The 60,395-nt window shown below is 37.9% G+C and overlaps 5 protein-coding genes across 8 annotated transcripts; all 5 read left to right on the top strand.

The window, feature by feature from the left end:
- The first annotated feature begins 5,304 nt into the window (after window positions 1-5,304).
- LOC149003932 (uncharacterized) lies at window positions 5,305-24,299 on the top strand. Of its 2 annotated transcripts, none has more exons than XM_089167800.1 (10): window positions 5,305-5,624; window positions 6,761-6,804; window positions 11,457-11,562; window positions 12,304-12,430; window positions 12,517-13,187; window positions 16,854-17,244; window positions 17,834-18,125; window positions 18,973-19,137; window positions 20,876-21,376; window positions 22,560-24,299. In XM_089167800.1, the coding sequence occupies exons 1-10, from the start codon at window positions 5,465-5,467 to the stop codon at window positions 22,854-22,856; spliced, it is 2,754 nt and encodes a 917-aa protein (XP_089023926.1). In that variant the 5' UTR covers window positions 5,305-5,464; the 3' UTR covers window positions 22,857-24,299. The 2 variants fall into 2 exon arrangements, with proteins under 2 accessions (XP_089023926.1, XP_089023925.1); XM_089167799.1 differs by having other exon boundaries at window positions 16,851-17,244.
- A 2,045-nt stretch (window positions 24,300-26,344) lies between these two features.
- On the top strand, window positions 26,345-34,231 carry EMB2769 (Cwf15 / Cwc15 cell cycle control family protein). Its single transcript, XM_089169183.1, has 9 exons — window positions 26,345-26,474; window positions 26,561-26,615; window positions 27,041-27,198; window positions 32,668-32,759; window positions 32,916-32,957; window positions 33,042-33,129; window positions 33,489-33,582; window positions 33,676-33,776; window positions 33,869-34,231. The coding sequence occupies exons 3-9, from the start codon at window positions 27,068-27,070 to the stop codon at window positions 33,990-33,992; spliced, it is 672 nt and encodes a 223-aa protein (XP_089025309.1). The 5' UTR covers window positions 26,345-26,474; window positions 26,561-26,615; window positions 27,041-27,067; the 3' UTR covers window positions 33,993-34,231.
- A 3,539-nt stretch (window positions 34,232-37,770) lies between these two features.
- LOC149003930 (uncharacterized) lies at window positions 37,771-41,974 on the top strand. The gene is made up of 2 exons (XM_089169588.1): window positions 37,771-39,855; window positions 41,318-41,974. Exons 1-2 carry the CDS (start codon window positions 37,972-37,974, stop codon window positions 41,414-41,416), a joined length of 1,983 nt encoding a protein of 660 aa, XP_089025714.1. The 5' UTR covers window positions 37,771-37,971; the 3' UTR covers window positions 41,417-41,974.
- A 945-nt stretch (window positions 41,975-42,919) lies between these two features.
- On the top strand, window positions 42,920-45,356 carry LOC149003929 (E3 ubiquitin-protein ligase At4g11680-like). Of its 2 annotated transcripts, XM_089168418.1 has the most exons (4): window positions 42,920-43,518; window positions 43,627-43,782; window positions 43,895-44,273; window positions 44,546-45,356. In XM_089168418.1, the coding sequence occupies exons 1-4, from the start codon at window positions 43,295-43,297 to the stop codon at window positions 44,690-44,692; spliced, it is 906 nt and encodes a 301-aa protein (XP_089024544.1). In that variant the 5' UTR covers window positions 42,920-43,294; the 3' UTR covers window positions 44,693-45,356. The 2 variants fall into 2 exon arrangements, with proteins under 2 accessions (XP_089024544.1, XP_089024543.1); XM_089168417.1 differs by having other exon boundaries at window positions 42,920-43,782.
- An 867-nt stretch (window positions 45,357-46,223) lies between these two features.
- LOC149003928 (C2 calcium/lipid-binding and GRAM domain containing protein) lies at window positions 46,224-57,983 on the top strand. 2 transcript variants are annotated; one of them, XM_089168977.1, is made up of 9 exons: window positions 46,227-47,488; window positions 47,731-48,990; window positions 49,615-49,797; window positions 49,987-50,270; window positions 50,357-50,473; window positions 50,705-50,967; window positions 56,146-56,314; window positions 56,714-56,986; window positions 57,193-57,983. In XM_089168977.1, the coding sequence occupies exons 1-9, from the start codon at window positions 47,140-47,142 to the stop codon at window positions 57,409-57,411; spliced, it is 3,117 nt and encodes a 1,038-aa protein (XP_089025103.1). In that variant the 5' UTR covers window positions 46,227-47,139; the 3' UTR covers window positions 57,412-57,983. The 2 variants fall into 2 exon arrangements, with proteins under 2 accessions (XP_089025104.1, XP_089025103.1); XM_089168978.1 differs by lacking the exons at window positions 56,714-56,986; window positions 57,193-57,983 and adding an exon at window positions 56,462-56,698 and having other exon boundaries at window positions 46,224-47,488.
- Window positions 57,984-60,395: the final 2,412 nt, after the last annotated feature.

Genomic DNA, 60,395 nt, shown 5'->3' with positions numbered 1-60,395 from the left:
TTCTACACAAATATAAGGTAATATAATGTTTTATGCCTATATTATCATTCAATTTATTCAAATGATGTTTGAGAATGTGATGTGTGGTGAAGTTTGGTGGTATAGTACAATCTATGTATATATATGTACTAACTCGGGGTTGTGGGTCAACCCAATACCCTTGGTGCCTATACATCCACTTAGATTCACTAGGTGCATGGTCAATAGATGTCTAAATGCATTGGCTAGTACATGACGAGTGCTACTATCCATTCAGCATGGATATTGAAGCCAAGTGACCCTCATTGAAAAAGGGTGGGTCATGTTGTCATCCAGCACAATTTGTGGTTTATGTGGGGAGACACATGTCCATCGTCATCATGCAATTGGTTAGGTTGCATATGCATAGTGTTGGGCTTGTGGTACTTTTAGCACGATTTGTGATTCTTGTGGAGAAGCCACAAAGACATTTGCCTATGTATATATGGATAACCATAGGGTTACGGGATGTTAGTCCAACACAATATGTGATTCCGTGGGGAACATCATCCCTAGGTGAGAAGGATACGCAAACCAACAAGGCACTAGGCATGAGATAAGGTATCCGGACCACATGTAGCATGAGACATAGTTGGCCTTGCATTCGATTAAACTTGTCCTTAACATGCGCTAGTACTCACTGTCAATGGTGTGGTGAGAGAGTGGTGACTAAATCCCTGGGCATGTTATGATGTGACTAGCAAGATCCCAACAGAGGTAACATTTATGTGAAGGATCAAAGTGACGAGACCTTCCCAAAGGAGGTTGGCGTTATAACTTAATGCATGTATATATATATATATATATATATATTACATGTAATTATATGTGTGTCAGATGCACGATGTATGATTATGTTGACCTCATTGAGTTCTATGAAACTCATTCGTATATTCTTTTTAGCTTCTGTTGTAGGTTATGAGGACACTATTTACTTGGATAGTTCGCCGCTGACATAGTCCTATAATGGACCAGAAGGCGAGTCACCGAGGTACATGGAGAGACATGTCCTTGCTCGAATTGCGCTTATGGAGTCCGCCATTTTAAGACTTTGGAGATTTCATTTAAAAAAGTGGTTGCCATAATTGTGATTAGTTTTATTGTCTATTTATTTGTTAGACAATAGTGCTACTTAAACTCCTAAACTGTGAAAATAATACTTAAGACTTTTGTTGTTAAACATTTCTCTTTTCTTTTCAACTCTAAATATGATTTTGATTAATATTTTGAGGATGATTGTAATGACATTTGATACTTTGATACATTTTATTTCATTTACTATTGGATTATATTATATCGTGTTATATGATTATGAATTGGTTGTGAATCTAAATTCTATAGTGTATCACTCCCATGGGTATTTGAGTATGTCTAGAGCCAACTGGGTGGGGTGTGACAGTATTCGTTTGGACTCCACATCTAATTGTAAGAGATGATACACAATTGAATTTGTACTATTCTCGTACTATTTTATTTCACTAAAACAATAAATAAATAATATTACTTAGTTGTATGCCCCAACTTGCACAGTTGCACCTACACTAGTGTACCTATTGGTCATGGGCAAGGTGGTAGATTTGCATCCAACTATGTCTAGTCACAATAATACAATGTAACTCACTTTTTGAGAGTATTCATTTGTCTACAAGTAAATGATGGGCAAAAGTTTTACAAAATAGTAGACCGGAAAGCCAAACCAATTGTAGTGGGATATTGATTCTCTTGGATGATGGGAAGTCACTATTATGCTTAAAACAAGAGGATGCCAATGTGGGTCCACTAGTAGAGTGCATTATTTAAGTGAAAAAACAATTGTACTTCAAATGAATTCCGATAAAAAAGTAGCTAGCAATATTATCGTGAAAACAATTGTACTTTAAATGAATTTTGATGAAAATTTAGTCGACAAGATTGTAATACAAATTTTTGTGCACATCATTTAACATCATGCTCATATAAAATCATCCATATTGTCAATGGTGGGAAACTATACTCAAACATCATAGTGACCCCGATCCCGCTAACATCTCAATCATGTCTATTAGTATCAACTAGACAAAGGAAAAGTGATAAGGTGCAATTTACAATTAGACCATGGTTATGAAAATGTCTTGCTTTGATACGAGGCATTTTTTGAAAAGTGAGAGATGAAGATAAATTTACTTCACTAACATTTTTAATTGAGGACCTTGAAAATAGTGGATAGGACTATTTGATTAGCGAGATAGGGCAAGCCATCATGTTTGTTTATATCTATTTTTTAAAGTTATGTTAAAATAACCACTTATCATACGAGTTCTAGTAGAGATCTATCTCAAGGATGAGTGTTTGTGCAATTGATCCCATGTAAAGAGATGCTAGTGGAATGCTACTTTGACTTTGTTTCCTACTTATCGTATTTTTTGCTTAAAGTTTACTGTTGCTATTTCTCATGTCTCTTTTATTTTAACCCTTGATGATCCATTTAGTAGACCCCCATTGAGTTGGAAACAGATTATGGTTGTTGTTATAAAATGATAGCTAATGTATAATTTATCATAGTTCATTGCATTTATTTGGTGCAGTGTCTTTTGTCGTTTGTTAAATATTTCTCCCGTACTAAAATAAAGTCTTTGATTCATACTCTTAGTGACCAAGTTTGCTCCCTGACATGATTTGTCATAACATGGATAAATTATGGAGCAATGTAAATCTAAGCCAATAGAAAAGTGTCACGGCTTAGACATCTTTTGTGACTATTAAGTATGAATTGCTTTGTGTTTGTAAAAGATGTCGGGGTGCACTGCACAAAACAAAGCACTACAAAACATCTATCTCTAGTCGTCATTCCCATTGTAGAAGCGTTAGGGACATTTTGATTGTCTCATTATTGACAACAATCCCAATGAGTTCTTTACGATTATAGTAGGGTATATTTATGATTTAGTGGAATATTATTATGAATGTGATTTTGGCTTGCATTTTTATGTAGAAGTTCATAATATTTCCCTTATTGACATTCAAGTGGGTGAAGATGTTTATAATCGAAACTTTGATATGGTGGAAGTGGATCCTATGCCACTGGACATCATCTAATCACTTTCATCATCCGCTGAGATGTAATTTGTTCCCATCGTTGCTTATGTGCCCTACTTCTAATACATTAATTGCCTGCCTAGGCTCATCCCTTTGTTCTACTGTGGACTCATTGGCCTCAATATTCCTTGCCATATCATCAGTCGTGTCTCTCGCTCGGTGCCCCTTTCTGAATACCTCATTGTGGTTCTCTCCAGCACTATATGTTTTTTGTGCCAGGACCTTTTGACTTGCATATGGGTTATCATCTTAACACTATGGAATCCCAAATGTTATCTCACATTTGATAGTTCTTCTAGCTTTGTTGTTCTTGATGTCTTGCGGGTTTTGCCATATAGGAAACAAAACGGGGCCACTATTCTTGAACCTTCACATATTATATGACAAATAGAACCCCCTCATTCATTGGTTATTTGGTTACTATTGATTCTCATTATTATTTTGGCCTTTTTGTGTTTTATGTCTCAAGTGTGAAGGATGATAGTAACCATCACACTCTGGATATAGAAGATACTATTGCTCATGATCCACCCACAAGCACTATCTAGTAAGATGAGCTTTGTTGTAAATTTATGCCTTCCTCATTGATTCTTGGAGAGGGGTTGAGTTGGTTGTACAAGTTGGTTTCATACTTCACATTTTTAATCCCTCTTAGTGGATTGCTAAGTTAGTGGAGGTTTTGCCCAAACATTTGGCTCAACTAGTAGCTTCTCTCCCTTTATCTAATTCAAGGGACACTTTGAAGTTTAACCTCACTAGAAATGACTTCTTATAAAGTCTCAATTAAACATGCAGATTAGTCTTTCTTACCTAAGGTTAGTTGCCTTCCCCCAATACGTTGGTGGTGGAAGTGGTTTTGGAAGTTTAAAAATCTTTATGGATTCAACATTTTCTTTTGGAGATTATTGCATATGGGTCTTTATGTTAAAATGATTTGAAAGCATTGGTGTGACAGTGGTAGTGACACTAGTCTTTGTTTGCAACGAGAGGAATCTTATTTGCACATCTTATTTAAGTGTCCTTATACCAACATATATGGTTCAATCATCAATGGTCCTTTGGGACTTCGTATGGAGTCCTATTCTATTTCTTCACCACTTTGTTGTATTTGTTAGGATTGAGCCCAATGAGCAATCACACAACGAAAAAGGAAAATGCATTAGACAAAAGATTTTTACATGGGAAACCCTCAAGGGGAAGAAAACCCATGGCCGCCGAACAATCCACTAACTTTTAACAAACTAAATAACCAATTTCAAAGGAGAAGAGTTACATATTTATACTAAAAACCCTAAACCAATATATGATCAATACCGTCCATATATCAGGGTGATTTGGGCCGTCCGCTGAATGATTTCCATGTGAATCAGATACACGTTCCCCGCGGGGAGCTGCCACCCTTCTGACACCTGGTAGTTGCATATAATCGGGCCGACATACATAACATCATTTCCATAGGCACTAGGTTTAACTGGGACAATTCATCTTTTTATTGGTTTTTCTCTGCATTTTTTGCACTAGTTATTTCATCTGGAGCATGCGTAACCAAGTTGTCTTCACTAAGGTGCATCCCCAACTCGAATCTTTGGTACATTAAATTTATTATTGGCTAGCACAACGTAATACCCATCCATTATCTCAGGACTCCCCAATATGGGAGTTTGATTTGTGTGGGGTGATACTCTATGTGGTCCTGAGTCAGACCAAGCTAGTTGGGCACTTGCGTCTGACCCTATGTTGGTTATTGTAGGATTGACTCTAGCAACCAGGAGACATAATTGCCAGTTGGTGTTCTTGTGTGTTCATTGTATTTTCAATTAAAAAAAAAAGAAGAAAAAGGTCTGGTCGACTTGTAAGTTATAACCAGCCTAAATCTGGTTCACTATGCTGGACTGAACCAACTGATAAGAGGTTGATCTCAAGGGTATAAGAGTAATTTAAAAAGACACAGTAATGTAATTATGTAAACAGATAATGAAGCTATAATTTTTTTTTATTAATTTTTAAAAGAAGAAAAAAAGGGGGAAGTATAGAATGGGGTCAAAAGGAAAAACGAGAAGAAAATTACAAAATAGACTTACTCTCACTGGAAATAGTCCCAGAGGCCATCGCCGATTGGCCATTGGAGAAAAGTCAATTTAATTAATGTATTTTTGTTTATTCTATTTAAATTTGTATCTCTCTCCCTTCCAAGTTCATACTTCGCTCAGAAATAATTTCAAAATCCCAAAATCACCTCACAGATTCCTTTATTTCTTCGTAGACCCATCTTCTCCCTCTCTCCCCTTGATTGTTTTGTTACGTTTACTTTCCTTATTTCCTCTTACCTTTTCTCCGTGCCGTCGTTGTGTCTCGCTGTCTCCTTGTAAACATGAGTGGCAGTTCTAGGGTTCCAATCCCTAACAATGTTCGTAAAATGATCCAGAACATCAAAGAGATCGCCGGGAACCACAGCGATGAGGAGATATATGCAATGCTAAAAGAGTGCTCAATGGATCCCAACGAAACCGCTCAGAAGCTATTGAGTCAAGGTATTTCATTTTTGATTTACTTACGGTTAGTTCGGTTGCTCCTGATTTTACTCCTAATGGGTTGAGATCCATGGGGCTCTTCTTAGTTCGTTATTTGATTAAGGAAAATGTTCTGCGATTGGGTTGCAAAATTTTGAAAAATTTTGAGTTGAGTATGAGGGATTCGATCACTGTACAGTGTTTGATGTAAGCTCTGCAAGGATGCTTAGCTCTCCACCCCCCCTCTTCTGATTTTGTTGTTGTCTATCACCTCCCCCCTTGCTTTCCCCACTTTTCTACTGTCTGTGTTTATTGGACCCCAAATGTCCACCTAATATTTTCTGGTCCAGGGCTTCCATTGAATTCTGTCTCATTGTCCTTTGTCGAGCCCTTCCCTTTTTGTTTGATGGGAGTTCGGTTTAAATATTTAGGGTTCCTTGTTTTCTCTTTGAATGCTCATCCAACTGACGAAGCATGTGAAAGGAGGTTTTTTCTCCCTAATCTTCAGTGATTGTATTCCACCTCGATTTACAGAACTGGGTCTAAGTCACTTTTTTTTTGGGGATTAATCTGATGAAAACGGTCTGTGTACTACTGATTTGTTGCTTACTGAGTCTTAGAGGGGGAAAAAAAATTGGTTGTGGGATGCTGAAAAGGGTAGTTCTAGTATTTTGTTTTTTCATGATTGGAAAACCTTTACTTCTACTTATAAGTCCTGTTAGTCAAGTTAGTGGCTTAATAAGGCTCCCTGGATGTGATTTGTACAATTTAAGCTGACAAGAGACAAACAAACTTGGGCTATCTCGATGCACATTTTTGATAGATACAAACTAGTGATAAACTGGATTCCAGGATTCAAGTTTTGATGCTGGGATAATTCTTTGATCCATCAGTTACATATCGTGCTTTCATCCTCAAGTTATCTGTGTTCATGGAATTTGCAAACAAAAATTCTTTGTTGCTCTCTGTGATTACCTCAGATTGTGCTCCCATTGTTTTTGTTTACTTTTTTACTTCAGATTGTGCTTCCATTATTATTATTTTTTGGGTGTATGTGTGTGAATAGATTGAAAATTACAAATACTTGGGAATTTTGGGATCATTTATATGTTTGAGATGTTTGGTGACTTACAAACTTGTTTGGTTTGGTTTGACAGATACATTCCATGAGGTCAGAAGGAAACGTGACAGGAGAAAGGAGGTGAGTTTTTATCTGTGGTGATAAAACCTCACTTCATCTTAATTTCTTGTTGCCGCTTCCATGGGATGCATGTTTGTAATGACTCTTTGGTTGCTCCGTCGTGTCGGGGACATTTGTTTGTGCTGCTGCATTTTGACCAACTTTTACATCCAAGGAATCAAATTTTGATTTTCCTTTGTCATCAAAAGCAAAATGCTTTTGTCTTTAAGATCACAATTTGTCTCGTTGAGTTTGCAGTCATTGCTTCTTTTGTAAATGACAAGTTTGTTCAATTTTATGAAATAAGTGAATTATTTTTCCCCTTCAAGTTTCCATCGAAAAATTAAGGCATTTTAGGATGTCCAAGGCGATGGCCCGCTTTTGTGTATGCAAAGAAATGTATGCCTTGTGTCTCTAGGTGACTTCAAGGCAACTCCTTGTATGTTACATGATGCCTTATGGGCTGAGCAGTAAATTTTTTTTTGGCATTTTGAATGTTCAGAATTCATTTCTTGGGGTATTTTAAACGATAATACTTTATTCCACAGTGCTACATATTATTGGTTGTTCATCTTGCTACCATGAAATGCAAAGCACGAGTTCATTTCAGGATTAAAGAAACAGGGTCAAATGAGCGCCGAGGTTATCTATAAAATACTTTCATATTTTTATAAATCATAATCATTTTTATAATGCTATGTTGCTATTGTGTTATGATGAGTTGAATTTATGTTTGTTTTTTATGATAATCTTGCATTATTGTGACATTTTGTTTTTTTATGATAATCTTTCATTATTGCGACTCTTCAATATTTCTTTAGCTTATGAGTAGCAATTGAGAATTATTTAAATTTTAATATCCTATTTGTGCCACATAAGTTGGTCATATAAAAAAATGTAAACCAGAACGGCTTGTTTGTTGCTTAATTGCTGTGGCACTTACCGGAGCCCTTAAAAGCTGTGGTCACTTTGCCGCTTAGATAACTATGGGTTTCTACTTACATACCTGCGCCTGAGTTCACTTAGTTCTACCCACTATAGTAGATCCACTTCTTGGACACCAGTGCTGGCTGTGGACTTGCACATGACTACAACAACTCTAGTTGTCCCAACTAAATGGGTTTGACTGCATGGATTCTTACCACTTCTCCTGAGTCATAATCTATACCTGTCTCTTTTCACTTCTTCTGCAAGGGTCATTTTAGGTCTGCCTTGCTCTTTTAGTTTTGTCAATCTGAATTGTCACTCCCCTATGCTGAATCATCCTGGAGTATCCACTGAACATGGTCATGCCAACTGATGTAGAAGTAAAGGCTGGACAGTAGAAGGTTAAGAAACAAAACCATGGAACCAGATCCAAAAGAACCAGCAGGACCAGGGTAGTTCAAAATCAGACCATCTGGTCTTCTGGAAGGGCCATGAAAAGGACGAACGCAGTTCATGTGACTAGTGTCAAAGTCCCATTTTTTGACTTGAGTAAGGTTTGTGGGGTCCAAGATCAGATTATATTGAGTCATTTTTCTTGGGAGATTTGGAATAACAAGCCTTATTGCAACTAAATGAGGCTGGCTACATGGATCCTTGGCTTTTAGTCTGCACTGTTTGAGGCCATACTAGGTACAAGGTCTAGGCCATCATATCTTCTTACCATTTCTCCTAAGGGTATTTTAGGCCTAGCTATTCTAGTTCCTTAAACTTTAGCCATGTTTATCCTTTCTTTATAGTTGGGAGATTTGGAAGCTTAGTCTAATTTATATTCTAGTAGTTATCAGTTTATTTTTCAGTTATTATTGCAGGTGGCTGGACTATTAAGCCTAATGTTAACCAATTCTAGTAGTTCCTATTTCCATATGATTCTACTTTCATTTGCCATTATTTTAGTATTTCATAGTTCTTATAAAGCTTTAGCAAAGCTATAAATAGGCACTCATTGCAATGTGAGATTAGACTTTTGGTGAGTTCAAAATTTGCAAGTCACATTGCAATTGCTGGAAGAGTAATCCATGTTCAACAGTTGAAATAGCTGTGGGTGAGAGACCCAGGGCCTATATTGCCCATCCTCTTATTTCCTTCTGTCTTCCCTCCTGTCTTCTTTTCTCTTATCTTTTCCGTTGCAGTGAATTGATTTTGCTCTTCCGTTGCTACCAATATAGGATATGTGAAGGCCCTTCAAGACATGAAATCAATAGTAGATATGTGAAGATCCATGAAGATTTGAATCAACCCGCAATCAAATTGAAGAGCTGCTGTTGCTGGCCAACATAATGCGAACCTGTTCCTCCGCTGCTCTCTGCACCATTCAAATCATTCTTTCCCTAGAGTACCTCTAGCGTGCATTGGAGTTGTCCCCAAACCATATCTATTATAGTCATCCCTTGCTTTCTTTTGTTTTGACACTCATCCGTCCGAACACCCTCATCCTTTGCTATGCCAAGTTTATCTATATAATGCTTCTTATCTACTCAACATTTTGCACCATACGTCACAGCTTGTTGTATGTGATGTAACCTCAATAGGATTGGAGCAAGTCAGGACTTTAATAATAGACCAGCTAGGAGTTTCGGTTAGTAAAAAGGCTGGATAGGTTTTAGGTTTCTGATGGGACTGTTTAAGTTTAGAACAGTGATGAGGGGGCTGGGGATGGGGCCTGATCCTGATTAGTCAATTTTGATGGTTGGTGATGATCCCTAACTTTCAAGGTAGTTAATAGATTCTAGGGGTAGTGGTCAATTGGGTCTCAATGGTCTGTTGGGGCTGGGATTGGACTGAAGGAGGGGGTTGTTCCGTAAAAGCTTGTTGAATTACTGATGTGCTTGATCTGTGAAATCTGTAGTTCCAGGCTTTGGGCAGTTGGAGCTTTAATTGGTCTAAGGTTTTGCAAAACTTGGACTACTGTGGTGTTCAAGTGGGTCTTGCTGTGAAGGGGATTCCTTACTGGCTTTGGAGATGAGTCTAATGGCAAATAAGGTTGATGAACTTAACTTAGGTTTGTATTGGATGGGTGTGTCTGTAAACCAAAAATAAATGGAAAGGGAGAAGGGAAAGAAGATGGGGTGGAACCGCATATGTTTGTTCAACTGTCAAACTAGGTCTTGGATATTACTTACCAATATCCCAACTACAGCCAGCTTGAACATAACTCACCAAGGAGCTACACTTGGATATTACTCACTGAGTCAGTTTGGATATGACTCACAAAACCAGTTCCTGCGTTGGAGAAAAAGGAAGCAGCTTCAGCAGTTTGTTAATCGAATAACATATCATAAATTAAGTCTATCTTACTCAGTCAACCAACGGAGTACAAAAATGGGCCTTAAGTAGCCAATGACAAGTAAAATATCCTATTAGAAATAGGAGTAACCGACTTTTACTTTAAGCCAAATTTAAACAGGCTTGACTAACTTTCAGGAAGATAAACACCAATGCAAATAATGGTAGAGGTCATCCCCTGTGTCGGGGCTCTAATTGCTAATTGGAAGATGATGACTGATAAATAATGTGACTTAACTCAGTCATCACATGGCAACTTTAACCAAACTACAATTGGATCGAAATTAAGCATTGAGCCAATTGAACGATGGTTAACTGAAGAAAATATAAGAAAGACACAGCAAAAACTAAATTCTGGGATTTTTGTACTCAACTCATGTACCCATAATTTAGGTCCATTAAGTTGGCCGATTACAGTCGAACTGATGGAATGAAGGTCCACGCCTTACATTATCCACCTTTAGTCCAATTTTGTATTGGTTCAGCATTAGCCCCTTTAATTTTAAAGGTGTCTGCCGGTCGCAAAAAACTCTGGACACACCTCTCCACTTCATCCATCCTAAACATCATTCTGTCTGCCACCTTCTTTATTTTTGACTGAGCCAAGATACCTAAAGTAATCATTTTGCAAAATCTGTGTCTCATCAAGGTTCACCACCTCATTATTCATACTAGTGTAACCAAAGTTGGACACTGTGTACTAACGCTACACTTCATATACCCTAACTTGGTATTTGTCTCTGGTTTTTCCCCCCTCCCTCCCTTGTCCACCAAAACAATATGAACAGGAAAAGAAGTGCTCTGAGGAACCTCATCTTGAATACCTCTGGTTAAATCATCCATGATAAGTGCAACCATATATGGGATCATAGCTGATGCTGATCCTTGATGTAAACTTGTCATAATTTGAATTTCTGTCCAAATATTTTTTGGTCTGAGGTCTGGTTATGGGATAGCATAAATATGAATTGTTTTACTTCAGAAAGATTAGGAGCTGAACATAAGTTGAAGGTGACTCAACTGAGGGCAACACAGTAATGCTTTCAATAGATTTGATGTAAAAAACAAGTGCAATGGTGAAAATATTTGTAATTTAATTTATAAAGATGAAAAGCATGTAAGTAATATTGGAAAAGAAGTGAGATGTAGGATGGTTCTTTCCTTGATAAATCTAAGGAATTCAGTTGGTGTCAGAATTACATGATACAGATATTGCATTTTACATTTTACATTTCAGAGTTTACTCATATATGAAGCATTTTGAATATGTCATGTTTTCCTTATGAGCATTATTTACCTCCATGATGTCTAACTTTGCCTTCTCCATGAGGAACTGTCATTTGGCTCTTCTTTTTCTTTTGTTCTCTTGATTGATGTTGGTATATTTCTGTATTTTCTTGCAGAGTGTGAACAACAAAGAGCCTGCAGATTCTAGATGGAAATCAGGTGCTGTGGGGAGAGGGGGCAGGGGTGGTCGTGGAAACTATCCTCCTCGTTTTGTGTCTCATGGTATAAACTTCAACTTCATGAAGCAATTCATGAACATTGTTACTGCTTTTTTGTAATCTGTCTTTTCCGATTTCTTTTTTATTTCTAGCAAAACCAGTTTATTTGTTATTTTTATTATTTTAAAATTTCTCATCTTTATCTAGACATCCAGTTTTTCATATTTTTGCTTCTAGAATACTAGATTGAGCATTGCTGCTCAGGTGGCAGGAAAATAATATCACCTTTGTTGCACCATCCTTCTATGCATCTGAGTGGCCATTAGGTGGTCTTTGTATCAAGTATCAATCTGAACATACTAGTTAAAAAATACTTTTTCTTGATTACTGACATGTTCTGATCTGAATCCACCTACAAACGGAATAGAACAGTGCCATACAAAAGTGCTATTGAAGTGTAGAAGCTAAGACCGAGGAAAGTCTGTCCTTAAGTCCTTTGTTATTCTTTTGGTTGTAACTATGATTTTGTTGGTTCAGCAAATTTGTATTTAGTTCATGTACTTAAATGAGTGAGTGTAGCTTAAGCTTCAAGTCTTTTGGGTTTCTTTTCTTTTCTCCCCCTTCTTCTTCTTCTATCAAAAGCTATCTTCCTTACCTATACTCAAGTGCTGGTTATTTTTTGATATTGATGGTGACAACGCAAACTAGTCTCGTTATGCTTATACAAATAGCCTGATTTTAAGTCGTGTCGGTGTTTGTTATGTATGTGTCTAGTTGCCAATTTTGTCTCTTGTCTGTCCCGCAGATGTGGGTGGGAGCACTGCTGCGGCTGGAAAAGAAAATGGAGTCAATCAAGGGGCTGAGAGGGTGGTTACACCTTCTTTGCCAGCATCTCAGGATATAGAAAATAAAGCAACAACTCCTGTATCAAGGTGACTTGTCAGCAAAATTTGTTCTTATTCTCGAATCTTTACTGTGTTGTGTTGTTTGACTTACTTGGGTGTTGTTGGTTTTGCAGCTCTGTTTCTATTGTGGCTAATGGTCCCACAACTGTGGTTGGACGTGCCTCTGAGTTGCCAACTGCTAGTGGCATGGACACATCTGAAAATAGTTCAGGTTCTAATGCAAATAAAGTCAAAAGTGAACCTCCTCCTTCACATGTTAATGCAAAGACTGACATCCCTGCATCTGTGGTTGGAGTCTCAAGCAGTCAGTCCACACCCAGCTCTGACCGTTTCTCAGCATTATTGACTCCTGCATCTGTGTCTGGTGTATATTCCTCAGCTTCAGATCCTGTTTTGGTGCCTTCTCTGGATTCACGGCTTCCAGGTGCAGTGGGCACTATTAAACGTCAGGTGGGGAGCCAACGAGCAAGTATTGAGCCAAATGTGACTGTCTCTGCTGAGAGCAAAGTGACTGTTCCTCAGGACCTAACCAATCATCTTCAAATGAACAAAACTATGGCTCATGATGTGATAGAATCTGAATTGCCTTCATCAACAAAAGAGAAAGCAGTCTCTGACATTGGGAACACCATGAACAGGATGCTTGCCAAATCACAGGGAGTTGACAGGAATCAGCTCTCTGAGCCATCACAATCTATATCTTCTACTCATGGTGGTTCTACAGCTAGTAGGCCTTCGTCTAATTACAGCAATCGGTCGCAGCAAGTTATTGGTCCTCAGAAGGGTAATATAAATGTGGAACCCTTAAACCTCTTTCCTTTTCGTTCTTTCAATGACATTTTTGTGTGTGTGTGTTTTTTGTGATCTGAATGTGAAGATATAGGTTAGTATGTGTGATTAGTGATCACTGTGATTTTTTATTTTTCTCGATAGACTTTACTGTGTGTGTATGTTTTTTTTTTGGGATCTGAATGTGAAGATATAGGTTAGTATGTGTGATTAGTGATCACTGTGATTTTTTATTTTTCTCGATAGACTTTAATGGACTTGAAAAAATGTCGTTAATGAAATGTGCAGTTGATGCAAGTTTGGCATAATTCTCATTTGGTGCATTTTCCTTGGAAAAATAAGAGAGTATAAAAAGGAGATTGAGTAGAGGTAGGAGATAGAGATTCAATAAATTGTCTTGTAAATCATTGTTCCTTAATTCGTATCTCAATCTTAGTGTTTTGTAATCCCATGTATCTGGATCACAGGCTTTTCCAAATGCTCTCAAGTAATGTTTGAAAGAAATAGGAAGAAATGTACTTTTTTCGGATATTGCACAGAAATCTGCATTTTAAATTAATTGAATGACAAGTCTTCTTTTTCATTGTGGACTTTTAGTTTCGATGTGATTTTCATTTCTTGTTTATTCGTATGATTATGCACATTTGGCCAAGCATGAATACAGAGTAAGTGACAATATCATTCGTAAAGTGCAAGTATGGAGGCTCATACTTAGATCAATTATTTATTCTTCGATGAAAATATGCTGTAAGAGTATAGGAATAATGAAAAATAGTGGGTGGTTTTTGTGATATTGGTTATATTGTAGTTAGTGTATGAATGGATTTTCAGTATGACATGATGAATAATCAAACCACGCTGTATGCACTGATAATGCATGTGATGCTCATTAACTGAAGGGTTTATGGGAGGTATGGGTAGAGAACAGTGTTGAAAATTTCTTTCTTGTTCACTGATGACTTTCTTTAACAATTAGAAAATGATTTAATTTTTAATATGTTTCCCAGACTAGTTTGGCTGTAATAACATTTAATTTTTTGTATGAGGAATCATAGGTTGACACTTCATGATAGAATTGGAGTTCCAATTTTTGTGCAATTGACTGTTTCTTTTTGTCCTCGTTATTTATCAGTTCATCTACTTTACAGGTCAAAAAGCCATATCTAACTTAATATTTTTCTGGACATAATACAATTCACCTTGTGCCATGAAAACTACCATATTTTGTTTTGTTTGTTCATCTTTACTTTTGGAGAGAGAGAGAGGGTTGGTAGTTTGTACAAAAGATTTGCAGTTGATTGGTAGGTATTGTTTTGTTTTTTGCAACTTTTGTATTTTAATATTTTATTTTATTTGTTTTCAATAGGACAAAAAGGATCCTCGTAGGCTCTCCTTGGCATGGTCTTGTTCTTATTTATAGTCTATTGAAAGAAATCATCAGCATAAACTATTTTTGGTAAAAATATGAAAACGTTTTTGTAATCATTATATATAATAGTGGATCAAATTAGAAACTGTTGGGTAACTACCCTGTGTCTTGATAATTATATACAATATAGGTAGTCAAGTGTGGAGAGTGAGTGATTCATGGTCATAATGGATAAAGGGTTTGTTTGTTTATGACCTAGGTGGTTACTGTTGGTAAAAACCAATTCTTTTTGCCTTTTGATTATATTTCACACCTTCAATCTCAGCCAGTGCTTTTTGTAATTTCACCCTCTATCTCTGCTCTTCTTCATGCCCGCCAGCCCCCCCCCCCAAAAAAAAAAAAAAAAACACACACACACACACACACACACGCCCCAGCTCATCTCCTCCTGGATTTCCCCACTCCCTTTCCCCCTGGATTACTCACATTTAAGTATTAAACAGAATTCCCAACCCCTGCCACTGCAACTTCTTTGAAGCCTCTATTCTTCACAACTTCAGCATGGTGCTCCTTGTCCATTCATTGATCAGGGACTCTGTTCTCCATGTTTCTTTCTCTCCGTGATCCTGTTTTTCAGAATCCCACAACCAACACCGTTGAAGCTCATGTATGACACAAAGTTCTAGATCCTCCATCAATTTATGTAAATCTCTTCGTTCGATCAACGATGCTCCTTTGTCTTTGTTATCCCACATGCTGCATCTTTTCCTGCTAAGAAGAAAGATGAAGCCACATTTCATGTTATTCATTACCCAGAATTACAACAGTACAGATTAACATGAGAAAATCCAAAAGAATGTGAATGTGGCCATCAACCTTTTCGTACATCTGGTACTAATTGTGTGTTGAACTGATGGCCAGAAAAACAAGGCCAGCAATGAGCATATTCAGAAAATGGTTTTTTGTTCTTTTCAGTGGAATCAGATGCTTCTACCATTAATAATTACCAAGACCTTTCCCTTCCTGTGTACGAAATGTTGACATGTCATTAAGAAGATCCTGTTTTCAAAATAAGGCTAGTCTGAGATCTATATTGGATGAAATGATAAACAATGAATTGGCACCATTGCATTGACCTTCAATTGGATCAGAGCTTGAAGGATTTCCATGAGCAGCCCTGTCCCTCATGCATATGCCACTCTGGCTTTAATCAATTCTGCCATCCATCGTGCAGGCTTTCTTTGCACAATCCTGCTGGAATCCATATGCAGACGTTACTCTTGGTTTCCCTGCCTTGTGCAACCCAAAGCATTTACCATATCCATCACCTCTCTACCTGAATCACAGCTCCCTTACCTGCTCCTGCTTAACACCCATTGTTTGTACTAACCGTTGCTGTGGGACGCCTCTGTCCAATTAAACCCACATGTCATACTACATATGATGAAATGGACTAACGAAAATACTTATTTTACAATACTAGACCCCCTATAACACTGACATGTCACTTATTTTACAATACTAGACCCCCTATATCACTGACGTGTCACTTATTTTACAATACTAGACCCCCTTTATCACTGACATGTCATCTCATAAGGGTGATTACAAGTTCTGCTGCTGACCTTGTTGGTTAGAAACATATACATCAATGGATGTCTTGACTTTGTTATGGTTCTATTTTTCTGATTTATTTTAAATAAAAATATGGTTTATTAATGATACCAAACTCCTGCAAAAACATTTGTATGTCGAAAAAATAAAAAATTGACCAGAGACAGCCTTAGTTTGGATAAATCTGAGTTGAGTTTGTTTTATAATGGAGCCGTGGGACTATGCATTATCTTTCGCAACTTCCGTAGACATAACTCTGGTATTTTCTTGGCATGCATATATGTATGTGTATATATATATTTAGGACTGTTTGCTATACTATATTTCCAAACTGCGAAGGCTTCCTATACTACATATATGTATGTGTGTGTGTGTGTGTATATATAGGACTGTTTGCTATACTATATTTCCAAACTGCGAAGGCTTCCTATACTATATTTCCAACCTGCGAATTTTGCTCATTTATACTTTATTTTCTAATGCAAAGTCTATTCATCGCAGTTCGATGGAAGGAACTAAGAAAAGATTTTTTTTTTTTAAAATGACTAGAGTACTAAGTTGGCTGGTGCTTTGCTCTTTTATGCATTTGAATTTGAGTAATTGTGGCTGCTTGGATTAATGTTCCATGTCAATGCTATTAATGGATGTACAACTGGTGGTTTTGTTTCCCCACAGCAGTAGGCCCTGGCAAGGAGTGGAAACCAAAACCGACAAATAATAATATTTCTCAAGCTAGTGGAGCCATTGGGATATCTGATGGTGTGTCTAACACTGTTGAAGCTGGTTCTCAGTCACAACCTTTATTGAGTGCCTCTGCTTCAGAAGAAACAACTTTGAACTTGCAGAAGAAGTTAGAAGATTTACGTTTCTCTGATGGTCAACATGTTATCATTCCTACTCATCTCCATGTCCCTGAAGCAGAAAGAACTGGATTGAGTTTTGGAAGCTTTGATGCTAGTTTTGGGCCCAGCATGAATTATGCAAATGGTCCTGATAGTGACAAGAGCTCTACACCTCTGTCTGAATCCTCACAGGGTTTTGAAGAAACTGCTGAGGAACCTTCCTCAAGGTTCGTATCGGGAATCACTTGTTTTTCTGTCAAGAGTTCAATTAGTATCATACCCAAGTTTTGTTGGAGGCCATGTACACCTCCTTCGGTTGTCATTTTTTCCTTCCTGGAGTGAAAATGATGCAAATGCCTCTGCAGCATGGTTATTCAGAAAGTGTGTTGAATGGATAATAGGGAGTATCAAGTATGGATTGTAATTGTGGATATCAAGACACACCGAGACCGTGAGGCTTCCATTTTTGTATATGAGTTTCGTGCCAAAACCCAAGCATATTGGTGATGATAGATATTCTGTTGCATTCTGTTGATGTTGTATCAAATCTGGCTAAGGGATGATGAGAGGTCTAGAGATGATATATTGGTGGTTAGTTTTGTTTTGTGCTTAGTAAATCTCTGGTGGATTTTACAGTGGTACTTCAGCTCCTGTAAACGGTCTCACTGCTTGGCTGGCTGGTTGAGATTCGTTCGAAGTGTAGTCCTACATATGTTAATTGTTATGAATCTTGTCATACTTCCCATCTGCTGTTGTACCTATTACTATTAGTCTCCACAATTCTGATATTTAACCTTGTTTCTCTATTGTGTGCAGCAATCACAATGAATTTTCTGCTGCTCAGGAAGAAGGTTATCCTGATCATCCACACTCACCTGCACAGATGTCAGAAAATATATCATCCGGAGAGGCTGGTGTCTCATCTAGTCAAGCTACAGAGTCCAAGCCAGAAACACTTTTGCCATCTGGTGGACCTCAGTACTCAGTTGTCCACACTGCTGCAAATTACAGTTTTGGGTTCATGCCGCCTGTAGTTGGAGGTCAGCTTGCACCCTTTGAAAGCTCTGAGCCTCAGACACGTGATGTCACTCGCCTCCCAGGCTTTGTTGTAAGCGTTCAATTCTTTTGCTTTGTCTTTTATCAATGTACTTTTCCATATTCTGGTGTTGGCCTTCCATGGATGTGAGTACATGGGTATCATCGCAGCAGTTTTGGGCCCCTTGTACTTTTATCACGTGATTCATAGTCTTGGGAGGAGCCCTCTCTGTCTGTTATTAAGAGGTTGACCTGGCAAAGAATCAGCTTAATCCAAATTATTGCCACCCTCTTTTCACTGTAAAAGTTGGAATATTTTATTAAAGATTGTTTCATTGTAGCACTGGTCAGGGGCTTAAATCATTGTTTGGTTCTCATTATTTGCATAGACAATGTTTAGTTTGAGACCATTCATAGATGGTCCTGATCATCTGAAATTGAATCATTTTGTAGTAATGGAGACCTCATGATAACTTATAGCTTGGGCCCAAGAAAACTAAGACACGCACACACGGCCAGCTACATTGCATGATATATACCTCATGGGATTGCCAGGCAACTGGCAATTGGCATTTCTCTTAGCTGGCATGTTCAATGTTATAACTGGGTACTGATCAGCCTATCTACCAGTTGAATTTTCTATTCAAAAGACTAGCAAGTTCTTCATCTATACTGTTGGACTGCACTTGTGAAGCATATGACTGATATTTAGTTCTTTTTCACGTTACTATCTTGTGGCATGTTTCTTGACTAGACTAGATCCGTTTGTACCTTCAACATTGTGCATGTTCTAAAAGAAGTCTTCTCCCTGCACCTTCATATCACTCGAGCTCTAGGCTATCATTTTCTCTCTATTTTTTTGGTGCCCGGGGGGAGGGGGAAGTGTCATAAGGTACTTAACTATTGTGTATGTTGTTTAGGTTCCTCCAACATTTGATCCCTCCGCCAGCTATTATACTCAGTTTTACCGGCCTAGTGTTGATGGGGATGGCCGCTTCTCTCCCTTCCTTCCTCCTGGAACTACAAACAAGTACAATGGGAATATTGCAGTGATGTCTTCCCAGACTGGCCAGTCTCCTCAAGAGGTTTGTTCATATCAATCAACTTGGATATTACTTTTTGTCTAATATGTGAAAGATTTAAATTTTGTGGCTGTCTTATTGAATGTTGAAATCCTTATTATGAAAACGAAGATTAAGATGTGGGTAAAGGTCTAAATCATTTATACACGCATATATGGGAAAATGTACTGCACTGGCTTTTCTGGCTGACTTCTTGTTAATCTGGATGATCTTATGCCATGCAATTACTTGGTTGTTGATGATCTTATGCCACGCAATTGCTTGGTTGCTGATGATCTTATGCCACACAATTGCTTGGTTGCTGATAAAGAACTTGTCCATTCTCAATAGCTTCTATAACCTTTCTCTTTTTCCCAATTCCTGTATAAAAGCTTACACTCAGGTGACCCTAAGCAAGTGGTTTTGTTTTCAGTTGGCCAACTTGCATTTCCCAATAGTAAGTGGCATTGATTTTTGAATGCTTTGAATTGGGTACACATGTAATCTCTACATTTGTATATCTCAACAAGGAATTATATTTTGATGTAGAAGCACATGAACCATTAACAAGTACCATCTGGTGCCTTGGGAGTTTGGAGCAGGTCATAACCTTCGACATCATTATTTTGTCTGTATAGTGGCTCATCTCAACACTTGTGCCCAGGCATATGCCTTGGCAGTCAGAATCTTTTACAAACCTTTTACTGTTGTTTCAAGCATGGCTGTTTTTCATGGAGATGCATCCCACTATAGAAAAGAAAATTGTGGAATTGTTTTCTGATGAAACTTACAATTCCACTATGAACAAATGGCCACAAGGTCAAATCTGGAAGATGCTGAAAGCTGGGTTAAGGGGGCATACATAATGACCCTTCCCAGGCCCTGCAGTGAGAGCCATGTGCAGTGGGTATGCCTTGGAGAGTTGTTTCCTGCCACAATTGATAAATTAGACTAGCATCTCCAAGACGCTGTTGCATGTGTGATGGCTGTTTTGGCTTACCCAAATGATCAGAACAATTTTAAGATGGATTTTCTTGCTGCTTGGTTGAGCTGCTGTGTACTCGGCTGACGATACCAAGAATTTCTCAGGGTAGTTTTTTTGTTTTTTTTTTTTTGGGGGGGGGGGGGGTTTGGGTGGGGGTAATGAGGGGAGAGAAGTGGAAGTATTTAGATCCAGCTCTGTGCTGCGGCAAGAAGATTTTACTTGCTGGATAAGCTGTGAACTTTTTTGTTTTTTTATAGAAATTGCTTCAATGAGGAACACAACCAATTTGCTAATAAACTGACTCTAACTAAACTATTTCTGCTGTGTTTTAGCACCAACTAGGTGCTTCATAGCAATGTGAGAACCTGAGCATATCTTCCTTTTTTAAGGATTTGCCATAGCCATTTCTTAGATGTGACTCATTTTGATCCAGGAATTGCTGATTGTCCCTGGTGGATGTAAATGTGTTCCATGATAAAAAATAGTCCTAAAACTTACTTTGTTTTAGGATATTTTTGAATGTTAAATAATTCTCAATATATGAGAGAATTGACAATTGGCACTTGAATAATGAAACAAAAGAAAAGTTGACTCAAACTTGACATTTATAATTGCCATTCAGGGCACATCACTAGTTTTTTAAGCAGTCCATTTCAAGTTCCCACTGGTTTGGCTCCAAAAGGCAATTTCTCTATTAAATCAATTTATGCATCTTTAGATTTTTGTAGAGTAAATATGCTTGTTTTCATGGACTTATGCTTTGGTTTCCAATTGCAGAGTGGCAACTCCTTGGTTCTGTCAACCACAGCTCCAACTCCACTGGTGACTCAAGCTGCTGGTTTGATGCAGAGCTCTATAGCCGTGACTCCACAACCTGTTCCTGTTTACAGACAGCCTGCTGGAGTACATATCTCTCATTACCCTCCTAACTACATACCATATAGCCAGTATTTCTCCCCATTCTATGTACCACCTCCAGCCATTCACCATTTCCTAAGCAACACTGCGTTCCCTCAGCAACCACCAACTGGCAACGTGTATCCACCTGCTGCAGCAGCTGCTGCCCCAGGTATTAAATACTCTCTTTCTCAATACAAACCTGGAACTAATACGACCAACTCAACTCACATAGGAGTGGGAAGTGGCTATGGACCATGCAGCTCCTCCCCTGCTGGTTACCCTCCCAGTCCTGCCGCAACCACAGGAAACTCTGGCGGAAATGAGGAAGTTGCAGCCTCTCAGTTCAAGGAAAATAATGTCTACATCACTGGCCAGCAGGTTTGTCTTCTTCAAACTTTCTTTGCCTTCTGTTGTAGTTTTTCCAGTCTTTCATTGAGTTATTTTGCCTTCTGCTCTGCTCCACTTGATGAAGGAAGGGGATGACAGGCGACACAAAAGGTTTAAGATTTTGAAAGGTTAATTGAAATAAAAAAAATCCACCGAATTGGGCTAAACAGGCCTAAAATTAGTAAATGAATGGAAATGTTGGGAATTATTGAGAACCTTGGGGTGTTCCCTTGGATCACATTTATTAAACACATGCATGCATGGATGATTAGATGGACACAGAATGGACACTCAAAAGTGGCAATTTGGTTTTGCACCTACTTTGCTAGTGCTTATTCAAACTTGCTTAAATCTGGTAAACAAATTGGAACAAGACATTGATGGACCTACATTTTTGTTGGAGTTTCAACCAAACTATCTCTTTGCAATCCTGTGGCCAGATGTTGGGAGCCTAGATGAGTTGGGGAATTTGAAGTCTATAAGATTTTGTGAGTTTAGTTTTTATATTTTAAAGCAAATTGAACCTCTTTTCAGCAATTTTGATTTGAAACTTGGTATTTTGTTTGAGTGATTGTGGAATTTCGTATGTGATTTTGTTTCTGAGGTTTATATTAACTGCAATATTTTTCCAGAACATTGCAATCTAATTGAGTTGTTGATACTCATTTGTTGCAAGTAGTTGTCTATATTTTAGGATGCTTGGCTAGGCTTATTACAAGTGAAATTTTTACAGACATTTATTAATGTGATTTTGTATGTTTTTGCTATGATTCCCAACCAGTGTTTTCTTTAACAGTCAGTTGGCTGTTGGGGATCTGTTGTGCCATTCTACTCGGATTGAAGCTATATTTGTTGTCAATCTGGAACCATTCATTGTCTTCATTTCTAGGTTCATCAGTCCATTGGATTTTAACTCCTTTATTTCTGTGGTATCACTTCTTTCTGTGCACTGAATGACCTCCATTTCAAATGCGTATGCCACTTCAAATGGCAGTCGTACAACTTCTGTTGTTTGAGACTGCACCTTTCCATCTCCAAACTATTAAGATACTGAGGAATAGTTCAATATCTATCACTTGTATCAGATCGAGTCAGTTTTGTATTCTGTTGCATTTCTTGGAACTCTATTATGGAAATTAAATTTGGATTTTTCACAGTTGACTGTTTTATGCAGAGCGAAGGATCAGCGGTCTGGATACCTGCACCAGGAAGAGATATCTCTGGTCTGCAGGCTAGCTCTTTCTATAACCTTCCTCCTCAGGGGCAGCATGTAGCCTTCACACCCACACAGGCTGGCCATGGCCCATTTGCTGGAATCTATCACCCTGCACAGACGGTGGCTGCAGCAAGCGTCCATCCACTGATGCAGCAGTCTCAGACAATGGCTGGAGCTGTTGAAATGGTGGGACCTCCAGCTGGTGTCTATCAGCAGCCTCAGCGTGCTCAGATGAATTGGACTACTAATTACTGAAAATAAATTCTTTGTGGGGAGTGAAACCAAGAAACAGAAATCAATCTTGGAATTCTTGGAAATGTTGGAGTTTGGGCGAAGGGAACATTCAAGAAAAAAAAAAAATCTATGACATCGACATGGTCTGAGTGTAAATATATAGATGGATGGGAAATTGTGTTGGAGTGGGGGAAGGAAGCTCGGGGTTTGGAATGGAAGGTGAGATTTGCCTGTGACTGATATTGACCATTTTAAGTTAGTTGAGGAGCCATGTGCAGGTATTTTCTTGCTTGCGGCTCGTGCTGGTCCTTTTCTTTTTCCCCATTTTATCATTTTCTGTTCTGAATAGAAATTGTAGCCCTCTATTTTTGAATTATTCTGGGTGGTGAATAGCTTTATGGGTTTTCTTCCCCCTTCCTTTTTGCTCCTCCTCTAGGCTATAGGGACTCCTGAAGGTAAGATGAAGTTGGTGGGCTTTCCTTCTTTCTCTTCCACTGTCTTGCCTGTAAATTAAATTTTGATAGGAAGAGGTGATGATGTATGACAAACTGTTGTAATTGGTATAAGAGAAGTAGAAATATTTTTTGGTCTTGTGACAGAAATTCGTTAACAGGCCTGTGTAGCCACACCAAACCCCGGATACAGGTGCTGCTGATAGTCTTTAGTAAACATGGTGCCTACCGATGAGTGCAAAATGTGGTGAAGTGGGCACTGGATAAGGAGAGGAAGGAGGAGCAGGGCATTCTTGCATCAGTTAGGGTGGCAGGTTCTCAGTGGACCAGTGAATCCTAAATCTGTAGAGCTACTCTTGTTCTATGGACAAGGCTTTGGTGGTTGGTGATCTCTGCAAATTTTCTTTTGCAGCCCACAAATTTTCTAGCAGAAAGGAAGTTGACCAAACATGGAGCTATAATATACAGAGAGTGAATTATCTGAGAAAGCAATGGCATCGACTCTGATCAGATGATAGGTTGCCAATGAAGTTTGTAGCAGCCTAACGGACACAGGACACAGAGCTCATACGTAGTTCATTCTTCTTGTCAATGGCTTTGCCGTTTCCTTACCAGACAGAACCATCTTTTGGCGGTGGGGAATTACTGCTTTGGCCCATGGTGCCCTGTGATGGTTCTATGGTTGGTTCGCTGGTTCCTTCTTTGGGTTGTATGGTACGGCTTGATTTGAATTATGACCAGACATAGGGGTGAGGTTTTGAGATAAGGCTAGTGTTGTTGGGGCATATTCCAGAATAGTAGAAATTAAAAATGAGATGGGTCTTGAGATTCTGGCCAATGGGTCTGAAACAAAGAATGGTTAAAAGTATTTTAGAGACGTAATTGCTGAATGGGTCTGAATGGGTCTGAAACGAAGAATGGTTAAAAGTATTTTCTCAAAGTTGATTTGATGAATATGGAACCAGATAAGGAAGGGATTCAGAGTTAACTCTTGCAAGTTGTATTATGACAGGGAGGCCATGATGCTGGTCTATTTGTTTTCCCTTTTCATCATAAACTTGATCTGAAGAATTTTTCAATGGAAAGGCCAAGGGTAGTTTCAAATAAACTGATAATTCTTGAAAGGTGGTGACCAAAGGGGGACTGGTATTTCACACGTCTGGTTCTGGTTGCAAATTCATGAAGCTATAGATGAATAAACGAACTTGGAATATGCCTCAAATATGGCAAATATGTGGGTTTGAAATTAAAATTCAATTAAAAGAAAAAAATATAAATTATAAAAAGGGTTAAATTACACCAAAATAAAAAATTACATTCGAGAACACATTCACGTGTATCATTACTATTGCCAATGAAATATCAAAATTTGACGGGTGAACATTGTGCTTTTGTTCTCTTGTTATAGTTTTTTACCACATAAATAAGAGTGCGATTTACTGAATAAATATTAAAATGAGAAATGGAAAATCAATGAGCCACACTCCTATTTATGTGGTAAAAAGTAGATCTGTAAATGGATAGCCGAAATTCGCTTTCGAATTTGCATTTGTATTCATTTAAGGGTATCCGTATCCGAAAATTTTCTTACCGGAAAATATCTGTATCCGTTAGCTAAGCAACCGGATTCGGAGAATTGCTTATCAGATCGGATAATATCCGGATAATTTTTTATCCGAATAGAGTAAAGTATTTAACATTTTTTCTTTAAAAATAGATGATAATCGGATTCGGATAGCAGTATTAAATAAAAAATGTAAAAAAATGATAATTATCAATCAATAATCGGATGTTTTATTGGATTGGATTATTATCGGATATTCGATAAAGTCTCGGATTCGGATGCCTTTTTAAAATTTTTGCCGGATTGGATACTGGTGTATCTGAGCCAATCCGATCTGTTTACAAGCCTAGTAAAAAGCCGTAGAGAGCACATTGTTTTACGAGAAGATGATCTTTTTTTTTTTTTTGGTAGAAATCCATTTATTGAAGGGACGGGCACAAGGCCTCACAGGAACAGGCTTCCTGGAGCCAAGTAGTGGATAACGGCCAAACAGTCTCACCCTCAATAGACCGGCCTCCGGGCTAGAGAGCCATCCAGTTGGCCTCTCTAGGAATAAACTCAAAAACAACAGACATCTCAGGGGGGGAAAGCAACCTAATATCCTCTAGCACCACCCCCGGCGCGGAGGCGAAGGGGACCCGCTATTTAGGTGATATACAATAGATTTACAATCGATTCGATGATGAGATACCGTAGACCTCTTTGCTCCCTCCATTATAGCCGCACGGATCGCAAGAGCTTCCCTCCCACCCCCAGAAACCCCACCCCCCGAGACACAGCCTCCTAAAGGAGAGCCTTCGGAGTTTCTGATTATAAAACCAATGCCTGAATTGCCATTCAAGTCTAAAGAAGCATCTACATTGATCTTAACCCATGGTTGAGATGGTGCCCTCCACCTAACTTCTCCACGAACACTAGTCTCCTTGATAACCCCTCCTTGCGCTGTCCTCAAATTCCTTGGTATGTTGACCTCATCAAATTCCTTAAAAGCTTTCACGGCATAGTCAATCACATCATTCGGGCTCCATGTGTTATTATTAAACCTGCTTTCATTTCTAGCTCTCCAGAGATATCAGGCCATAAAGCACATTTGTCCAACCACCTTCCTTCTAACTGCCTTAGTTAGCTGCTCCAACTGAGGGTTGTTAAACAACCACTCTGCAAAGGAACTATCTTCATTTTGAGGCACTCTAAATGATAGGTCACAACCAAACCATACTGCTCCAGCAAAGGGGCATCCCATAAGTATGTGATCAATGGTTTCCATCTCCTTGCCACATCTATGACAGCTAGGATCCAAATTGAATTTTACGAGAAGATGATCCAAACTCTGAAATATCGTATCATTTTCCATGCCATATCCGTTTGCGATGACGTGTTAAAATCATGGCGGTCGGGTCATCAGAGCGGTTCAAGGGGTCGGTTCTTTTCAACACGACCAATTTCCAGATATAATTAATTATTATATTATATGTACTCACTGACGCCTTCGTCTTTCCTCTTTCTCGCGTTTTCGTTTCTGGTGGGGAAGAAAGTAAGAAAACCCTAGAGAAAGAGCAATTGATCGCAGTATCTATCTCCGGAGAAATTGTGACCAGTAAGCGCATCGGTGGTTGCCTTCAGGTGAGTCTGGCTCCCTTCTTCTTTCTCTCTCTCTTCTCTCTCTCTTTTCTTTTCCTGTGATTTATGAAATCCTTCTTGTTCTTCAGATTCGCATACTCATCGTGGAGATCTTCTGTTAGCGTCATCGATTCATCCATCAGGGTTAGTATCTATTACCCGGTGTAATCTCGTAATCCATAATTGCTTGTAGACTGAAAATCTCTATTTTCCGGTGCTTTCTTTTTGTTTTAACTTGTGTCTGTGCCTGGTATGGAGGGCCGAGTCGTTCGACAGCTCTGAAAGAATAGTAGCTTAATCTTACTGTTAGCATCCTTGCACATCGCAACTAGCTGTTCCAACGTGTGTTTTTTCTGTACTAGTTCTCAAGAAGTTTTATTATTCAATGTAGGCCTGTTTAATAATCATACGGAGGTTTTTGTTGTATCTATATTTACCAGTTATTATGGTAAAACCTGAACCGTCATGTGGAGGGGTTACAATGCTTTGATTTGAAGCGTTTCTTTTCTGCTTATGCCTTGATGCTTGCTTATTTCTAATTGCTTTTTTTTAACCTTTTGTGATTTCAGGGGGTAGCCCAAAAAAAAAAGTAAAAAATGACAACAGCAGCACGACCCACATGGGCACCTGCCAAAGGTGGCCAGGAACAGGGAGGTACTCGAATTTTTGGTCCCTCCCAAAAATATTCCTCAAGAGATATTGCATCTCACACAACTCTCAAGCCTAGGTCAGTGACACTTAAATGGCTTCTTGTTGATTCCTAGACTGTTGGCTAATTCTGTATCCATTACTTTTTTGAGATGTCTTTTCTGTCTATGTACTAAAGCACATTTCTCTCATGGGATACTTTCAATGTTGTGGTTTTGTTATGTTCATTATTTATGTTTAGTTGAAGTAAACCACTTACATGGGTTAATTTATTTTGGTATTTGATCATATACATGTGATGCAAATAGTATTTGATTTGATTTGATTTGATTTTAGTTGGCTACTTATGCAATTGAAGGCTCAAGGACGGTGGAGTTACAAGTTCTTTTTGTTCACCATAGGCATTTTAGAATCATTAGCGGAAGAAATAAATAATCTAGTTTGTTAGTATGTTTGATTAGCTGGAGTTCTAACTCAGCCATAGGGTAATCTTCAAGGGCAATTAAACATATCCAAAGTGGATCCAGCATGGGTATAGGTTGGAAAGAGTTATGGCATATTTGGGACCTTAAAAGTTATAATTGGGCTTTGATGGGAGACTGATATGGTTGAACCTGTTGTCCCCTTTATTGATTTGTCAATAAATTAGTATTAATCTTTGGATTTTTGTTTCTCCAATTTGGAGTTTCATTTTCTGTCTGTAAGAAACTTTCTGTGGAAATTACCTTTTTTAAACAAAAAAAAATCTTTGAAACTTTTACAAGAAGTTGATTCAAGATGTCATTGTTACAGTATCTATGAGGTTTGGAATTGTGGATTAATAGTAATCTAGGTTTAATGGAAATAGTAGGTTGGGGATGGATTTAGAAATTCATGTTTCTGCTAGAACAGAATTGGATGAACTTTGGATCAGAGGTCAAGGAGTGGAGAGGATTACTCTAACGTGATTTGGGGATGTTTTGATTGTTAATTTTGGTCTGTGTTAGGGTGTTGGTGTAGGGTGAGGTAGAGTTGGACCTACACCTAACCTAATGTGGATCTTGATCTCGAATGGAGGAAGTGACATTGGACGTGGCGGACTGATGTGAACCGGACCCAGGGCTATCCAAATAGGGGACCAAGGGTCGAAGTGGGGTCTAGGGGTGCTGCCCAACACCCTAAGGCCCCGAAGGAAAGTTTCACTCAGTGAAGGGTATTCTTATAATTTGGGCAGTCCTGAACAAGCCCAATTAGGTTTAGTTGGATTCAGCATGTAAGTGGGAGTCCAAATCTAATTTTGTTTTGGTATTTGAATTAGTCCTTGTCCAGTTGTGATAGAGTCCTAGTCTAATTATGATTTGTCAAGTTGAATTCCTATCTAAAAAAGAACAACTCCTTCAGTAGAAATCCTTTTATTTTTGCACTCTCAAAGACAGATTTCTAGTTTGCTTGCTTTTCTAAGTAAGACGTTTAGTAGGATAGTAGTCATAAGTAGAAGTCCTAGTGGGAATCCTTCAATATAAGGCTATAATATGACCCCATACTTGTAAAGAAGACAGCTTTGATGATTAATTAATAACTTTGATTGAAGGAAGAGGTGTTGAGTGGAGTTGTGGGTTTTGAAGGAGGTAACCTGCGGCAGCTTGAGCATTCAAGTTTTTTGCAATTCTTCAGCCTCTCTCTTCAGCAGCAAGTAAGTAGACATCCCCCACCCCTGCCCTTCCCCATCTCTTTCTCCATCGTAGCCCTTCCTTTCCCCATTCCCTAATTTCTTTATTCCCCATTTTCCGACCCCTTTCACCCAGCCGCAGGCCTAAATCAAAACCCTTGTTCTTCCCCAACCCTACCCTCCATTGCACCTTCCTTGTCCCCTCTTTTTCCTCTCTTTTGGCACCATCCTTCCCCTCCCCTAACCCTCACTCCTAGATATCACCACCAACTCACCCAAATCCCACCTCTCTAGGATTTAATGCCCTCTTCTAACCTTCAACCCTAACCCTAGGCCTAAGTACCTCACCCAAAACCCTACTACTAAAACAACAACAACCACAATAAGCATTGTCCTAACTAAATGGGGTTGACTACATGGATTTTTGCCAATCAGTTCAATTTGAGGTCATGCTAGATACAAGGCCTAAGTTATGCATATCCTTTTTCACCACTTCTCCTAAGGTTATCTTAAGTCTACCCCTAGCTCTTCTAGTTCCTTCAATCTGGATTATATCACTTCTCCGTGTAGGGGCCTTTATAGGTCTCTGTTGAACATGGCCGTACCACCTCAGACGACTTTCCCAAAGCTTATTACTTATGGGAGCAACTCCCAAACCAACTCTAATATTATCATTCTTTATTTTATCTTTCCTGGTTTTGCCACTCATCCATTTTAGCATCCTCATTTCGCTACATTGAGTTTATCTATATGATTCTTCTTAACTGCCCAACACTCTGCATTGTACATCATGACTGGTCTAACGACGGTCTTATAGAATTTTTCTTTAAGCCTTAATGGAATACGTCGATCACATGAGACCCCAGATGCGCCTCTCCACTTCATCCACCCTATTTAATTCTGTGGGAAACATTATCCTCTATATCACCTATTTTATTTATAGGTATCTAAAAGAATTAGTCTGAGAAATCTCCTTATTGTCAAGTTTCCCACACAATATGAAGCTTCAACTAGTTGATCCTTGATGTATTTAAGCCTCTTGTCCCAAAGCTTCTCCCCTGATTCTAGTTTGGTTTCATCTACTTGTGTCTCATATATCAACAAAAAAACATCCAATAAGACATGTACACGAAGGGACATCGTTTTAAACACTTGTATTCATCCTTACGTCAAAAAAAGGGCTTAAAGTTGACCCGGGGTGCCCCCCCCTATGGGGGGTTCTTTCTTTTCCCCCCCCCCTTTTTTTTTTTTTTTTCTTAACCATCATACATATCCTTAACTATGTCTACATATTTACTTGCAATACTTCTTTTCTCTAGTACTTACCAAATTAACACTCTAGGAACTCTATTTCTGAAATTCCTCTTGTTCCCCAAAACCCTAGGTTCTAGATCTCCTGTTCCCGCCCACCAAATTCTCTCCGATTTTAGGATCATCTTCCCTTTTGTTCCCCTTGCACTTCCAATGAGGAACCCTAGCTATCCTTGGAAAACATAGAACTTGGAAATTCGACATCTGAACCAACAAAAACAGCAAGGTACATGTTTGAATTCAAATAAACCTTACCCTTATATAACCTTCGCCAAATCCTGAATACTATTCTGATAAACCCTGGCTCCTTATTCAGCCCCTAATCCCGCAATGTCAGGGTTTATTGAATCCTAAATTTATTGCTGAATTCATTTTGATTGATCCTATTACTGGCCCTCAATTTGGGGGTTGCATCATAGACAGCATCCAGAGTCACCATGAAGGTTCTTGACTTAAAACCACTAATAACCTTCAACCTTCAAACCACCTTGGATTTTCAATTCCAAGGTTCCTGGGCCTTTTGGATTTTAACCACCAAGCAACCAAGTATACTTTTAGGACAATTAGATCCGAAACTCATTTAAGAATCAAAGCTGACAAGTGTATTTGTAGATATCAAGTTTTGTATTCACCCTATAGGTTCTATTACATATGCATAGCTGTTAGGCTGCACAATGGAAATAAGAACTTCTAACTAAGATTTCTAATAATACTGAAATTCCATTGATGTAAACCAGGTCGAGGGTCAGGGGTATTTTAGTAATTTCCATGGACTTAGGGTTTGCCCAGGTAGTTCCAGCAAAAGAGTAAGAGGATTAGGGCTTCTATGGTGGCTTCAGTTCTGAATCCTTCTGTACTTTGACTTACAGATTTGAAATTTGAATTTCAAAGGCCAATTAGGGTTTTGGCTGGGGTTGGGATGGGAAGAAGGCATTGCTGTCCTGCAGTTCAGAGTTGATGCTGCTGTTCTGCAGTTCAGAAATTGATTCAGTGAATGTGGTTTGAGATTATGAAGTACTTGGGGTTTTTCTGAAAATTAGAAAAATTCTGCAAATCCTCTTGAAGAAGATTGAGTGCTAGAATTTTGAAAATTCAGAAATTGGGCTGATTTGGGGAAACTAATGTTAGGACTGTAACCTAATACTGGGGATGACCAAAGGGAAGGGAAAGGGGGTTTAATGGTGCTGGGGTTTGGGATTTGCCATTGAGTCTAGGTTGCTGTGTTGTTGGAAGAAGGAGAAGAGGGAAAGGCCACGAATGCTAAGGGGGAGGGTTGGGGTTAACTGGAATTGAAGGGGAAGGGGCAGGGGCAGGAGTGATTTGCCATTGGGTGAGGATGGTTCCCTAGGTCAAAATTGGGGGGGGGGGGCTGGAAATGCTTCAGTTGATGGGGGAAGGCTTCTAGGGTGTGCAAGAGAGGGGGAAGGGTGGGAAGGCTGCTGTACTTAGTTGGAGATTGGAAATGATTGCTAGAAAGGTTGCTTGTGGATGCTTGATGATCTCTTGAGAGCTGCTGAGTTGAAGAAGATAATGAAGAACTTGGAAGCTTTTTACTCAATGAGGGCTTACCTACATAGGAGACCCTGATCCTCAAATGATCAATTAATTGATTCATCCAAAACCGAAAATAACAAATGCATGAAGAGGCTATTTATAGCCTAGAATAACAGACTCTGACTCCAACTAGGATATCCTTGCTGAGGATCCCATTACGTATTGGACTAGACTCACCCAAAACTACACTTTAACTTGATGTAAGATACTCCAAACAAATTCAAATCTGACTCAAATTGACTCAATGAAATTTTGAAAAATTCCTGAATTAATTTCAGAGGTAAATTGAGGGCTAGAATGCCCAAAATACCCCTCGTTAAGGGTTTGGCCAGCGCATGGAGGTTTCTTGGATCCAGCCTGGGGGCCCCACTTAGACTTTCGGCCAGGGGGTCCTTGTGTTCGCATCATCCATTTTAGAGGCTAGGACTCAAACTAGAGGCAGGACTTTCTAGCTGTACTCATTTGTCAGACATACCTAGGTTACAACTATAAAAATAGAAAATACAACAACAACAAGAAGCCTTGTTCACAACTAAATAATAAAAAACTAGCCAAATTATAAGAAACCTAAACAGCTTGAGCCCAAGATTGTGTTGCTATTGAGGGGGGCCTACAACATCTACTCATGAGGCTGTTTTTAGCTGCTGAACTGCATCAACAAAAATGTTTCAGTTATTGCAGACATCTCTTATGATTCAGAATGTACATCGAATAGCATGGGGGAGTGCTTGTCATTTTAAATCCATTGAAGTGAAAATTGGGATTTGGTTAGAAATATGGATTTTCTTGTGCTTCTGCTACTATTTCAATACTAGAAAATGCTTTACACAAGTTCCCATATGCTCGGACCAACAAGGATGTATCAATATGCATTGTCCTAAGGTCACACACATTGTCCTAGTATCCTGATGGTCCTGTGAACTGCAATATCAAACAAATATGAATGTAAATGGCACCATTCTCAACACTATGAACAATTTATTGTTTGAGATCTCTTTTCTTGTCACTGGTTGAGGTTGTATCTTTTATTCACAGGAAAGATGGGCAGAATACCCAAGATGATTTGCAGAAACGGAACCTCCGGGAGGAATTGGAAGAGAATGAGCGGAGACATTTTTCCTCCAAAGGTAAAGCCTTTATTGATAAAGGCATCATCTGCACTAGATTCTCTTTCCATACTACTGTTAAACTTGTCATTGGCTACTGTATGATTGTGCTCTATTATATATGTCATGCACATATAACTTTGATTGATTTCAATCCTGAACTGTTTTTGGTTGCAGAGGACAGAGACCGACGGAAGGGAGGTCATCTTCTCTTGGAAGGTGAATTTCTTGAGTTCTTGTTCCTCATTGTCAATAAGTTCTGTTTAGATATTACCGTCGACTAATTTTGTTGTTAAATTGTAGGAACAAAGAGAGATGCTGAAGATCGCATTGTTCCACGTAGTGTGGATGCTGATGATTCTGACGTCGACATTAAAAGTGACGACGGAAGGTTTGTTCCTTTTTATTCAAGTCTTAGCATGTTAAGCCTATAGGAAATCATAGAATCTTAAGCATACCAGTTCATTTAGTACTCATTGCTCGTTAATAGGTCAATGTATTACATATTTACATGTTAAACAAGAGAGGCTGGTCCTTACAAGTATCCTTTAGGATGTAACTTTTACTAGAATATGCTAGTCAAGAACTGTAAAACCTACTGGGCAAGCATTTCCAAAATTATAGAGTCTGGGAATGAGAAAAAAAGGATGCATTACTTGGTTTTAAGAAGTTGCCCTACCGTGAGGGACTCCAATTCATTATAATTAATAACTTTTTTAATCACTAGAATTGTGTGTGTTATGTTTGCAGTGATGATGATGATGATGATGATGATGAGACTGAGGTTCTTATGGCTGAGCTTGAGCGTATTAAAAAAGAGCGAGCTGAAGAGAATCTTCGGAAGGTTGATTCGGTTTCTAGTCGCACTAAAACCTATATGCTTTTGATGTAAAAGTTGATCTAAACGGTTTTATCTTCTTTTTTTGACCTTTTTCAGGAACGGCTACAGCAGGCTGAAGAACTGAAAGTCAAAGAAGCAGAGCTTCTCCGTGGAAACCCTCTGCTTAACAATCCTACTTCCTTCAATGTCAAGAGGAGGTACGGCTGCCTGAGTGCAATATCACATGTATGATTATTTTTCAGCATTCAGAGAGAGTGATTATCATCCTTTCTGTGTCTATTGGTTGCAGGTGGGATGATGATGTAGTTTTCAAGAACCAAAGCCGCGGTGAAACCAAGACTCCGAAGCGGTTTATCAATGATACCATTAGAAATGACTTCCACCGGAAGTTTCTTCAGAAATACATGAAGTGATCCAAATGTTGGAAGTTTTAGATGAATTGAGACTGGAAACCTAGTCAATCTGATGTGTCATCTATGGTTTTCAATCATTGTACGTATATGTGATCACTGAATGTAAGACGGGTTCAACTATGATGTTTTTCTGATTTGCTTAAAACTGAGCAGACGTGTAAATTATTTTGGCCTATGATATGCAAATCATTTTTAGTTCTACCTTATCATTTTTCAAGCAAGTGCAACAAGGATAGAAAGAGTGTTTTTCTTCCTACCCACCTGGAGATCGTAAGCGTTTCAAACATTCAGATTAAAATTTTTCCTCTTTGGATGGAGGATTCGGATTCTGAGCTGACTAACGTATTTGATCACTCAATAGCTTAATGGTTTTCTTCTGCAAATGTCTGCATGAGGAGATGCCGTTGTTTCTGTAGGGACTTGTGAGTGCATATGCATAAGAATCTGAGTTTGGATTCTGTCCTTAAAGGAACCCTGTGTTTGGTTACAGATTTATTTGTGAAATGTTTTTAGGGCCTGTTTGGTTACATGAATCCAGAGATTTCAACTCTCTGGATTCATGAATCTGAGAATTATACCCGTTTGGTTGTAAAAATCTCTAGATTCATGAAATCTAGAGATTCACCTTTTTACACTAAAAACGTGAATTTCTAGATTTATGGGTAAGGGGTGAAATCCAAAGATTTCAAAAAAGCTATACATTTGCACATTCACAAAAATCACGTCGATCAAATAGTTTTTTATGATGAATCCACATATTTCATTTCACAACCAAACATCTAATTTTATAAATTATAACTCCATAGATTTGAAATCTATAGATTTGAAATCTCTAGATATTTGAAATCTCCAGACTCATGTAACCAAACAGGCCCTTAAAGTATTAGAGTAAATCTAATGAGTGTAGTGTTCTTTAATTAGAATAACATAAGAGTAATTTTTTTTTTTCTGAAAGAAATTTTTTTATTGAGGAGAATTGATACAAGCTAAGGCATCTTCTTTACAAGGATGGAGAAACTAAGGACTGGTTGCTTTGGTCATTTACTTGAGAGAACTAACGGGGACAAGGAATCCGCCACAAGGTTGGAGTTCTTCAAACCAACTAAAAACAACAACAATCAATTGAGAGAGCTAACGGGGATAAGGAATTTGCCACAAAGTTGGAGTTCTTCAAACAAACTAAAAACAACAACAATCAAAGGAGAATTTCAAGCAAAGGATACTTTAATGAATAGTTCCTATATCAAAGAAGCTCTTGAAGACCCATTGATCTGATTGATCAAGTCTATGCAATTAGATTGAAAAATCAGATTTTTAATCCTAATCTTTGCTGCTCGTAGGAGATTTGTCCTAAGAGCATTAACTTCCAACACCAAAGCAAATACACCAAAGAGTACCTTCGGAATAGTCCGAATCTAGGTTGCCTTGATTATCTTTGATAATCACTTCCACAACACCCTCCCATTAGTCTCCTCATTTCATGTTGCATCACAATTGAGTCCTCATTTCATGTTGCATCACAATTGAGTTTGAAGAAATCTTTTGGTGTGTGTGTTGGGGGGGGGGGGTTCAATGAGTTAATAACTAAAGGCATGTAAAATAATAATGAAAAGATTGAATATTACTAGAAATAATATTGGAGGTTGAGAATTCTTCAAAAGCCTTCCTTGCTAACCTTATTACTTTCATAGGTGTCCAAGAGCTATTTCTGAAAATAAATTCATTCCATGCCCTCCAAATGTACCACAAATAAAAGAGGCCTAGAAGAATTTGAATTGGTCTAGTTTTTTGTTTTTGGTGAAGACTGAATTCCAATTCAATTGAATCAGATTAAAGGAAATAGATCCTAAACAAACAACTTTTGCAAAGGGACAGTTAAGAAAAATATGCTCCACCAATTCACAATTGCAGCCATATCTTTCGGAACCATTATCAACAAGAATTTTCCTTTTTGATAGCTCTTCACCAGCTGCAATTCCATCCCAAAAACTTCTCCATTAAAAACCTTAATCATAGGGAATGCTTTTATATTCCATAATCTCCTCTAATACTTATCTTCCAAAAAAATTGCGAGGAAAAAGGGAATGACTCAGCCTAGTCACCATCCGATAAGAAAACTTCACTAAGAAAATGGTACATAAACTTCACTAAGAAAATCCCAAATTTATCTTCTCCTAAATCATCTTATCTTCCATTGGGCAAATGCTTAGATGAATTTTCAAAATTTTATTCTTCTTTGATGAAAAAAATTCATCCAACAAATCAATCCTTCAAGATCTTGTAGCTAGATTAATCAAATTCAAGACCTTATCTAGAATGCAGTTATTAAGCTTACTTGTTTGAATTTTGAAATTTGGAGAAGTTGGCACCCAATTATCCTCCCAAATGGAAATACTGTTTTCATCTCCAACAATTTAGAGCATTCCTTGTAAAAGAATATCTTTTCCTTCTAATAAACTTCTCCATCTCCAGGAAGGACTCCCATATCCAATCTTTGCCAACAAAAAAATTGAGTTTGGAAAATAAATGCTCTTCATAAGTTTAGCGCATTCAAGTTTTGAATTGACCAAAGTATCCATGCAATTTTGACAAGCAAACTTGTTTTTGCAAATGTTTTTCCATGAGATTCAACGAAGAGTATGCTTATCAGAAGCATTGTGCCAAAAAAGGTTAATTTGAAGAATCTTTCCTGATTCTCCCAACATGGATTTTGGGATTTTGGAAATGAGATCCTGAAAAGTTGGGTACAGGGTGGATTGAAGATTTCAATAAGATTTTTTTATCCACTGAGGAGAGAGATTTCTTCCTTTTTATGAAGCTTAGCAGATATTTTTTTCTCTCAAATAATAAAATAATTATCTCGTAGAAATCTCAAATTCTTGGAGTAATCAAAGTGTTAATGACTAAAATAGTCATTCTACCTTGACCGGTCCGACCATCAGTTTCAATACAGTTATCTCGATCATAGTGATAGTGGCCGGTCTGGCCATCGTGTTCAGGGAGCCCGATCTAGGTAAACTTCTATCCCCTGTCAACTACCTAGAAGGATAAGTCAGGTAAATAACTCTTCGTAGAGTTACTTTCCTAACACAAGTCTTCTTAGAGTTATATTCAGAGTCTAACTCTGATATCTAAGTTATATAAGCACCTCAAACAGGTTTTATGTAGTAAGTATTCATATTTTGTGTGATCAATTATTTGAATTCTCTATTGCGTAGTTGAGATCATATCATTGGTACTGACTTGATTGTCGGAGACGTACCTCGACCACACAAGGTCGATCACGTATTTTACAGATTTGTGACATGGAAGGACAGATTTGTGACATGGAAGGACGAGCGAGATTCCGTATCAACACCAAAATATTTAGAAGGACTACCATCATAAGATGAATCTAGAAAACCACCTCTTGAATATCAAATAAACATCTGAAATAAATGTCATGCAAGATTTATTAAACATTTTCTTCAAAAAAGGGGAAAAAAAAATAAGTTACATTTGACCTGAAGCCTTACAAAATATTTATATTGAATGAGTGAAAAAAAAAAAACTATTTTTTTCAGAGCTCTTTTAACTTACATGTGCTTTTCTTCGCTTCCATGCAAAACACATCCACGTCAGCAGACAGCCACAACTAGATTACCTTTTTCTATAATCATTATCCAATGTCCATCCATTCAACAAATGCCACGTGTATATAAAAACAAATTGGCAACTAAGAGGTTTTTAATTATTGCTAATTTGATTAATGAGAAAAGTTAGCGTATGTCCTCCACATTTTAAAATATCTGCAGATTTCCACATTTTCCAGTTTCCATTTTGCTTCTCCTTCTTGGATCAAACCTCGTCCTCTGGTTCTTCGCTTGTTGAAATGTTGAAACTTGTAACAGAAAACCCTTCTCTGTTCTTATTATTCTCGAGAATTCGGACTTGTGAATGAAGGGTCGCCTTTGTTTCATCACGTCATTGGGTCCTATTAATGGAGCTAGTTCCTTATTCTGAGCCAAATTCAAATCCAACCGATGCTTCCAATCTTCCCTGGCAAGACATGTTTCGATCTGCTTCAGTTCGTAAACCTGACCCTACACCTTCTCAATCCCCACCTGATTCTGACCCACAGAAGAAGAAGAAGAAGCCCAACATGGCTTCAGCCACTGTTGTTGATGATTCCGATCAGAAATATCTTTCCGGTGACCCTCAGGTTAGACTTGCTCTCTACATCGCCATGGCTCACGCTGGCATCGCTTTCATCGTCTTCTTGTTATACGGCGTCAGCAAGTTGCTCGAAGAATATCTTCGTCCCATTCAATGGGCTGTCATCTGTTCTATTCCTCTCAGAGGAATTCAAGATGCCCTTGTCGATTTCTGGTCTGAACCCTTGAATTCAGGTCTCACGGAGACTGTTTTTGCAATCCCTGTTTCCGTTTTTAGGGGTTTTGTTAGTACTCTTGTTGATATTCGTAACGCTTGTTCACGGGTTGTTCTTCGTCGCCGCCGCGAAGAAACGAAGGTTCCATCAAAGCCCAAGATGCGGTTTTCCAAGCTTGTAAGATGGCTCGTCTCTTTCGGAGTCTTCTTAATTGCTTATGAGAGGATTGGTGGTTTGGGTTCTCTTGCGCTTCTGGCGTCAGGTTTCATGTTCGCTTATGGTACCGTTGATTCCACCATTTCCGCAGTTTCTTCTCTGAGAACTAATAGCTTTCGCCGATTCCAACTTGGCGGTTTTCTTACTCGTGGGATTCTTAAGAGGTTGAAAACCATTGTGGCTATTGGGTTGATTGTTGGCATGATCGTTGGCTTTCTTTCAGGTTCTGTGTTTTTCTCTTATAAAATTGGAGTTGAAAGTAAGGATGCTGTAATATCTCTGAATTCTCATCTGAAGGAGAGCAATTATGCAGAGAGGATTGGCATTAAGAAATGGATGGATGAGAATGATGTCACTGGAATGATGGACAATTACACAACCAAGATGTACGAAGCTGTGTCTCAACAGATTGATAGTTTGGCTTTACAGTATAACTTGACAGAGTTTGTTGGTGGGTTTAAGCATTTCATTACACCACAAAAGGTTGACTCTTTAGAGCCTTCCACGGCTTTAGTGAATCCCTCACCCATTACTGAGAAGCTTGTAAGTCTGAGAAAGCGGATTTCAAACAGAGAATGGGGACTGATTTATACAGAGCTTGTTGAACTTTTCAGGGAATTACTCATTACTAGGGAGGATTTGGTCGAGAAGGCCAAGGCTTTTGCTTTCCAAGGGATTGATGTGCTTAAGCGTGTCTTTGACAGTAGCAAATCTGTGTTAGGTGGAAGTGCAAGTCTCATGTTCTCCATTGCTAACTCCATTGTATCTGGTGCAGCAGGTCTTTTCAACTTTGTGTCTCAGTCCATGGTTTTCTTTTGGGTATTGTATTATCTTATCACATCGGAGTCTGGTGGGGTAACAGAACAAGTTATGTGTATGCTTCCTATTTCAAAATCTACTAGAATTAGATGCGTGGAAGTCCTCGATAAGGCTATTTCAGGTGTTCTTTTAGCTACTGCAGAAATTGCTTTGTATCAGGGTTGCCTCACTTGGCTCTTATTTAGATTCCACTCCATACATTTCCTGTACATGTCGACTGTTCTTGCTTTCATTAGCCCTCTGCTGCCACTCTTCCCTCCTTGGCTTTCAACTATTCCTGCAGCTGCACAGTTAGTGATGGAAGGTAGATACATATTGGCAATCATTGTGTCCTTGATTCACCTTGCTCTTTTGGACTATGGAGCAACCGAAATCCAGGAGGGTATACCTGGTTACAGTGAATATCTTACTGGCCTTAGCATCATTGGTGGAATGGCTTTATGCCCATCTGCACTGGAGGTAATAATTTTAAAGTTCACATGGTCATCTCTCTCTCTCTCTCTCTCTTTGATGGATCACAGTGGTTCATCTTGCTTGGTATGCTCTTCCTGGTATCCTGTTCTCATTTTACATGCTGTCTGGGCACTAATATAATCTAATCTAATCAACAGTTACTAGGTTATGACTTTCTAGGATTGCATGGGAAAGGTAATGCATGTGTTGTCCAGCTTTGTTAATAGACACACACACGAAAGAAGAAAAAAAAACTACAGGCACTGGAAGAAGGAGAGGTAGAAGTACAGGACTAAATTTCCCTTCACTTTTGGAGAATAAAAATCTCTTCCCAATTGATGATAAAGCCATGATTGTACTTTTGGGTCATCATTACACTCCCACTCCTATTGATGAAGTTTCCCCTCCCTAATACAATCAGATGGTATTTATGGGATTGGCTATAGAGATACTCTGTCCTAGGAGATAATTAAAGTTAACAAGTTCAGGGTATGCTTCATAATAAGTCTCTTGTATATGTAGTAAAAAAGTCCTTGCAGTCGTCTTTTCGAAACAATGAATGTCTGCTTTCCTGATTCAAATATAATCATGCTTTAGATTTAATATCTATTTGAAGAATCAGAAAGGAATTCAACCATTTTGTGTTTATAGAATTCATCTATTTTGCAATAATATGACAAAGTAGTCTTCAAAGCTGCTGTTGTTGAGAACATATTGAAGCACTCTTTCTAATGGGCCCTCTATTGTAGCTAAGCTTATTAGTTGCTTATACTCAACACAATATAGCATATGGGGTGTATTGATGTGTCAACTACAAGAACATTGTTATCTTCTGTAACAGATCTTATACAGTTGATCAGGCATTTAACACCATTCTTATCATGATAGGGAGTGACTCTGTAGTCCAAATGTTAAGATAAATTAAATAACTACTAGATCAATTGTGAAGTGTTCAAACCCTCCCCCACTTCCTCCAACTGAAAAATGAAGAACAGGGGAAATACTAGAGTTGCTCTTCAGTAATAGCTCACTGTATACATTTCATTGCTAGTGTGCTCTTCGCTGGAAATACCAGGGTTGCTCTTTGCTGGAAATAGTAATGTAGTGGAGGGGATCTTTTCAATCCATTTTGTTCCTCATATTGTTTATCAGGTACCAAATTCACATAATCACATCATCAAATCATAAATGAAAACAATCATAAAAGCTACTCTCCCAAAGAGGGCCTGCAACATAATTCCTATTTCCTGCTTAATTACTAGGTGTTTGCCGCAAAGGTGGTGTTGAGGACTTCTTGATTATGCATGCGTAATTTTTGTTAACCGATGAGAAAATAATCTTTATCTTATACTGATACCCAATCCAGGGATGTTCTGTGAAATCGAATTTGAAACTTATTGGTGAATAACTCAGGTTGTTTGATTCAAATGTTGTTACTCATGTTGGTTTCCTCTATACTCTTCCGCAGGGTGCCATAATGGGTCCATTAATAACGACAGTTGTGATTGCTCTGAAGGATTTATATGCAGAATTTGTTCTGGCAGAATCCAAGATTGAAGCTGAGTAGCCATTCCTTTTGTAGATATGGGCTGTTGATCCCAGTTCCAATGGTTGTGGCTTCCTGAGAAAGAGTAACTTGTCAATGTGGGGTTCTCAGGAACTGATCTCATTACCCTTTCCTGTACACTTAAGTCATGTAGTTATTCATTTTCGTTTCTATATTTAGATATTTAGATTTCCTGTTACTTACAGTTAGGATATTTCTTGTGGTGGTGGTGGTGGGTTATATTACCGTAGCATGTTTGTGCTATATTCTTATAATTGAATTGTACATTTCCTTGTATTCATTATTTTGAATTAATAAGCATTTTCTGCCCCAAAAAAATGTATAAGCTGTGTGTTGTACTTGACCATATTGAGATGAGTGATGTTGTAGCTACTGTGATCTTTTCAAGAAATTCAGTTGTTCCATTCCTGCACGAAAGCTTATTGAGAGAGTTGCAGCTAGAATTTAGTTTTGAAAGAAGATGCTTTCATGGATACAGCAAGATAGCCTGCTTATTTCTCCTTATGGAGAAGGCAAAAGAAAGAAGATAAAGAACAACTGAAAATGAAAAGACCAAGTGAGATCTGAAGACAGAGTACATTGAGGTTGTAGCTGGGTGAGCTGCCAAAACCAATTGGCTTTCAAGGATTCATCTAAGACTGGCTCTCTAATTAAAAGGTTGGGCAGTCTTAATCTTGATCGGTTGGTCTCCCATTTGTTCTATATATTTTGATGCCTTGGCCTCTTTTTGTGTTGGTACTCTCCATTGTCTTCTCAGGCACACGTTTCTTTTTCCTTCATTTAAGAGTCTTCAATTAAGGTTTGGGAATTTTGAAACCACCTTGCCAACTTTACTGTACCAAGAAGTCAGAACTTCATTTAAATATTTTAGGTTGTCCTCGAAGGCAAGGAAGGACAACATACAAATAGATTTCATTTTTTCTTTTTTGGGTAAGAAGCTTTTCATTCAGCTAACCGTGAAATACATGTGGGTGTATCGTGTATGAAATGACTCATCCAACCATACATGATTGGAGTCTGGATGCGTGAGTTCCTTTCATATTTTTTCATTACACATTAGGATCGGACCCACTTGACCATCTCTGAACGTTGACAAAATAAATCAGAGGTGGAACCCTCCAGCGCGTCTCATGTGGGCTCCTCTCAAATATGTGTGGATCCAAATTCTCTACGTTTGGGTTGGCATCGTGTGGCGGGACGCACGCCTTGCCCAGACACAGTGGATTTGCATGCCATGGAGAGGTGTGAGGGGAACACATGCCTCTAGCCTAATGAGTTTAAGTATCCGGACTCTTACATAGTTGTATAAGCTACTCTTAAGGCTTAACTAATTCTTTTTGATTTATAAAACATAAAACAAAAAATTGCATGCTAAAATATAAAGAAATGAAGAAGATCATATCCAATCACTTAATTAGCATTGTTCTCATTCTTAAATACAAATTTTAATGTAATTAAACATGAGAAAAGATTGTTCAAACGAACAGGCTCAGTACGTGCAAGTCCTTCACCAATCTTCGCAAGAGAACGCTAATGTGGTTGGCTTTCCGGCAGATTTGCTGTCTTTATTTTATATTGATTTTTGTGAAAATGCAGTTAAAAAGCTTAAGCTCTTCTCAAGTGATAGACAGGTTAGGCCAACAGTCAGTTTCTAAAATTCACTTGCAATGGAAGCATAAACAGTTAGATTTTTGGTCACCATCTCAATCCAGCTCCACCTGCTGCTTCCCTTCATTCCTTTATCATCTTCTCTGCTTCTGAATCCCATATTTACAGGTTCATGGCGTGATCATCCATGTATCCAATTCAGACACCAACTATCATCTACACCTCTAGAATCTAGCCCGAAACCTGTTTGTTCTTGGTTCCCTGTGAAGTATGAATACACTTTACTATTTGCCACCAAATTCTTTGTTTGGCTCTGGCATCCCATTTTCATTTCCACCTATCTCTTCCACTGGAGGTGGCCATGTGACAACTGGAATCCGAAATGGGTCAGCCCGAAGCCCTCCCTCATTCCTGATGAGGACCGCAATGAGGGTCTCAAGAGCCAGGTGGTTTAGTTTCTTAAGGAGAGTCTTCCATTACCAGAATGGCTCAAGGTCTGCTCTTGGATCAAATCCTTTCAGTTCTGCGTCTTGGATCACCTTGGAGTTCATAAACTTGGCGGTTCAGATAACTGTCATATCTCTGACGTTTGCATCATCTAGGCAGGAGAAGCTGTCTTGGCCTCTAAGCATATGGATTCTTGGGTATGACATTGGGTGCCTTCTCACCCTGCCTATACTGTACTGGCGCTATAACCATTGTTTCATGCTCCAGGGAAACTTTGATTTAGAACAGCAGAGAAGCAATGAAGAACCCAGGTAGCTGATCACATTAATCCTCCCTTATTCCATTTTTCTTTTTGCAAAATTATGCGATTTGATATTTGGAACTAAGGATACTAGTAGCCTTACTTGATTCTTTTGTGAGCAGGTCACATTTGATGAACAAAACTAGGGCTTTCCTTGAATTTTTCTTTGCAATTTGGTTTGTGATTGGTAACATTTGGGTCTTTGATTCTCGCTCTGGATCCTTCAATCAAGCTCCAAAGCTTCACGTGCTCTGCATAATGCTGCTTGCTTGGAATGCCGTCAGCTATTCGTTTCCCTTCTTGCTGTTTCTTTTGCTTTGTTGCTTTGTGCCATTGATCAGTAGAGTCCTTGGTTACAACATTGGCTTGGGTTCAGCTGATCGAGGAGCATCTGATGATCAGATATCCCAGCTACCCAGCTGGAAATTCAAACAAGGTGATAGCCATCCAGAGCTAGGTGATGGTGCTGAGCGTAATTCAAACTCTGGGAATACAAATTATGTAAGTTATTATCCCTATGTTTTACTTAAAGAGTTCTTTAGTAAAACAAAGGCACTCCTATTGTTAGGATTCAGATGGTTTAACCCATGAAGTTGGTTAAGGGAAATGGTGTTCAAATCCTCGCAAAATATGCTCGTACAAGCCTTAGTTTAATCTTCACATGAAGGCTAGTCTCCTCCAATGTAGAATCGTACTTGCTTGAAACAAGATGCCCATAGTTTTTTTTGCCTGAACTAATGAATTCTCTTTTGCTTATTGCTGTTGGAATTCAGGAATGCTGTATTTGTCTTGCCAAATACAGAGAAGAAGAAGATATTCGACAGTTGCCATGTTCCCATATTTTCCACCAAAGGTGCGTGGATCAGTGGCTTAGGATTATATCTGGTTGTCCTCTTTGCAAACAAGATTTGAATAGATGATACACAACAGAAGGAGATGTTAAGAATAGAAAACCTGCAATGTGATTGTTCATACAGTACAGTACAGTTGTGGTTTGTATGGATTCCAATTTGAAACCAAGATATCTGCTGTACCATATTGACACCAAAACTGTGGTTCAATTCATGATGGAAATAGGTTTTATAACAACTTGAGGCAGGAAGATCAGAGATGTTTATTGTGGTAAGAAAAGTCAGGGAGATGAGATTGATAGAAGAAGAATGTTTGAAAATTCAAACAGAATATTCTTGTCTCAGCCAACAGCCCAGAAGGGAAAAAGGAGTTTGGCACGCAAGCTTGGTGTGCCGTGTTGCCTGCGCCAACACACTCGCTCTAGAGAATCTAAAGTGATACCCAGAATAAACCCTGTGAAGTGAGGTTCTTGATGACCATTAATTTTAGTTTTGTGTAAATTTCTTCCGTGGCTCCAGTGTTTCAAAAATATATTACATGGTTTATCATAATTAGGTTATATTTAGAAAATTAAACGCGGATTAGTTGATTTAATAGAAAAAAAATATTTTGAGTTTAGGTTTAAATAAATAACCAAAATAGTATCCAATTGTTTATTCAAAATTTATATTGATTTATTGTAAGAGAAAAATTATACGATTTTCTGGGAAATTCCTTTTGTATACTACTTGCTTTTTGTTTATTTGATAAAAGATAATTGGAGAAGTCTCTAACGTTAGGTAGACGTCAGTGCTTCTTTTACGTCTTTTTACTCTATATTCATGGGTAGACTATAACCTCTTGAAAAAAAAAGTTCTAAATTTTTTTTTTATTTTCTAATTTTTTGAAAATTTCATTATATCAGCCATTGGCTCTCCCAAATTTCTCAAAAATTTCCCATTGGCTCATTCTTTTTTCAAAAATTTGAAAATTTATGTTTGACCCTCTTCCCATTTGTAAAATATTAATATTTAATGTTGTGATTAGAGAAATTTTTTTATGATAAAGATGGTAAGAAAATTCTTACGTTCTATATAAATGAATACATTAAAAGAAAATCTAACTTTGAGTTCTGACAAAATGAATAAGAGGTGAAATTGGTAGTCGGTCCCTCCTAAGCCTTCTTCTTATTATGCAGTGGAGAGATATGACTGAAGCACAAACTTCTACTTTGACCAGTAGTTGGATGCTGCATTCGTTACACATTTAAAAAAAATGAAAAAAAAAATGAAGCTATTCTCAAGTCCAAGTTGAATTTTTTTTTTTGTTAAGATGATTATCTTTCTACACCTTTTTAATGTAATGATAAATGTGTTCCTAATATAGTGATGACAACCTCCAATACACAATAAGTTCTTTTTGACTTTTTTTTTTATTATATTTAATTTAAAAAAAAAGTGAAAAATAATAAGTCGCCCGCTAACAATAAAACAGAAAGAGTTTGGATCATCTTTCTCGGACGAGCGTTACAATAAATTATGTGGGCCCTACAAGTAAAAGATAGTAATATATTTATAAAAATCTTGTAGGCTCTCAATAATTCGTGGTCAACGACTGTAGAGCGTCGGAGGAAACGATACGGACTGAATAAAAAAAGGGAAGAAGACGGAAGCGCGTCATTTCTTTCCCATTAGGCCATGGCGGATCTTTTTGGGCTTTTTGTTTATTAAGAACGGAAAAGTGATCTCTAAACGGAATTGTGAAGCTGAGTGGATATCAATCCGCCATGGAAACTGGGAAAGTTCCTGTGCTTTCACGAGTCAAACTTTATATCTTTTTGTCTGACGCATGATTGATGAGTAGAATCCTTTCGTTACGTTTTAATTTAATTTCCCATGACGCGTTTACTCAGATATTATTATAACTTGCAAGCAAAACTTGAACTTCTCATTCGAAGGTACGAACAAGTCTTCCACGACTGCGATTCGCAGAGTCAATTTCTGTAGCTTTTAACATTTAGGGTTTAGAAAATGTAATCGTTTCAAACTGTCAATGTCTTTTATCTAGTTGTCGCTTTCGCTTTCATCAATGGCGAAAATGAATTAACACACACAAGTCCTCTGCAATCTTTTTTTTTAACCTTATCTTATATTTTCCTTCTTTGTTTCCTTTCGTATGGTTCGGTTCTATAATTGTGTTGCTTCTTTGGTTTTTATTTCTTCTCTCCATCAACTCTTCTGCTTGATCTCATTACTTCTCCATTATTCTTTTCAGCTCTTTTATGCTATCCGAATTGCTCAGGGATGCATTGTTATGTCCTGAGATTCCACAACTTTTAAATGAGAGTTCCTCTCAGCAATTATTTTTTTGTCTGATTTATGATTGTAATTAGACAAGGCGTTTCTATTTACCCCTTCTTTTTTTTTTTCTTTTTCGTTTTTAATAATCCTTGATCTAATTCATCAAAGTTCTTTGATTCATCGTCTCCTTCCCTTGAGGAAACCGGTCGGCAATTTCAAGTTCATATTTTGACGGCATGAAGATTACAGTGCGTGTGATCGAAGCCCGGAACATACCTTCAATGGATCTCAATGGTTTAAGTGATCCTTATGTTCGATTGCAGCTCGGAAAGAATAAGTTCAAGACTAAGGTGGTTTATAAGAGCCTTAGTCCCTATTGGGGAGAAGAGTTCAGTTTTCGAGTTGACGACCTCAATGAGGAGCTTCTCGTTTGTGTTCTTGATGAAGACAAGTACTTCAACGACGATTTTGTGGGTCAGCTCAAAGTACCCGTTGCTCAGGTTTTTGATGCGGAGAACAAGTCTATTGGCCCTGCCTGGTACCCTCTGCAACCCAAGAACAAGAAATCTAAGAACAAGGAGTGTGGTAAGTCATTCGGCTTATAATTTCCCCCAATCTGTTAATTGGGTTTCTGGGATACCTTCTTTTATATCTATGTTTCCACAAATCAGCCATTTCTTTCTAGCTTTGATGCGTAGACTATTACTTTGAAATGCCACCTTACTTGGTTAGCTATTACAAATTGAGTTGCATCCTTATTTATTCTTCTTGTCCTAGACGGCTTCGACTGACATACATTCTACTGGTATAATAATCCTTACTTGCAGGTGAAATTCATCTAAGCATATCCTTATCTCAAAGCAACTCTAGCTTGGACCAACCATTGCCCTCTACCGGTGGTTCTATGCCTCAGAATGAGGCTCAAATAGAGGAGCCTTTGCACATTGCTACAGACACTCTAAAACATTCTTCCAACAGCCTCTCTAGATCACCTTCTGCTATGGGAACTGAAGAAGCTGATTCTGCAAAACAAGATAAGACATCTTCATCTACATTTTCTGTCTGGCTTGGTCAACTTTTTCAAAAAAATGGAGATACGGTAACCAAGACCAGCAAGATTGCTACTTCAACAGAGCTGCCTGAAATGCCAAAACCTGTTATTCTTGAGGAAAAAATCGAGGAGCAGTCCTCATGTAGTAGCTTTGGAGAAACAATGAGGATCATGGTGGAAAGAGACCCTGATGGGGAACTTCCAAACAATTTACCAGGCGGGATACTTTTGGATCGATCTTATGTCATATCTCCACTGGACCTGAATTCTTTACTCTTCTCACCTGATTCAGATTTTACGAAATCTCTGGCAGAGCTCCAGGGAACGACAGAACTGCAAGAAGGACCTTGGAAATTTGAAACTGGCAGTGACAACTTAAAAAGATTGGTTACGTATATAAAGGCTGCAACTAAATTAATCAAGGCTGTGAAAGCCTATGAGGAGCAAATGTATTTGAAAGCAAATGGGAAAGAGTTTGCAGTTTTGGTAACTGTGAGCACACCGGATGTTATTTATGGGAACACCTTTAAGATAGAGTTGCTATTTTGTATAACACCTGGACCTGATCTTACTTCAGGAGAAAAAACGTCAAGGTTGGTAATTTCCTGGCGCATGAATTTTCTACAGAGCACCATGATGAAAGGTATGATAGAGAATGGAGCACGACAAGGTCTCAAGGATTGCTATGAACAGTTTGCTGATATATTATCTCGGAATGTTAAACCCGTTGAGGCAAAGGAGCTGGCTTCTGGAAAGGATGAGGTTTTGGCTGATTTGCAAGTGCAACCACAGTCGGATTGGAAGCTTGGATTTCAATATTTTGGAAATTTCACTGTAATATCAACAGTTTTTTTGGGCATGTATGTGCTAGCGCATATATTGTTATCTGTGCCCAATGCAGTCCAAGGGCTTGAGTTTAATGGGCTAGACTTGCCAGACTCAATTGGTGAAGTAATAGTGTGTGGGATTCTGGTTCTTCAGGGCAAGCAGGTTTTTGAAATGATAGCGCATTTCATGCAGGTCAGAGGACGAAAAGGTAAATTTCAAATAAAACTACCTGGCCTTATGTGCAAATTCTTTTCCTTGGAACCTTCACAAACTGTTGTGTTCTATGGAAAGTTTTGCATTGACTGTTTTTTTTGGGTAAACTGCATTGACTTAAATAGGATATTATTAATTATTTCTTTTTTAAGGAAGTCTCTGTTCATTGTACTCTACAGTTACAATGTATAGGTTTCATATTGGACTATAAGCTTCTGGCCTTAGGTGTATCTTTTGCCAATTTTTAGATGAAACCGGAAGCTGGGCCTGTTATCTTTTGGCAAATGAAGCTTACTGCACTGTTGTCTTTTGGCAAGTGAAGGTTACTGCTTAAAGTTTTAATAGTCACTAGCATTTCTGAGCAGATGCCAGTCATTTAACTTATTCGCTTTTCTTTTTTTCTTTTCCTTTTTTTTTTAAATTACTTTTCAGCAGGCTTCTCTTGCATCTTTTTAGCATGTGTGTTGTTTTCTCCTTACCAAGAACCAGATTGTTTAGTAATCTCTTTGCTTGGATTGACGACTACAATTTATTATTGTATTTATTTGTAATCTTTGTTTTGTAGCCTGAATGGCTGATGCTCTAGCTAAGAAAATTTCCTTCATGTTGTTATTTCCAGGGAGTGATCATGGTGTCAAGGCACAAGGGGATGGTTGGTTGCTAACTACTGTCTTGATTGAAGGATGTAACTTAGCAGCTTCGGAGTCAAGTGGGTTATCGGACCCATATGTTGCCTTCACATGCAATGGGAAGACAAGAACCAGTTCAATCAAATTTCAGAAACTTGATCCCCAGTGGAATGGTGAGCTATCTGCTTCTGTATTTTTTTCTCTTATTATCAATGTGCAGTATGGAGCTATTGCTTCAAGTGTTATGAGCTGCTGTTGTGCAATCCTGGTTCAATTGCCAATATTTACTGTAGGCTGGCCCTGATATGTTATTGTTGTTTTCTCTATACTCATTTATGGTCAAAATGCTCTTGAACTTACAGAGATATTTGAATTTGATGCAATGGATGAACCTCCATCCATGCTGGATGTGGAAGTGTATGATTTTGATGGACCTTTTGATGAAGCTGTATCTCTTGGACATGCGGAAATCAATTTTGTAAAATCGAATTTATCAGATCTGACGGATGTCTGGATCCCTCTTGAAGGAAAATTGGCTCAAGCTTGCCAGTCTAAGTTGCACCTAAGAATTTTCTTGAACAATACAAAAGGTAGCAATGTTGTTCAAGAGTATTTAACAAAGATGGAGAAGGAGGTTGGGAAAAAGGTGCATGGTTGTTCTTCCCTGGAACATTTTCTTGCATTTTCTTGTTTGTGTATGTGTTTGATAATAACAAGCAGAAATAATTGCAGATAAATGTGCGATCACCTCAAACAAATTCAGCATTCCAAAAATTGTTTGGGCTTCCACCAGAGGAATTTCTCATCAATGATTTTACTTGTCACTTGAAGCGCAAGAGGCCACTTCAGGTTTACTACTTTCGATCATTAGAGATCCTGACATTTTTGTGACACCCTTGACTTATTTTTTAAGTTCTTGCCTGTGCTTTATTTAGTAAGCTGACATTTGAACCTTATGGCTCATTGTTTGTCATTGACTCATTGCATTATACATTTTCTCTTCAGATATTTCAGAACCTTACTGGATGTTTATCGTCCCTTTTGTTAAATCTTTACTGATTGCTAGTCTCTTCTGTACAGGGCCGCCTCTTTCTCTCACCAAGAATATTTGGATTCCATACAAACATGTTTGGACATAAAACCAAATTCTTCTTTCTTTGGGAGGACATTGAAGACATTCAAGTAGTCCCCCCTACATTGACATCAATGGGGAGTCCAGGCATTATTGTTATTCTCCGCCCGGGCAGAGGTATGGATGCAAAACATGGTGCAAAGACACAGGACGAGGAAGGCAGGCTGAAGTTTCATTTCCAGCCTTTTGTATCATTTACCAAGGGCCATAGGTATGTTTTATGCTCAATCTACTAATACATGTACTGCCTTGCCTCTTTTTCCCTTTTCTGCTCAGCTTCTCCCTCCCTCCCCCCCCCCCCCCCTTCTCTCTCTCACTCACACACACACACACACACACACACACGTGCATGCATTCTTGAACTGCTGAATAATCCATGGGCAGGCAAAAGAACCTGGCGACTGTAACATCATTGTAGCTAGAGGAAAAGAAAACAAAAGCAATTCCTGTAGTAAATTACTTGGGGCTCACATAATCCATAATGAAGTAGCTCATTTTGTTCCAGAGAAACCCATGTATGAATAAGGATTAGTTTTTCTTCCTCATCAATTTATACAAACCTATTTGAAGTGGCTCATTCTATACTAGAGGTGCCCATGAATGAATAATGGTTAGCTTTACTTTCCCCCGTCTAGCTGCTCTTGACATTGACACACTGGGAATTATGGAATATGGATAGCATAGAGACCTCACTGATCTTGTCAATGGAGTCACCACAAACGTTAAGTCTAGAAGCCAAAAAATAAGTCTGACTTAGCTTCACTGCCAGTGTCAAGAGATTTGTGGAGGTGCAGCTCAGGATGGCTGCATTCAGTATTTGATAAATTTGGAATACAGTGAGGACTGATAACCAGCCCAATGCGGTGCATATTTATGCCTGGGCTAACCTGAATTTTGTAGCTTTGAGAATGCCTTAATCCAGTTATGGGATTTGAAGTCGTGAAACATCAAAACCCTGTCATTCCAACGTGTACTGGTGCCTGTTTATATTATGAAATCTACATTATTCAGTACAGACACACCTTTAAGAGCACTTGAAAAGCATGAAACCAACAAGAAAGAATAAAGGGAAAATTTCCAAGATGGTCAGATTTCAAAAATTATTTACTCAATAAGATACTTCCAAATTTTTTTACTCAAATGGATTCTATTTTTGAAGATAATTGCCAAATCTTAAAGTTTGTGATAATTTTTCTTGCCCAACAAATATTCTTCTATGAACTACCCAAACTACCCTCAAGCCTTTATATATAAATTTAGTTAGCATTTTTTAACTTTCTAAATAACTTTTTTTATTTAATTTAACTTCTAAAAAATAGGTAGACAATTGTTTGAGATTTTTTAGATAAGAGTTAGTTACTGTCATTCAAAATTAGTAATTTATTTTAATAATGTACTCTTGAAAATTTGAAGTTACTTAAAAAAGTAAAAAATACTAACTATATATATAGGGGCCTAAGCATGGCAGATGCCGTACACTTGAGTGGCAAAGGAAAGCAAGACCGTAGCCCTTTTTTCAGGCCTGTTTGGACATATGGTTCCCACGGAAGATCAAGTTGGTGAGTCGTGTGATGGGAAACCTTCCCGCATTGTTCGGAGAGCACTGAATTAGAATGAGAGGTTTGTCACCACATCATTGCATGCTAGGGGAGCACCATTTATTAATAAGGGGAAAGCCTATGCGCTTTAGCGTGCCCAACAATCAAACTATGCGCTTTTGGGATCTCCGTGCTCCCTGGTTGGAACCTCTAAGGGACCCCATGGTTTGGATTTGAGTAGGCTCAAAAAAGACATACAACCTTGGCAAGAACGATGTTCCGTGGAATATATGACTCATGTTCCTTTAGGTTCTTTAAATTCCGTAGGTGGCGTAGCTACTGAGATCAACACGGTCAATTATGTCTCTCCTAGAAGTTGGCTAGCTACCTCTCATTTTGTTCTAGGATTCTTCTTATTCGTGGGTCATTTGTGGCATGCGGGAAGGGCCTGGGTGGCTGCAGCAGGATTTGAAAAGGAATTCAAGGGTAATTTTGGTAATTCATAGAAGAATATTAGTTGGGCGGGAAAACTTATCATAAATTTTGGGATTTGGTAACTATTTTCTAAAATAGAATCCATTTGAGTAAAACTTCTTTAAAAATATCTTATTGAGTAAATCTTTTTTAAAATCTGACCATCTAGGAAATTTTCCCAAGAATAAAACCAACTGATATTATAACATGAATCAAACAGACCAGCATACCTCAGTACAGTGCGTAGATCAGACAACTGAAATAAGAAATGGGATGCACTGTATTATGGTCTTACCCATTTTTACTGATACAGAACCTATGCAACACCAGAGGAAGAAGAAGAAGCCTACTGGGGCCTGTATTTCTGGATTTTCCAGATTTCCTAGTGTCTCTAGGAGTCCTAGTCCTAGTCCACTAGTCTGTCATACAGTTCCGTTTAGGTTTTATTGTTGCATTCTGCCTGTTATTAATTGGTTCATGAAAGGATGGATAATTTGATTCTCTTGTTTTTGTTTGGTTTTATTTAATTATGTCAGAGTCGATGTTGATTCAGGATCTCTAAATTGCTGGAGGATGGGAGATAGAATCTATGTTTGTTTGTTTCTTTTCCTTTTTCTCTTTGGTTCAGGATTGAATCTAGTATTTTCTGTTTTAATTCTGAGGGGGGTTTTGCAACAATTATAACAAATACATGTAAGGGCTACAGGCCCACATTGATTTTAGTCATTAAGAAAGTTCAGTTTATTTTGGAAACAAGCTGCTTTAGATTCAGTCAGAGATTAATAAAAGGCATCGAGGCTCCTGCCAGGAGTTTCATCTTATTATAGCCTTGACGCTGACCACTTCAGTTGTCCAGTTAGAGTTGCAATTACTTTAAACCATTAACTGTTGCTGAAGATGATTACATTCCGAATTCCCTGACGATCCTAACTTTGCTAGTTGAACTGTGGAGTAGGGCTACCCCAGTTCTCCAAATCAAACCATCAGAATTGGATCAAAGATATAAAAAGAAAAGAAACTCGGCAGGTCTTATCTCCTTAGGTTGCTATTTCAAACACATCAGAACTGTTTTATCAAAGTTTCTTAAATTCTAGCTCATAGTTCTCTTCTATTTGATTCTGGGACTTTAGTTTTCCAACAACCTTATTCAATTAGGAAACTATAAAACCCGTAATCAACCAAGCGGTTTCTCCACCTGAAAAGAGAGGGGAGACAAATCCAGTGGTTACAAGGCAAGCTTTCAATGGAAATTATCATCCTATACTTAGATTAGTGTCTCCTTCATAGTTAGGTGTCACTTAGGCATCAGGCCCCTTGATGATGCCTTATTGGTTGTCTAGCCATCCTCATCTCCATTAGAAGGAAAAAGTAAGATTAACTAACCAGTTCAGTCATAGCATGGTAATTCCACGAATTTTGCCAAAATTTTGGATTTTTTGACCCCATTTAAATGAGATTTGGGGTGGAAATTAAGACAAACCAAAATTTGACCGTAATCTCGCGAAATGTCAAGATTTTAGTATTTCGATGGGCTTCATATAAGAGGTCTTGTCAAAATCTCGATCAAGACCTTTCCTCTGCGAGATTTCGATAGGTTGCCTCATTTCCTATCGCATTGATTTGATTTTGAGCAATATATACCTCAAGTCAAAGGTAAAACTCGACAAAAGCTCCGGCAAACTCATGATTGTAATGCATTGAAGCTCCCAAAACAAAGATTGAAGTGTTTTCTTCAGTTTGAGGTAACCCATTTTCTCTAAACTATTATTTTGGAAAGTATATGTTCAAAAGTTGTCCAATGATAGCGAAATTATTCTATGTTGAACCCCATACCCGTAGATGCTCCTGGTGGCACCATACGATTTGTATGATGGTGGATTAGTGGGTACTGGTGCTAGTACATCACAGTTCGGTGGGCTGTATCCTAGATGAGTTACCTTCAGTTTGTCGATAATGCAGCATACATGTTTGTGGAGTTAAATTATGTTTGGTTCTTCTCGCAGTCTATGACATGGAATTCCAATGTGTCTTTATTAATCAGAGCATAATGCACATCAAGTCCGACGGACTTATAGTGGGATTGAGCAAGGCTGATACAGTAGCTTCTATTTGCTCTATAGATTTCTTTGGTTTTGTATATCCTATGAATCAAAGTTGTGTCATGTAAACTCTTAGTCTTGCACAGTTTGACTTTTGTGTCTTATTTGACTATTGATGATGTATGTGTGTATGTTTTATTTATGCGTTATGCATATTTTAATATGGGTTTAATATTTTACTTTGTTATCAATTGAAATTGCTTATCGTTTATGCCAATTTAAATTTCATGCATGTTTAAGTATCAGAAATTATTGAGTTTCTACTGCATACAACCTAGTGTGAGTGCAAATCCAGAAGACCATTGTGGATTGTTTTTAGTCAAATTAACCATTAGTATGTGTTTATAGGTTTTAACATAGGCGTTCCAAGAAGAACCCGACCCAATAAACAAATAAAATCCACCGAACAAAATGCCACCAAAACCTGACAGAATTTGTACCAGTTGTTGGCTGAAATCTTGATAACTCGATGGTCTTGACCCCAGCAAGATACTGAGATGAAAAAAGATCTTAAGCGTTGCACCATAGATCTTTATGGTGATCGCTACTCATTGTGGTGCATAAAATCAAGAGAATTTAGGGGAATAGGAGAATGTAAAGAAGAATGTGGAAAAAAAAAATTGTTTAAATAAACTTGAAACTTAGCTAGTATAATCACTCACAAAAATGTACATACCCTAGTGCAATCTAAGATTACAAACTAAATTCAATTTTAATGGACAACTAAAACAGGGGATAAAGTTTTGCTACTATGGGTACTACAATCTGCCTCACATGTTTTTTTTTTTCTCTTTTCACCTTAATTTTTTCTCTCCTCACCTGTTTATGTGGACACCATGCAAATGGCACTGTTCCCTGCCACCATTGGTTTGGCATTGGAGATTCCGCTACACTGCCAGAGTGAGACCCTCTTCAATTAAGAAAATGGAAACGCAGAGCCTTTTTGGTTTTTCAACTCAAGTGAAATCAGTTATCCTCCACAATAGTATCAGCTAATGAGATGGAAAATTCATGTAAATTTTAAACATTAATAACCATTAAAAAATATCAATTTGAACAGAGATCTTGTTAGATGTTCGATGTCTTCCCCATTGATCTCTGTAGTGTCCTTCCAAACAGATTGATGTTTTTGGTTCATTCTTGCAAATTTGGATGGATTCTGCGTGTTACCTTTCCGTTCCTTTTTACTTGGTGTAGTGAAAGTACGTATCACTTATCAATTGGTATCTTATATGGTCTTCATTGCACTGGAATATAACATTTAATCCATTCAAACAGGACAATCATGGCACTATGGAAAGCAAGATCCCTGACTCCTGAGCAAAAGGTGCAAATAGTTGATCAAGAATCTGAAGCAAGGAACCTTCAAAGTGAAGAGAGTGGTTCCTTCTTGAGTCTAGAGGATGTCAACTTGTCAGAGGTTTATTCGTCTGGTCATCCTTTTCCTGTGAGTTCTCTCTCTCTCTCTCTCTCTCTCTCTCTCTCTCTCTCTCTCTCTCTCTCTCTCTCTCTCTTTCTGTATGTGCATGTGTGTGTGTTTTTAAAGGGTAGCTTAAAAGTTGAACTTTTGCGGTGTATCTGCTTTCTGCATCAGGATCCACCATTTGATGATTTCTTTGGTGAAGATCTCTGCAGTCAAGAAGCTGACTAAATAGTATTGCAGTAGAATAACTGGTTATGATATCTAGGTAAAAACCATCATTGGCAAGCCTTTGTGTTTGGCAAAGGTGGTGTTTCATGATCAGTCTTGTCATGGATTTTGGTCATTTCACTCCAAGCATTTTCAATGATGTCTTTCAATAGCTGACTTTTGTATTGTCTGTCTAATGTGTTCGTGCACTTCCAGGGTGCCCTCTTCATGGAATTGTTCAGTGGGGGTGACTTGGACTATCAAGTGATGGAAAAGGTTGGATGTCAGAAGTATTCTTGCACACTGTGGGAATTGGACAATGATGATATATGCCAAAGGCAGATTTGTTACAAATTGCACAAGAATGTTTCTAGTTACAAAGGCGAAGTAAGCAGTACCCAGCAAAGATCTCCACTGCCTGAGAGAAATGGTTGGATTATTGAAGAGATTATGACCCTTCAAGGAGTACCCCTTGCTGACTATTTCAATGTATGAACATCTCCTTTATTACTCGTTTAACACCAAATGCATACTTTGCACCCAAAAAAAAACGAAAACACACACACACACATATGGACATGGAATTACACATTCATCTGATAGATGTCATTGTAAATGGATGTTGGATCAGGGCAGGCCTCTACTTAAAGAACTTGATTCAGCGGCTACTGACTGTTTTACCCCTTCATTTGCAGCTTCATTTAAGGTATCAAGTTGAGGATCTTACATCGAAATCTAATGGATGTCAGATCAAAGTATTCTTTGGCATAGGATGGGTGAAAAACACCAAACATCAGCATAGGATCATGATGAATATTCAATCAAACCTGCAAGATCGCTTGAAGGTGATGTTCCGTCTGCTTGAAAAGGAATACCAGTGCAGGAAAGAAGCTGAATCTGGTGTAGCACTGTAAATATAATTTTTGGCACTTTACAAGAGGTAGTTTTCTTGGAGCCTATCTTTGGGTGAAGAACCACATTGGATCCAATTTTAGACTCAGGAATTGAACATATAATGGGAGTTTCTTCCATTTTGGAAGATAACTTGATATGCATGAGACCTTTCAAGGACCAGTGATCTGCCAATGATGCCACTCCTGTTTGAAGAAATGCTATTCATGTGTTTGGCTCTTCTCAGTTTATTCTTCTGGGACTTTTTCTTCATTCTGTTTCGTGTCATATATTGAATGTGGAATGGGTTCGAAGAAGCATGGACAAAGCAAAATGATGGTGGCTTCTCTACCTGTTGATGTACAAATGTACAATTAAGTCCTATGTGCAAGATCTTAATCAAAAACTCGGAGAGAGTAGAAGTGTATTATAGGTTATCCTCAAATGTACATGTATGATACTGTGGTGTCAACTGTATTCTTTTGTAAGTGTCGATTAATTGTAGATATGTGTATCCAATGATCATTTATTTTTCTGTTGAATTTATTGCCAAAATTTTCTGTACTGAATTATTGGTGTTTTTATAAGTGCTAAATTTAAGAAGACTTCTTTTTTTTTTTTTTTTTTTGGGGGGGGGGGGGGGGGGGGTATTGTGACTTTTCGAGTATGAGCATAGACAAGCTTTGCTCTAAATGTTCATATTACTATTGGGTAACTAGATAATGCAACTTTACTTTAAGAAAAGGTAATGTATTGAACAACATTTCTGATTCAAACTCCATGGCCTCTTCACTAAAAAGAGGAGTTGGTTGCCAATTCCAACACTTAGATGGTGATAAAATTAAAAGGTGAGATTTTGGGCTATATGCTCAAGCTTTTATATAATTATTAATAAATTTTTATGTACATATGCATAAGTAGACCCATCAAGTAAGGTGACCATTACTTACGAGGTTGTTAGATATAATATGAAGTCAAATAGTATCTCAAACTACATAATTTGAAGTAGTTGAGTGAACACAAAGAAATGTTTAAGATTGTAATGTTTATTAACAATGCTAATCATGTTTTAAGAGCACTTCATTTCCTTTTTATGTTTTCCTGATAATTTAGAACTATTTTTTTCATACATTACGCATGATTTTCTTTTGGAAAAAAATTCTAAGACAACCCAAAATAATTAGCAAAACCATAATTACCCCAAAACTATACCAAATTGGCAATCAACCCATTTTCAATAACGTCCTAAGATATATAGTAAAAATCACAGAGACGCCAAAAATATATCAAATTGACAGAGACCCCCTCCCAAAATATCTCTTAAAATGACACATTAGTATACTCCATTAGTAGATCAAGCTAAGTAATGGTTAAAATTTTCATAATTCCTAAATTGCCCTTAATGTCTCATGACTTTATAGTATTACTCTTATCCACTTGCCTCTAATTTTTTTATAATATTACAATTTTACCCTTTATTGGAATTTTAATCCTTATTCAGTAAATCCCAACTAATAGCATCTTTTTCTTTGAAAAAAAAATCATCTTTCTCCCATTAAGGATGAGGATATACATCAAAAGGTTGTCGTTTTCAACTACTATAGAATTAGTATATACTTTGAGGTATCTCTGCCAACTTTATATATTTTTGGGGTGTCTATGATTTTTGTTATATATTTTGTTGCGTCCCTAAAAAATTTCCTAATATAAAATGGCAAATTAAGGAAGAAATAAGATGAAATTTATGATGAATTTTTCTAGGGACAATATTGTAAAGTTACAATAAATTAAGGGTAATATAGGAATTATGAAATTATCTAACTATGACTTCACGGAATTTGCTAACAAGAGAGCACCATCAAGAAATTTCAAGAGACATTTAGGATGTCTTTGCCAAGTTGTTATATTTTTTAATTATGCATGACTAAGGATAATAAATAATCATACAAAATTCACATGGATAATCGGAATGTTTGTGGCTATTGTCTCGAGTTATTCTATGTATTTAGTTACACTTTAATATAATGATTTTCAATTCATCTTTTTTTGAGTAGTAAGTTTGATATTTCGGAGGCAATTGAAACACTACTAACCTATAAGAAAAAAATTTTTGAGGTAACATAATTAGACCAAAGACATTATGGTTCTTATTGCTTATGACATTGCGTTCATTAATTAGACTGGGATTAATATTTTAGTGAGTTGAACGATTATCCAAATCCTTCAATTATAAAATTTCATATGTTTTAATATACATGTTATGTGCGTATTGACATGTTATTTTTATTATGAACTATAATTTTAAATATTATCATATTAGAATTAGCTAAATAAAGTTATAATTTTGCAATTGTGAAGCAAAAGTTGTATTAGATTTGTTGTGCTATTAAATTAATTTGAGAGGATGACTTTTTAGTGTTTATAATACTCTAATTTTGGTTAAAAAATTAGATACCTTCCATAGTAGTTTGGTAGTAATTTTTCTTATGATGCTAATCTCCAAGGAGTCTCTCAATTGGGAAAAAAAAAATTAACTAACTCTAACTAAGAAATCAAAGTTTGAATCCCCTTGAGTTTAGGCCCTTATCTCCTAAGAGCGTGTTTGGTAACGGTCTTTTTGATAATGACATTCTTTGAGAGCATTTTCATCAAAGAATGGTGGTGTTGTATGAACAATTACTTGACCATTTGGTAAAGTTTGTGTTGAGAACGCTTGAGGTGATGGAGATTTAAAAAAAAATTTGTTGTGAAGGCAGGAAGGAGTTAGACGTTGCATGTGAATGAAGTTTGGGTTGAATGCCAATGGAGGAGTAGTAGGATGGTTAGGCCCTTATTCCCTAAGGGCGTGGAGAGGTCTTTGGGTATCGACACTCTTGAGGCATTTATCGATGTAATATCCCTATCTTGAGGTGATAGATAAAAAAAATTTCTTGTGAAGGAAAGCGCCGTTGCTGTCGAAAAAAGTTTGGGTTGAATGTGTCCTCTTTGACGTATTTTTTGTTTTTTA

Source organism: Hakea prostrata, chromosome 9, assembly GCF_041222555.1.
Source record: "Hakea prostrata isolate BN-2017 chromosome 9, UWA_Hpros_2, whole genome shotgun sequence".
NCBI lineage: Eukaryota > Viridiplantae > Streptophyta > Magnoliopsida > Proteales > Proteaceae > Hakea > Hakea prostrata.
Note: the sequence above shows the minus strand (reverse complement) of the source record. Positions and strands in the feature narration are given on the sequence as shown.

Excerpts from the sequence above, each read along its gene's own strand:
- LOC149003932 (XM_089167799.1), top strand. The coding sequence starts at position 5,465 with ATGAGTGGCAGTTCTAGGGTTCCAATCCCTAACAATGTTCGTAAAATG. Across the intron at positions 11,563-12,303 it reads TCCTCGTTTTGTGTCTCATG|ATGTGGGTGGGAGCACTGCT; the intron begins GTATAAACTTCA and ends TCTGTCCCGCAG. Across the intron at positions 21,377-22,559 it reads TCTACATCACTGGCCAGCAG|AGCGAAGGATCAGCGGTCTG; the intron begins GTTTGTCTTCTT and ends TGTTTTATGCAG.
- EMB2769 (XM_089169183.1), top strand. The coding sequence starts at position 27,068 with ATGACAACAGCAGCACGACCCACATGGGCACCTGCCAAAGGTGGCCAG. Across the intron at positions 32,958-33,041 it reads AGGTCATCTTCTCTTGGAAG|GAACAAAGAGAGATGCTGAA; the intron begins GTGAATTTCTTG and ends GTTAAATTGTAG. Across the intron at positions 33,130-33,488 it reads ATTAAAAGTGACGACGGAAG|TGATGATGATGATGATGATG; the intron begins GTTTGTTCCTTT and ends TTATGTTTGCAG.
- LOC149003930 (XM_089169588.1), top strand. The coding sequence starts at position 37,972 with ATGGAGCTAGTTCCTTATTCTGAGCCAAATTCAAATCCAACCGATGCT. Across the intron at positions 39,856-41,317 it reads TATGCCCATCTGCACTGGAG|GGTGCCATAATGGGTCCATT; the intron begins GTAATAATTTTA and ends ACTCTTCCGCAG.
- LOC149003929 (XM_089168417.1), top strand. The coding sequence starts at position 43,295 with ATGAATACACTTTACTATTTGCCACCAAATTCTTTGTTTGGCTCTGGC. Across the intron at positions 43,783-43,894 it reads AGAAGCAATGAAGAACCCAG|GTCACATTTGATGAACAAAA; the intron begins GTAGCTGATCAC and ends TTTTGTGAGCAG. Across the intron at positions 44,274-44,545 it reads ACTCTGGGAATACAAATTAT|GAATGCTGTATTTGTCTTGC; the intron begins GTAAGTTATTAT and ends GTTGGAATTCAG.
- LOC149003928 (XM_089168977.1), top strand. The coding sequence starts at position 47,140 with ATGAAGATTACAGTGCGTGTGATCGAAGCCCGGAACATACCTTCAATG. Across the intron at positions 48,991-49,614 it reads GCAGGTCAGAGGACGAAAAG|GGAGTGATCATGGTGTCAAG; the intron begins GTAAATTTCAAA and ends TGTTATTTCCAG. Across the intron at positions 50,968-56,145 it reads TCATTTACCAAGGGCCATAG|GACAATCATGGCACTATGGA; the intron begins GTATGTTTTATG and ends CCATTCAAACAG.